The sequence below is a fragment of the Balaenoptera musculus genome, chromosome 15 (assembly GCF_009873245.2).
Source record: "Balaenoptera musculus isolate JJ_BM4_2016_0621 chromosome 15, mBalMus1.pri.v3, whole genome shotgun sequence".
In the NCBI taxonomy this organism is placed as follows: Eukaryota; Metazoa; Chordata; class Mammalia; order Artiodactyla; family Balaenopteridae; genus Balaenoptera; species Balaenoptera musculus.
The window spans coordinates 83,865,946-83,937,449 of record NC_045799.1 but is presented as its reverse complement, the minus strand read 5'-3'; the positions used below and the strand labels follow the sequence as shown (position 1 = coordinate 83,937,449).

General features: G+C 47.8%; 2 protein-coding genes across 3 annotated transcripts; both read right to left on the bottom strand.

The window, feature by feature from the left end:
• Nucleotides 1-3,483: 3,483 nt before the first annotated feature.
• LOC118881285 (zinc finger protein 2 homolog) lies at nt 3,484-26,691 on the bottom strand. Its single transcript, XM_036826018.1, is given in 9 exon segments — nt 3,484-5,844; nt 5,847-6,118; nt 6,120-7,176; nt 14,891-14,986; nt 15,271-15,412; nt 24,720-24,778; nt 25,401-25,547; nt 25,804-26,002; nt 26,369-26,691. Coding segments are annotated over 6 exon segments (2,121 nt in total). The 5' UTR covers nt 24,777-24,778; nt 25,401-25,547; nt 25,804-26,002; nt 26,369-26,691; the 3' UTR covers nt 3,484-5,347.
• A 19,120-nt stretch (nt 26,692-45,811) lies between these two features.
• On the bottom strand, nt 45,812-64,270 carry ZNF316 (zinc finger protein 316). 2 transcript variants are annotated; one of them, XR_005016502.1, is made up of 7 exons: nt 64,146-64,270; nt 60,106-60,494; nt 59,381-59,499; nt 58,405-58,531; nt 57,749-57,862; nt 48,409-51,038; nt 45,812-46,337 (listed from the first exon to the last, which is right to left on the bottom strand). XR_005016502.1 is itself a non-coding variant. In XM_036826137.1 (6 exons), the coding sequence occupies exons 2-6, from the start codon at nt 60,464-60,466 to the stop codon at nt 48,727-48,729; spliced, it is 3,033 nt and encodes a 1,010-aa protein (XP_036682032.1). In that variant the 5' UTR covers nt 60,467-60,494; nt 64,146-64,270; the 3' UTR covers nt 45,812-48,726. The 2 variants fall into 2 exon arrangements, 1 of the variants encoding a protein (XP_036682032.1); XM_036826137.1 differs by having other exon boundaries at nt 45,812-51,038.
• Between the last annotated feature and the right edge of the window lie 7,234 nt (nt 64,271-71,504).

Below are 71,504 nucleotides of genomic sequence, written 5' to 3'. Positions count from 1 at the left end.
AAAAAGTGGTTAAAGATCAATGAAAAATTCATTTAATTTTTAAAAGGTTGTTTCATATAAAGAGAAAGAATACTTAATATGTAACTAGGTGCCAAGAGGAAATCTCCTGCACTCTATATCTCTCAAACAAGAAATAACATTATTTCTTCATTACATGGAAATTTACAAAGCAGAAAGCAGCAGCTGAATCATTTTCTCAAAAGAAATTATTCTTGCCCCCAAATTCCTATATCTAACACTTGTGAATGACTAATTTTTAAAAATGCATACCTCTGCAATGTTAGCATGCCTTACAGCCCCAAGTGACAGAAAAATCTCAACTCCAACAGGCTTACACATTACCTCAGGTCTTCCCAATACAGAGCAGCTTCAGAGCTGGTAAGGTCACCACTCTGGGTCATCACTGCCCACTTTCTTCCATCTCTTTGCTCCCCATCTTCAGACGACTAGCTCTGAGTCACAAGATGCAACCAACGGGGGGCTTCCCTGGTGGTCCAGTGGTTAAGAATCCACCTTCCAATGCAGGGGACACAGGTTCTAACCCTGGTCGGGGAACTAAGATCCCACATGCCATGGGGCAACTAAGCCAGCATGCCACAACTACTGAGCCCGAGCACCACAGCTAGAGAGAAGCCCAGGCACCGCAGCGAAGAGCCCACCTGCCACAACAAAGACCCAACACAGGCAAAAACAATAATAAATAATAATAATAAAAAAGATGCAACCAAAGGGTTGTATCCGGACAGACAATGCCATTCTGCTCATGACTTATCAAATCACCCAGAACTTTTCCCTAAACATCCTATGGGCCATTGCCAGAAACAGTCCCTGGTGAGGGGAGGAAAAACAGGCCACATCAAGGCTCTCCCAAAGGAGGGAGTGCCGAGTAGCCTGCCAACCTGCTGCCAGGAAACAGGGAAAAGCAGAAAGCAAGAATCAGGGCACAGTACCCAGTGTCCTATTAGGCAAATGGTTCCTGGGTTCCTAATGCCTGGGCTACAAGCACTGTACCTCTGTAGGTAGCCCTTAGAGTCCCACCAGAAGCAGGAAAAGTAAGGGTGCACATGGCACAATTCTTAGCATAAGGAGCACTGCTGTTCTCAGTATTGCTGAACATAGGCTTGTGCTGGTAACAGTGCTGTACCCGCCTTTGCATATTTAGTGGACATTTTCATCACACCAGCTAAACCCAAGACAAACACTTTTTTTTTGAAAGGCATTGTTTGGTTTCTTTATTGAAGAGCAAATCAGTAACAATGGGAACTTTTATATACGTATGCCGGAAGACAGTAAGAGAGTAGATAAGTGATGTGATACTTTTCCAAAACTTTTTACAAAAATTTTCAGAGCTCTTTTAAGAAAAATATAGTGAATACTCATGTGCCTACCACTAAGTTCAACACTTGCTATAATTTTGCTATTTTCACTTATATATGCATTTTTCCCCTGGACCACTTCAATGCTGCAGATATCATGAGAGCTCATCTCTCCAGTAAGCAAATGTGTCCTCAGAAACACATTCATAACCACAATTATCACTTAAGAAAATTAACTCTAGTTCCCTAATATCATCAAATTCCCATCCCATATTCAATTTCCTCCAGTTATCTCCAAAGTATCTACGTAGATGTCTTTTTGAACCAGATGTCTTTTGGATCCAATCAGGGTTCATGCACTACATTTGATCATGTCTCTTTAGTTTCTCTGAATCGAAAAATCTTTCCCTGCATTTCTTTTTAAAAGTGACACTGACTTGTGAAGACCAGGCTAGCTGTCTTGAAAAATACCCTGCATTCCAGATTTGTCTGATTGTTTTCTCCAAAAAAGCTGTTCCTCTATCTCCTGTGTTTCCTGTAAACTTAAAGACTAATAAACACTTGATTAGATTCACATTAAATATTTTGGTAAGAGTACTCCACGGTGCAGGGCTTCCCTGGTGGCGCAGTGGTTGAGAATCTGCCTGCTAATGCAGGGCACACGGGTTCGCGCCCTGGTCTGGGAAGATCCCACATGCCGCGGAGCAACTAGACCCGTGAGCCACAACTACTGAGCCTGCGCGTCTGGAGCCTGTGCTCCGCAACAAGAGAGGCCGCGATAGTGAGAGGCCCGCGCACCGCGATGAAGAGTGGTCCCGCTTGCCGCAACTAGAGAAAGCCCTAGCACAGAAACGAAGACCCAACATAGCAATCAAGCAATCAATCAATCAATTAAAAAAACTTAAAAAAAAAAAAGAGTACTCCACGGTGCAATGTAAGTACTTCATACTGCATCTAATCAAAAAACATAATGTCACTGCTGCTCATTTGATCACTTGGTTAAAGTGGGGCAATCATTCAATTGTCCAGGTTCATTTTTCCCAGCTTCAGTGTGTAAGATGTCTGTGGGGGGACACTCTGGCTCTACACAAATACCGCTTCCTTTCCATCTAATGAGCTAGACGCACCAGAGGTTGCAAATTAGCAGTCAGTCCTTCTACATTTATGAGCTGGCATTTTTCTACAACAGAAGTCTTTCCACAACTGGAGATGAAAAGCTGCTCCTACTAAAAGGACAGGGTGAAAACCTAGTTCTAATTACAGAGTAAGGAGTTTAAGATTTGCCTCCAATGGTGGAAATGAACTGAGCTGCAGACTCGGATTGTTTATTAAAATGTGATAGTCAGTCGTTTTGTCTGACCATCAAATTACCTCACATTTGACCTCTGACACATCCCCATTGACATTCGCGTGCTTCCTTGGTTTCTGACCAAGATGTCCCAGGCTCACCCTGGACACTCAGGGCCCAGACCTAGACTCAGCTCTTTCTCCAGGGAGTCCTGGTGCCTTGGAGGGGGCAATGCTGGACAGAGCTATGAAATACATAATTTTTTAAATGAGCAATATTTTCAATCTATATTTATCATTATAGGGAGTTTTACATAAATTCTTTGATTTTTATGGTTGTCTCTTTTAAACTGGAAGTTTTGATTCCTAGTAACTTTAATAATTTATTTTTGTTTTATCCTACAATATATACAAAATAGATTCAAATAAATACCAATACTTTAAGAAAATTGATGATTTTATAATTTTTTACAGGTCTTTTTGTCCGTAAACACATCCCACTAAGGGTGTATAGTCATAATATGGAGTTCAGAAGTTTCTTCAAAGAATTATTTCTTTTGTGTGGTTGAGTTGCCAATTTGATATTAAGTTGATTTGTTTTCAATTTCAGAATTTTTTTTAAAAGATTGATTGATTGCTATGTTGGGTCTTCGTTTCTGTGCTAGGGCTTTCTCTAGTTGCGGCAAGCAGGGGCCACTCTTCATCGCAGTGCACAGACCTCTCACTATCGTGGCCTCTCTTGTTGCGGAGCACAGGCTCCAGATGCGCAGGCTCAGTAGTTGTGGCTCATGCGCCTAGTTGCTCCGCGGCATGTGGGATCCTCCCAGACCCGGGCTCGAACCCGTGTCCCCTGCACTAGCAGGCAGATTCTCAACCACTGCGCCACCAGGGAAGCCCTCAATTTCAGAATGTCTTATTTTTACTTTTGAATATATAAATCATTTACATTTGTTCAAAAGTCAAAATTCCATAAAAAAGTAAAATCAAAGAAACCTTGCTTCCACCCCTATCTCTACCTTCCTGTTCACTTCTGCCTCCATAGGTATTTGACAGTTTGTAGTTTATCCTTCTAGTGTTTTTCTTTGCAAAAATAAGTAATTGTGTATATGTGTGAGAATCCTCTCAATTCTTACACAAAAGGTAGCACGCTGGATAGTTTTCTATACTTTGATTTTCTCAATAATATGTTGTGGTACAGTACTTCAAATCTGTCAGTATTTCACTTAAAATGTATACTGTATACCAAAATACAAACACTGGTGGCATTTAATGTGAGAAATCTGTCATAATAATTATTAAGCTATGGGGAGATATCTCCTACTGACAACCATTTTGACATCCACCATGTAAATCAAACACACAACATAGGTATGTTGCTAACATGCCTAAGCCTTCTTACCTGAGGTACACTTCACGTGTCTAATGCTGTCAATCTGCTGCTGCAACCTGTGTTTCCAAAGGCTTCATATTACAAAACGAGTATCATTAGCATTAGACAGATCTTAGGTCACATTTTCAAAAGTTGGTACCACATGAGAATCATGACTTCCAGTATTACATTATTTCTGGAGGAAAAAAAAATGTATCCATATTTTCTAAATTGATAGATTTCCCCTCAGTATTAACTCCTTACATAATAAAGTTTGGTTTCCTTCTTGAACACTTGTACATAAAACATTTATACAGTTTCACTCCAATATCAATTATCTGATGTTCAGTAAGTTGTGACTTTGTAAATGCTTTAATACTTCTGATGCCTTTCCCCTGTGATTTTTCTGAAGCATATAGTGGATCTGTAGGTGGATACTAATAACGTTCTCAGGGAATCTCTCTCCTGACAAGTCCTCTGATATAAGAGAGCTTAGTTTCTCCTGTGAGTTCTCTCAGGTGTGACAAAATGTGACTTTACACAGGAGTATTTTCCACATTTGCTGCCACTTTGGGTATCTCTCATGTGTGAATTACCTCATGTTTAGAGAGAGTTGACTTCTTGCAGAAGGCTTTCCCACATTCATTACATTCATAGGGCTTCTCCCCTGTGTGTGTTCGCTGGTGCACCATGAGTGTTGACTTCATACAGAAGTATTTCCCACATCTCTTACATTCATAGGGCTTCTCCCCTGTGTGGGTCCTCTGATGATTAATGAGGTTTGACTTCACATAAAACGTTTTCCAACATTTATTACATTCAAAGAGGTTCTTCCCTGTGTGAGTTCTCTGATGTACAGTGACGTGTGATTTCATACAGAAAAACTTCTCACATTCATTACATTTATAAGGTTTCTCCTCTGTGTGAGTCCTCTGATGTATGGTTAGGGCTGACTTATAACAGAAAGATTTCCCACATTTATTGCACTCATGGGGCTTCTCTCCAGTGTGTGTTCTCTGATGTTCAATGAGGTGTGACTTCTGGAAGAAATTCTTCCCACATTCTTTACATTCGTAAGGTTTCTCCCCTGTGTGTGTTCACTGATGTTTAGTGAGGTGTGACTTCTGGAAAAAGGTTTTACCACATTCTTTACATTCGTAAGGTTTCTCCCCTGTGTGTATTCTCTGGTGCTGACTGAGGGCTGACTTCATATAGAAGGCTTTCCCATATTCATTACACTTATAGGGTTTCTCCCCTGTATGAGTTCTCTGGTGTACAGTTAAGGTTGACTTATGGCGAAAGGTCTTCTGACATTCATTACATTCGTAGGGTTTCTCTTCTGAGTGTGTCTTCTGATGATCAGTGAGGTTTGACTTCATAGAAAAGGCTTTCCCACATTCTTTACATACATGGGGTTTCTTTCTTGTGTGATTCTCTGATGAATATTAAGTAGCGACTTCACATAGAACGACTTTTCACATTCATTGCATTTGAAAGGTTTCTCCCCAGTGTGAGTTCTCTGGTATATAATGAGGGTCGACTTCATAAGGAAGGCTTTCTCACATGCATTACACTTGTGTGGTTTCTCCCCTGTGTAAGTTTTCTGATGTTTAGTGAGTGCTGACTTTTTGTAGAAGGACTTCTCACATTCATTGCACCCGTAGGGTTTCTCCCCCATGTGAGTTCTTTGATGTACAGTGAGGATCGAATTCATAGAGAAGGATTTGCCACACTCAGTACACTCATAGGGTTTCAATCCCGTATGAATTTTCTGATGTTTAGTGAGATTTGCCTTCACACAGAAGGTTTTCCCACATTCATTACAGGTATAGCGTTCCTTTCCTGTATGGGATACTTGATGTACAATCAGGCTGACTTATAGCAGAAGGATTTCCCACATTCAGTACATTTATAGGGTTTCTCTTCTGTATGCTTCCCCTGATGTACTTGTAGGGCTGACCTATAGTAGAAGGATTTTCCACACTCAGTACATTTGTAGGGTTTCTCCCCTGTGTGTGTTCTCTGATGATCAGCAAATTGTGACTTCTGTGAGAAAGGTTTCTCCCCTGTATGCGTTTTCTGATGCTTAGTTAGGTTTGATTTCACACAGAAGGATTTCCCTAAATCCTTACATTCGTATGGTTTCTCCCGTGTGAGTTCTCTGATGATGGTTGAAGTTTGATTTTGCATAGAAGGACTTCCCACAATCCTTACATTGATAGGGCTTCTCTCCTGTGTGAATTCTCTGATGGACCTTTAGGGCTGAGCAATGACGAAAAGATTTCTGGCATTCATTACATACATGAAGCTTCTTTTCTGACTGTGTCCTCTGCTGGTCAGTAATGGCCGACTTTCCAGGGGCTTTATCACATTCATGGGGTTTCTCTCCTGTGTGGGTTCTCTGAGGGTCAGTGGGTTGTGATTTCTGGAAGGTTTTCCCACATTTATTACTTTCACATGGTTCCTCTCTTGTGTGTGTTTTCTGATGTTGAGTGAGGTGGGATTCCTGGTAAAAAGATTTCTTGCAGTGACTGCATTCAAATGTTCTCTCTCCTGTGTGAGTTTTATAAAGTTGAGTGAGATGGGACTTCTTGCTGGAATTATTCTCATTTTCATTTGATTCGTGTGTTTCCTCCTCCACGTTAACTTCCTGATGTTTAAAGAGGGTTGACTTCTCACACTCATTAACTTCAGAATGATTCTCCCTTGTGTGAATTTCCTGCTGGACTTTAAGGGTTGACTTGTCACTGGTATTTTCCCCCTGTTCCTTATAATCCTGGGGCTTCTCTTCAGTTTGGATCCTCTGAGGTGTGATGATGGCTGCCTCACTAAGGACAGCTGCCCCACATTCATGACCTTCAACAGGTGGTCCCAGAGGCTGAATTTTCTGTTGCCCAGTAGGGTCCTTATTATGACTTAGAGATTTTCCATCTTGGTTACGTTCATCAGATTTCTTTCTAGGATGAGTATTTTCTTGATTATTATCAAGAAGCAACTTCCCACATGCATTAATTTCATTAGAGTTCTTACTTGAATGATTTTTATCACTAATAACGGATTCTGAAACATTTTTCAAACTCATTCCATGTAAGTCATATTGACAGGGTGTTTTTCTGAAAACATTCTCTCTCTTCTTAGTCAGTGTTTTTTTGTTTATGAGTGAAACTCGCCACAAATGTTTATTTTGGTTTTCCTGGCTTCTGTCTATAAGGTCATAAATAAGAAAAATTAGGTGTACTTTAAAAATGCTAACACATTTCCTATGTAAATAAAATTTATTACATCAGTGATTCTCATTTCTTAGTCCCAAGCTCCTAGGATGAAATCCCCAAATCCCAAGCATATATATCCCCTTAGATCAGAAAAAAGAAAAATAGAAAACACCTGCTATAGTGGAAAAGGGAGAGTAAAACTATAATGCACACACATATATTTGCTGTTTTAAAAATAAGACCTTCAGAACTAAAAAGAGAAGAGACTAAACACAAGGAACAGTGAGCTAAGGGAAACTCATAGATAACTGGGTTATTATCCCAACGAAAACCATGAACAGAAGTAGAGTAAGAAATATTAGTGTACATGGATTTCAGGAGAAATACCAGAGGAAGTCTTAGGTGTGGGATAAAACAAATTATCTGTACATACACGGATACAGCCCACTATCTGTAAGCCAATGGGCAAAATAAGACATATTAGTTGTTCAAGATATCCTTACAAAAATACACAATAAATATTTTTTTAAATATTTATTCCCAATCACAGGCCACAAGTCTGATAAGTTCTTACATTCAGAAGTCTGCTTTTCAGCTTTGGTTCTACTAAAAACTCAGACGTCCTCCAGGAAATGTATCTCTCCCCTTTCCTCCCCCCTTCTTCCCTCTCTCCCTCTCCCTTCCTCACATACTTTTTTCAAATGATGCCTCCAAGTCCATCTTCTCCAACACTGAAATAGTCACTACCTATACTTTTTATTAACACACTATGGAAAGGACTAACTTTATCCAATAGCACTTGGTAACACTGAATTTCAATATATATCACACAATTTTGTTTCTTTCTCCCAACTACAGCCTATGCTCCTAGCAGGTTTTAATGTATCTCCAGTTGCCTTTGAGTCCCTCTGAGTAGACATTCAGTTGGTGGCCCTCAAAAAGCATCAGAATTACCTGGAAAATTTTCTTAATTATTTTTATTTTGTATTGGAGTACGGTTGATTTACAATGTTGTGTTAGTTTCAGGTGTACAGCAAAGTGATTCAGTTATACATATACACATACCTATTCTTTTTTAGAGTCTTTCCCCATATAGGTTATTAAAGAGTACTGAGTAGATTTCCCTGTGCTATACAGTAGGTCCTTGTTGATAATCTACTTTATATATAGTATTGTGTATATGTTAATCCCAACCTCCTAATTTATCCCTCCCCCACAGAATAACCTGGAAATTTTTGTTCAAAACATGGAGTATAGCTTCCCTGGTGGCACAGAGGTTAAGAATCCGCCTGCCAGTGCAGGGGATATGGGTTCGGGCCCTGGTCTGGGAAGATCCCACATGCCGCAGAGCAACTAAGCCCGTGCGCCATAACTACTGAGCCTGTGCTCTACAGCCCATGAGCCACAACTACTGAGCCCATGCGCCTAGACCCCATGCTCCGCAACGAGAAGCCACCGCAATGAGAAGCCCAGGCATCGCAACAAAGAGTAGCCCCTGCTCGCCGCAACTAGAGAAAGCCCACGCGCAGCAATGAAGACCCAATGCAGCCAAAAATAAACAAATAAATAAAAACAAATTTATTAAAAAAACAGAAACAAAACATGGAGTATAGACTGTCATAGCCCCATGTCAATCCATGTACCCTATGAATCAGAATCTACAGGTAAGTGATGTAGGCCTATGTACTTAGGAAATGCTTTCTGAATAAACGTATCTATCAGCATTAATAGATGAGCATATCTATTATATATTATACATCAAATTAAGGAAGAGTTAAAAAAAAAAAAGAGGCCCTCCAGATGGGGACAAAAGCCTCAGCAATAACCAGATGCTCTCAGGTGTCACAGTATATGATGAGGTCTGAATTCCTTGTGGCTCAGCTGCTAAGTGAAATGGGAATTCTAAGAGGGGAGAGAGTAAGAAGCACTTCAAAACAGAGGTGAGTACCTGAGCTCAAACATAAACTAAGTGTAAAATACGCACAACAAGCATTAACTACATGCCAGGCACAGTCCTAAGCCCTTTCTTAAGGATCTGGACAGGCAAACCTCAAGAAGAGGTGCATATGTGGGTAAGATGTATGAACAGTATTTAGAAGGAGGATCAAATGGAACTTACCATGAGTTTTTGAGTAACATCAACAAAAAAGGATGAATATGGACTGATATGTTTAAGAAGAGGTGTCATAAGTAATAGAGGACAACCCTAGGATTATATAAGGCCAGCAACAAGATGAAACAGATGCTTTAGATTTAAATATATATACTTACAATTAGGAATGAAATAAGGCATCAGAGAATAAGGTTCTGGTTTTGAGTAAGGTCACTGGAAGGTAAGAATAAAAACTATAGAAGATAGTTTTCAAAAGAAAATTAAAAATAAGAGGAACTATGGACAGATCAGTATTACAGGTGCTTTTCATGGTTGTCAGATACGGGAGAAGAAAAGTGCTAGAACCCAAGTAAGTGGAAATAAGGAATGTGAGAAGATTTACAGTTTGGAAGAAATGATTTTAGGGTTAGTTTTTGCCACACTGACAACGAAAGGACTGGAACATCTCAGGTAAAACGGAGAGTAGAGGGCAGATGAGGCGGAGATAGAGGACCTGGGAATTTTTCAGTCACTGGGTAAAGCGAAAACCTTAACTCTTAGGAACAGATGAGGTACAGGGAAGAGACATTGTAAGACCTAGTTCTTGACAAACTCTTCCCAGGAGACAGAGTGATCGTGTGATCAAAACTGCTTCCTATTGTATGACATCTTAATTTTTGCCAAATTTGAGCACAGAAAATGCTATTTCACTGTCATACTTTTTACTTCTCTGATTACCAATAAAGTTGTAGATATTCTCATTTATCATTTGTGTTTTTGTTTCCCACTTGTGTCTCCTTTTCATGTATGTCTTTTGTCCACTTCTCTGTTGGGTTGTTTGACTTTCTCTTATGAATTGTAGGAGTTCATTATTCAACAAACTTTTATTGAATGCTAAACTGTGGCTGGCACTATCCTAGAGAGTGGAAACAGACATGAAAGAAAAAAACCCTGTTCTCATGAAGTTTACATTCCAGTGGGAGGAAGCAGAAATTAAGTAAAATGAATAATGTATAATGCCTTATTTAAATTTCTGTTTGAGAAAAGCCATGAATATATTTTGGATATTAAGCCTTTGCTGGTTATATATGTTACAAATAACTTCTCTCACTCTATGCCATGAATCTTGAATTTTTATGGTGTTTTGTAATGAGTGAATGTTCTTAATATAATCTATTTTTTTTCTTCTAAAACAGTATTTTTGTGCTGTTTGAGAACCCTTTCATAAGGATTGTACATAGATGATGATACATATATATCAAGAGCGTACATATATTCTCCTTTTATATAGTTATAAACATATTCCACTATACTTTCTTCTAGAAGTTTTATATATTTTACTTTTAAATTGATTTCTGTATAATGGTAAAAGACATAAATGTTTTCTCCATATGAGTAATTTTCTCAACAGCACTTATTGAATTATCTCCCCTTTGTCTGTTTCTCACATATCTGATTTCCATATGCGTGGAGCTAGTTCTGGAATCTTACTTCTGATCCATTTATTCTTACATCAATATCACACTACAGCCAATAGCTAGCACTGAATTTGAAAGGGCAAGCTCCCCCTAGTTTTTCTTAGCCTTCTAAACTGCTTTGTTTGTTTTGGGACTTGGCTATTCCAAATTTTAAAATTTTATATCTAATAATCCTAAAATCTTAAGTCCTTTATGTTTTAATTCTATCCTGATAATCAATCCCCACTTCAGTTTTAGACTTGGTTCTCACTTAAATAAATAGCACTCAAAAACAATCTTCTGCTGTTTTATACTTTACCATTTCTTAAGTTCATGTTCTAGAAATTTCTTTACAAAGAATTCACGAGAATATTTCCCTGCATTCTTGCATGTTCAAACTTACTGTTGCTACTTTAGCTAAATAACATTTTGCCTACATATAAAATTATTGGGATTTACTTTTAGTTCTTAAGGATTTTGTAATTCTTTCTCCACTGCTTTTAAAAGCAGTGGATGTTATTATGGACGTCTGAAATCAACTTGATTTTTTTTCTCCCCCTTAAAATGACTGGGGTGTTCCCTGGTGGTCTAGTGGTTAGGATTCAGTGCTTTTGCTGTCATGGCCCAGGTTCAAACCCTGGTCAGGGAACTGAGATCCCACAAGCCGAGCAGCACAGCCAGAATTTAAAAGAAAAAAGACTTAATTCAAGTGCTGGGGATCTAATGTAGAGCATGGTGACTATAGTTAATAATATGGTACTGTACCCTTGAACGCTGTTGCAAATATATCTGAATCATTATCACACACACACCCCCAAAACACACATACAAATTACCTGTTAACTACGTAAGGTGATGGATGTGTTAATTATCTTAATCTTGGTAACCATTCTACAATATATGTACATCAAATCATCACACTGTACGTTTTAAATATATACAATTATATTTGTCAATATTCCTCAACAAAGTTTTAAATGACTTAATTCTTTGGTTTTGCAGACCAAAAAGAATCTTTCTTTCTTTAAAAATCTAGTAACTTCCCTAGGATACACCATGGTAGTGACAATTCTGAGTTAGTTTCCCGTAAGTTAGTCCTTTTCATGTAGACTCCAGTCTTCTTTCATACCAGGAAGTTTCCTTGAAATGTATCTCTAAATATTTGTTCTGTTCAATTATCTCTGGCTTTCCACATGGGGGACTGGATGGTGTGCATGCTGAACCTCCTTTTCCAGTCTTCCACATGTGACCCCTTTAACTGTGCCCCAATTCCCATTCCTTCTGCTCACTTCCTGTGTTTCTCTCTTCCAGGCCCCTCACTATGTTTTCAGCTCCTTGTGCTCCTTCCAATTCTACACATTTTACTGTCAGGATGTTTTTTCTTCCAGTTCATTCCTGAGCACTGGAAGCTTTCAGACAATCTCCTGTGTCTCTTCATCTCTCCCCTCAGTGCTTATATATGGTTCCTTGTGCTTTTGCATCATAAAGGCAATTGCTTCATTAAGTTGTGAAACATTCATAGTGAGATACTTGGTCACAGTATTTCTCTCTTCTATGACTATTTTTCAGGTGCGTGTTTTCACTTACTAATTTTTTTTTTTTTTTTTGCCTTTTCTTTTTTTCTCTTTCTCCCCTTTTTTTTTTCTTATGAAAACGTCCATGCATCCTGCACTGGCTGCTTAGGACCAAGGACTTAACATTGCATTTGATTATCTTTTATTTCTCTCAGAAAACCTCTGGGCATTTTCACGTGCAAAGTCTCATTTATCCCCCAAATGCTACAAAGACCAATACTTTACACAGCTAAGGGTTATGTGTGTGATTCCACCCTGAATCCCACTTCTCTGCTTCTCAGAACCAAAGCAGGTAACAAGGAAGTTCCTGCCGCAATCTTGTTCAAACCCTTCCTGATGTTTTACCAGGGGTTAGTCACCTTGCATTTCCTTCTGAGGTCAGCAGCCCTGGAGGGTCTCTCTCTGGTTCCAATTCCAGGTGCCTGTACCCAGCTTGATTTTTTATTGCTTTCAACAGTTCTTCCCCTTATGTCATGGTTTCAAGTTTAGCTATTTCTCAGATTTATACGAAATACCAGTCTGCAACTCATTTCTCAATCTCCTAGTTGGTTTTAGATGGTTTACAGGAACAAAGGGGGAAAACGCTGACTTCATATTTCCGATTTCAAACTAGAAATTCATTGTGTCCTTCTTGACAAGCACCTTTCTTGGCCTCCAGACATCTCTCTGGGTTTTCTTCTCTGTTACGCTTGTGACTCCTACATGTTGTAAGGCTGTGGGTTGCAGCCTCTTCTCCTGTCTATCCACATCCACTCCCCAAGGCCCAGTTATGTCTGCATACCACCTTTCAACTCATGACTTTCAAATTTAATCTGCACTCCTGTCTGTTCTCCAACTCCAGATCTGTATGTCCAAGGGCCTCATCAACATCTAAATTTGAATAATTAATAATCATCTCAAGTCACTGACGCTTCTCAAAGTCACTTCTTAAAAAATTTGCCCCGAACTGCTCCTCCCCACTTTTCCCATCTCAGTGAACACCTCCCACCCCAGCAGGTTGCTCAGACTAAATACTGAGGTCATCCTTGGCTCCCCACCCCGTTCTCTCACTCCACATCCTACCCAACAGCAAATCCTACTCTCCAAACATGGAGCCACATTTCATCACGTCTACCCCCTCACTTCACATCTGAGCCACTGCAAACACCTCTTTGCTGTCGAGAGCTGAAACCGTCAACATCCACACAGCTTACTCTCTGCATTACCATGACTACTGTTCTACTGTGTTCACCAGCAGACTTTCCTGCTCCATGAAACTCATGCCCAGGAAGACAAAAGTTGCAAATGATTTTACTGTTCATTTCAGAAGCTTCCTCAAAACCCTTTTAAACAAACTTCTCACCTTTCCCATAGATACTCTACTACTTATTCTCCAAGACCTGTCCACAAATCCTAAACTGTTAAATCATAATTCTTACCCAAAGGTTATCAAGCCCCTGAATTAAAAAAATATACTTTAAACTATACCCTCAAATCTCATAAATAACCTTTGTTCACTCTTTTCCAAGATGCTACGAAGACTGTCAGGGTGAGCAATAAATTAAGATTTGCCTTAACAATGGTGGTGGTCAGTATTTCAGGAGCCAGCATTTCACACTGTCTTTATGCTTTTACTTTGTCCACCACCCTTGTCCCTGTCCCCAATTTTCTCTGCATAGTAGCAAAGAAATTCTTTTAAAACGTACTCTTTTGCAGAAATCCAGTAATAACTACCCATCTCGCCCCAAATGAAGTCAAAGCCCTCGCCATGTCCTGTAAGACATCATTTGGCCCCTGGCTACCTGTCTGATGTCACCTCCCACCAGCATCCCTCTCAGGTGCTCCCCTGCCACCACTCTGGCCTCCCTGTTTTTCTCAGAGCACTTCCAACAAACTCCTGCCGCAGGAACTTGGCCCTGTGGCTGTTCCTTCGCCTGGAATCCCCAGAATCCACATGACTCACCTCCTTACTTCATTATCTGCTCTAATGCTGACTTCATCAGAAAGGCATTCTCCAACCACCTTTTACAAGAGCACACCCTGCTCTCTATCTCCTGCTTTAGTTCTCTTCACCATTCTCGTCACCGCTGGACATGTAAACGTATTTATTCACGTCTCCTCCTCCTGCTAGCTTATAAGCTATAGGAGCTCTGGGACAGTGTTTGTTCATCGGCATATCCCCGACACCAGAAGCGTGGGTGGCACAGAGTAAGAATATCTGCAGAATGAATTAATAAATGCCTGCGGGGAAAACTGAAAAGAAAATAGTCCATGAAAATGGAGAGAAGATGAATACTAGAAAGGAGAAACCAAGAACAAAGGTCTAAGACGAGGCAGGCAGGGGGTCAACGCTGGGCACAAGAATGGTCACCTTCCCTAAAAGTCAGGCCAGAGAGGAAAGCGCTGGTACTTAAGAGTGGTGGACGGAAATGTGGTTCAGGTTATCTGAGGCAGGCTGGCTCGCCGTTCAGTTACTTTCCAAGGTCTGAAGCCCCTACACAGAATTACTGAGACAGAGACCAAAGGTCTCAACTTCTGGACCAATCCATCTGGGTCTGCATTTCCAGTGGCTTCTTTTTTTTCACCTGATAATGACTAACTCACCTGGATCACTCCGGCATGGAAATGCTCTCTCTAATGGCCATGGCTCTTCTCCTTGCTCTAGCTTGAAGACCACCTCTGGTTTGCTGATGCAGTACCCTGTGAGTGAGATACAGGGTTAAGACTTCGGACAAGCTGCTTGGACATCGGGGCCCTGAAGGACAATGAAGGTGCCGGTTCAGGATTCACATGATAATGGTGACCATTTGAACCTTTCTTTAGGGAAGTGAGAACAGAAACATTCTTTCTGTGCTCAATAGCAGCAATCATTTCTGACCCATGAGGTGTACAAATATCATAAAGCTCCACCAAGGGCTCATAAGTTTTGGCAGCTAAGAAAAGAAATGCACACTGTGAGGCATTACACAGGGAAGACTCCTCACCCACGGAGACCAGGTGGCTGTAGTTTTCCAGCATCACATCCCGGTACAGGGTCCTCTGCATACAGGTCAGCTGTAGCCACTCATCCCAGGTGAAGTCCACAGTCACGTCCCTGAATGACACGGATCCCTGGTCAGCACACTTCTGTTCAAGCCAAAGAGATCAGTATTGGGTGATGTGAGAGAGATGGGAAATAATTCTTAACATGTTGATTTTGAGAGTTTACCATAAATATTATATAGGCTGCCTATTCTATACCTTGTTTTGTGGTTTACTTTGTGGGATAAAGTGATATCATAATAGGAAAATCCAGACGGTATATTAACTTATTAATTCAAACAAAAAAAATTGAAGTTTCTACCATGTGTCTGAAACTGTCCTAGCTTGCCAAGAATATTGAGCTAAATCAATCATTTTTATTTGGCCTTTAAGGAGCTTAAATCTTGGTAAGGAGACAAATCATACCTATGAATACTTATTGTGTAATAAGGTATTATTAGAGCTATGCTAGAATCAGTGTTATATAATGTAGGAAATATGACTATTTTGTATTGTCAGTTCGGGATTCACAATAGCAGATCTTCATTAATGTGGTGCAAGCACATAAACAAAGTCAAAGAGGTATGAAAAACACACAGAAGTATGACAGGAACAGGGGAACAGGGCAGGGCCACGAGAAGAGGAAGAACTGCAAAGGTGTTCAGCAGCACATTGTGCAGTAATTCTGGACTCATCCGTGTAGTTGAGTGGTCTCCAAAATACTTCATCACCATCCTGGCAGTAAAGTTTTGAGCACCCCCAATTTATTCATTTTTAGTAAGTACTATATACATTCTGCTAATCCACATGATAATGATAAGCTTAATTTATCTTTATTTTCCTCATTAAAAGTTTAAATGTAATCAACCTACTGTTTTCTTCCCAATGGAGAAGAAAGCACTGGGATATCTTGTGCCTCCACAGGTGGGAGGTGTGACCACTGAAGAAATGAGGAGCTGGTGAAGACACACATGCAATCACCATGGTAGCTGTAACGTTTACATTAAACAGCAGCAAGGAAGATCTCAAATCAACAACCAAACATTACAATTTAAGGAACTAGAAAAAGAACAAATTAAACCCAAAGCTAGCAGAAGGAAGGAAATAATAAAGACTAGAGCAGAAGTAAACAAAATAGAAAATAGAAAAACAGAGAAAATGAAACCAAAAACTGTTTTTTAAAAAAGATGAACAAATTTTTACCTAGATGGAATAAGAAAAAAAGAGGAAAGACTCAAATTACTAAAATCAGAAATGAAGATATGAACATTACTACCAATTCTGCTGAAATAAAAAGGATTATGGGAGAGTACTATGAACAACTGTACACCAATAAATTGGATTACCAAGACGAAATGGAAAAATTTTTAGAAACATAAAATCTACCAAGACTAAATCATGAAGAAAATAGGCATTCTGAATACACCTATAACTAGTATGGAAATTGGATCAGTAACCAAAAATATCCCGACAAATAAAAGTCCCAGACCTGATGGCTTCACTGGTTCATTTTACCAAACATTTAAAGAAAAGCTAATACTGGGACTTCCCTAGCAGTCCAGTGGTTAAGACTCCACGCTTCCACTGCAGGGGGCATGGGTTTGATTCCTGGTCGGGGAACGAAGATTCCACATGCTGCGCAGCACAGCCAAAGAAAGAAAGTAGAGCTAATATAAATCCTTCTCAAACTTTTCCAAAAAATTGAAGAGGAGCAAACACTTCCTAACTCATTCTATGAGGCCAGCATCACCCTTAAAACAAAGCCAGACAAAGATGTTGCAAGAAAACTACAGACCAATATCCCTTATGATACTACAAAGCTACAGTACTAAAAATGGTGTGGTACTGGCATAAAAACAAACAGACCAAAGGAATAAAATAGAGAGCCCAGAAATAAACCCTCAAATTTATGCTGAAATGCTTTTTGACAAGGTTGTCAAGACCATTCAATGGGGAAAAGATAGTCGTTTCAGCAAATGGTACTGGGAATACTGAAGATCCACATGCAGAAGAATAAAGTTGGATCTTTACTTAACCTCAGATAAAAAAATTAACTCAAAATGGATCAAAGACCTAAATGTAAGACTTAAAACTATAAAACTTTTAGAAGAAAACAGGGCAAAAGCTTCATGACACAGTATCTGGCTATGATTTCTTGGATATGACATCAAAGGCACAGGGAACAAAACAAAAAACAGACAAATTGGACTCCCTGAAAACTAAAAATGTTCTGCATCAAAAGACACTATCAACAGAGTAAAATGCAACCCACAGAATGGGAGAAAATATCTGCAAATCATATGTCTGGTAAGGGATTAATATCCAGAATATATAAAGAACCCCTAAAACTAAACACCAAAAACTTCCCGAACATCCAATTCAAAATGGACAAAGGACTTGGACATTGCTCCAAAGAGAATACACAAATAGCCAATAAGCACATGAAAAGATGCTCAATATCACTGATCATTAGTGGAATGCAAATTAAAACTACAATGAAATACCACCTCATACCCATTAGGATGGCTACTATGAAAACAAAAAACAAAACAAAACATGACAACCACTACAAAATAACAAGTGCTGGAGAGGATGTGTAGCCACGGGAACTCTTGTGCACTGTTGGTGGGGATGTGAAACAGTACAGCTGTTACAGAAAAGGGTGTGGCAGTTCCTTAAAAAATTAAAAACAGAATTACCATATGACCAAGCAATTCCACTTCTGGGTATATACCCAAAAGAACGGAAAGCAGGATCTTAAAGAAATATCTGTACACCCATGTCCATAGCAGCATTACTCACATTAGCTAAAATGTGAAAGCAACCCAAGTGTTCATCGACAGATGAATAAATAAGCAAAATGTGATATGTATATACAATAGAAAGGAAGGAAATTTTCACATATGCTACAACATGGATGAACCTTGAGGACATTATGCTAAGTGAAATAAGACAAGCACAAAAGGACAAATACTACATAAAACCACTTATATGAGGTACTTAGAATAGTCAAAATCATAGAGACAGAGAATATAATGATGGTTGCCAGGGTCTAGGAGGAGGAAGGAATGTGAAGTTATCGTTTAATGGGTACAGAGTTTCAGCTTTATAAGATAAAGAGTCATGTGGATGGATGGTAGTGACAGTTGCACAACATTATAAATGTACTTATTTAATACTACTGAATACTTAAAATGGTTAAAGTGATACTTTTTTTAAAAAATTTTTTGGAGTATAGTTGATTTACAATGTTGTGTTAGTTTCAGGTGTACAGCAAAGTGAATCAGTTATACATATACATGTATCCACTTTTTTAGATTCTTTTCCTACGTAGACCATTACAGAGTATTGAGTAGACTTCCCTGTGCTATACAGTAGGTCCTTATTAGTTATCTAAAAATGATAAATTTTATATGTGTATTTTACCACAATAAAAAAAATGGGGGGGAAAACTCCATTAAAGATAAGAGTTTGAACACCCCTCCCCACCATGTACATGGATGGAGAAAGACACACCATGATAATACTAATCAAAAGAAAGCAGGAGTGGAGTGGCTATATTATTTTCAGATATAGCAGACTTCAAAGTAAGAAAAGTTATCAAGGATAAAGAAAGTCATTCATAATGATAAAGGGGTCAAATCTCCAAGAAGAGGTAACAATCCTTAACATGTATGCACCTAACAACAAAGTGTCAAATACATCAGGCAAAAAGTGATAGAACTACGAGGAGAAACAGACGGAATCTACTGTTGGAGACTTCAACACAGCTCTATCACAAACAGCAGGCAGAAAATCAGTAAAGACACAAAGACAAGCCTCATTTTACTGTGCTTCGCAGATACTGCCTTTTATTTTTTTTTTTAATACAAGTTGAAGGTTTGTGGCAACCCTGCATCGAGCAAGTCTACTGCCATCATTTTTCTAACAGCATCATTTTTTAAATTAAGGTATGTGCATTTTTTTAGGCATAATGCTATTGCACACTTAACAGACTACAGTACAGTGTAAACATAATTTTTATAGGCACTGGAAAACCAAAAAATTTGTGTGACCCATTTTATTATGATATTCGCTTTACTAGGATGGTCTGGAACCAAACCCACAATATCTCTGAGGTTTGCCTGTAGTTGAACTCAACAACACCATCAGTCAATTGGCTCTAATTGACATCTATAGACTGCTTCATCCAACAAAAGCACAATACACATTCTTCTCAAACTCACATGGAATATTCACCAAGATGGACCACATTCTGGGCCATAAAACACACCTTAATAAATTTAAAAGAACAGAAATCATACAATGTCTAACCTCTCAGACCACAATGGAATTAAACTATAAATCAGTAACAGAAAGATAGCTGAAAAACTCTAAAATACAAGAAGATTAAACAACACATTTCTAAGTAACACATGGGTGAAAGAAGAAATCTCAAAAAAATTTTAAAATATTTTGAACTAAATGAAAATTAAAAGACAATTTATTGTGGGATGCAGCAATATCAGTACTTAGAAATTTATAGCATTGAATGCATATATTTAGAAAAAAGAAAGATCTAAAATCAGTCATCTAAGATTCCACATTAGGAAACTAGATGAAGAACAAATTAAATCAAAAGTAAGCAGAAGAAAAGAAATAATAAAAACTGGAGTAGAATCAAAATGAAATTTCAAAAGAAACTGAAAATAGGAAATCAATGGAGAAAAATCAATGAAACCAAAAGCCGATTCTTTGAAAAGATCAATAAAATTAATAAACCTCTAGCTAGACTAAGAAAAAGAGAGAACACAAATTACTAATATCAGAAATGAAAGTGGGGATATAACTACAGATCCCATTGACATTAAAATAATAAAGAAATATAATGAGTAACTCTCTGCCCACAAATTTGACAATGATGAAGTGGACCAATCTGTTCAAAGTCACAATCTACCCAACTCACACAAGAACAAATACACAATCTAAATAAGTCTGTATTTTTAAATTGAGTCGATAATTAATAACCTTCCAAAACAAAAAGAACCAAGCCTAGATGGGTTCACTCATAAATTCTACCAAACACTTATGAAAGAAATTATACTAAATATCTACAATCTCTTTCAGAAAATAGAAACAGGGAATAATTCCTACCTCTTTGTCTCAAGACAAAGACATTACAAGATAAGAAAACCACAGACAAATATCTCTCATGAATATAGATGCAAAAATCCTTGACAAAATATAAAAAGAAATATACACCACAAACAAGTGGGATTTATTCCAGATATCAAAGCTGGCTCAACATTCAAAAATCAATTAATGTAATCCATCACATCAACAGGCTACAGAACGAAAATCACATGATCATATCAAAAGACACAAAAAAAGCATTTGAGAAATGATTAAAAAAATTCTCGGGACTTCCCTGGTGGTGCAGTGGTTAACAATCTGCTTACCAATGCAGGGGACACGGGTTCAAACCCTGGTCCAGGAAGATCCCACATGCCGTGGAGCAACTAAGCCTGTGCACCACAACTACTGAGCCTGCGCTCTACAGCCCACGCGCCACAACTACTGGAGCCCGTGCACCATAACTACTGAAGCCCACGCGCCCTAGAGCCCACACACCGCAACTACTGAGTCCACACGCCTCAACTACAGAAGCCTGTGCACTCTAGGGCCAGTGTGCCGCAACTACTGAGCCTGCATGCTGCAACTACTGAAGTCTGTGCACCTAGAGCCCATGCTCCACAACAAGAAAAGCCACCGCAATGAGAAGCCCATGCACCACAACAAAGAGTAACCCCTGCTAGCTGCACCTAGAGAAAGCCCACACACAGCAATGAAGACCCAACACAGCCAAAATAAATAAATAAACTCTCAGTAAACTAGGAACAAAGAGGAACTTCCTCAACTTGATAAAGAATATCTACAAAAGCCTACAGATGACATCATACTTAGTGGTGAGAAACTAGCAGCTTTCCCACTAATATAAGGAACAAGGCAAGGATGTCCTCTTTCACCACTCCTTTTCAACACTGTACTGGAAGTCCTAACTAATGTAACAAGACAAGAAAAGGAAACAAAAGGTATACTGATTAGGAAGGAAGAAATAAAACTGTCTTTGTAGTCAGATGACAAAATCGTCTGTGTAGAAAATCCGAAAGAATCAACAAAAAAGTCCTGAAACTATTAAGCGATTATAGCAATTTTGCAGGGCACAAGGTTAATATACAAAAGTCAACCATTTTTCTATATAACAGCAATGAACAAGTGGAATTTGAAATTAAAAACAGTATCATTTACATTCACTCACCCCCCAAATGAAATACTTATGTATAAATCTAACAAAATATGCACAAGATGTATATGAGGAAAACTGTAAAACTCTGATTGAAAGAAATAGATGAACTAAATAAATGGAGAGATATTACATGTTTGTGGACAGGAAGACTCAATGTTACCATGATGTCAGTTCTTCCAAACCTGATCTACAGATTCAATGAAATCTCAAAATCCCAGTCAATTATTTTGTGGATATCAACAAACTGGTTCTAAACTTTATATTAAAAAGGCAAAAGACCCAGAATAGCCAAACAATATTGAAAGAGAGGAACAAGGTTGGAGGACGGACACTACCTGACTTAAAGCCTTACTGCAAAGCTACAGTAATCAAGACAGTGAAAGAATAGACAAATAGATCAATGAAACAAACCAGAGATCCAAGAAATAGACCTATATACATGTAGTCAACTGATCTTTGACAAAGGAACAAAGACAATACAATGGAGCAAAGATAGTCTTTTCAAAAAATGGTGCTGGAATAACTGGACATACACATGCAAAAAAAATAATCTAAACACAGACTTTACACCCATCACAAAAGTTAACTAAAAATGGATCACAAACTTAACTATAAAATACAAAATTACAGAAGTCCTAGAACATAAAACAGGAGAAAATCTAGATGACTTTCAGTTTAGCAATCACTTTTTAGACACAGCACCAAGGGCATGATCCATGAAAGAAATAACTGATAAGCTGTACTCCATTAAAATGAAAAATTTCCACTCTGTCAAAGACACTGTCAAGAGAGTGGAAAGACAAGCCACAAACTGGGAGAAAATATCTGCAACAGACACATCTGATAAAGGACTATTATCCAAAATATACAAAGAACTCTTAAAACTCAACAATAAGAAAACAAACAACCCAAGACTTTAAGGGACTGCTTACCAAAGAAGATATACAGATGACAAACAATAAGCATATGAAAAGATGCTCCACATCACATGTCATTAGGGAACTGCAAATTAAACCAATGAGATTCCATTATACACCTGTTAGAATGCCCAAGATCCAGAACACTGACAACACCAAATGCTGGTGAGGATGTGGAGCAACAGGAATTCTCATTCATTTCTGGTGGGAATGCAAAATGGCACAGCTACTTTGGGAGATAGTTTGATGGTTTCTTACAAAGATAAACATGCTCTCACTGTATGACCCAGCAATCATGCTCCCTGGTATTCACCCAATGAAGTTAAAAACTTATGTCCACACAAAACTCTGCACACGGATGCTTATGGTAGCCTTATTCTCAACTTCCCAAACTTGGAAGTGACCAAAATGTTCTTCAGTAGGTGAATGGATAAACTGTGGTACATCCAGACAATGGAATACTATTCAGCACTAAAACAAAATGAGCTATCAAGCCATGAAAAGAAATGAAGAAATCTTAAATGAATATTACCAGGTCAAAAAAAGGCAATCTGAAAAAGCTACATACTGTATGATTCCAACTATACGACATTCTGGAAAAGGCAAAACAACGGAGACAATGAAGTGGTTGGTGGGGGGAGGGGAGGCAGGGAGGGAAGGGAGGGATGAACAGGTGGAGCACAGAGGAGTTTTAAGTGCAGTGAAACTACCCTGTATGATACTATAATGGTGAATACATGTGATACATTCATCAAAACCCACAGAATGTACAACACCAAGAGTGAACCCTAATGCAAACTACAGATTTTGGGTGACAATTATGTGTCAACGTAGGTTCATCCATTTTAACAAGTGTACCGTCTGGTGGGGATTGTTGATAATGGGGAAGGCTGTAGGCGTCTGGGGGCAGGTGGTATAAGGGAAATCTCTATACCTTCAGCCCAACTTTGCTGTAAACCTAATACTGCTCAAACAAACACGAATTCTTACAAAAGCAACAATAACAAAAATACTCCACCTTGCATGATCCAAGATAGCATTCAGAGAAGGGAAAGGAGACCCCAATTCTCCTGGATGGCCCTGCTCTGTATTCAGGTAGGATGATTATCCAGTCAGAGCAGAGTTTGGTTCCCAAGCCTACCATTTGCTTATTCAGCCACAAACACGTAATGAGCACCTACCAGGAGCAAGGCACAGGGTGAGGAACGGAAAATACGAAGATGAACACGGCATGCATCTGGACTTTGAAGGGCTAATGGCCTGTCAACACAGACACAAACAGGTAATTTCCACGCAATGGACAAAGTGCAGTGACAGGGACAGCAGGGACATTGTGGAGCACAGAGGGGAAGGGCAATTAATCCAGAGGGGGACAAAGAAAGAGGAGAAGGGCTTCCTGGAAGAGATCTCCCCCAAGTTAGCTCCTGAGAGATGAACTGGAGACTCAGGAAAGGAAGTGGAGCAGGGCTCCTAGGTCAGCCCGCAGGACAGAGACATGAGATGCACAGGTGGGCGGTAACCAGATGTGTTCAGGAAGTTATGTCAGGTTTGGGGTCACTGGAGAACACTGTTACATGTTTACTCTTTAAATGTCACCTTCTCCTCTAAACTGTGAACTCCATCAAAAAGGGACCAGGTTTCTATATCGTTCTGAGCAGAGTCTGTGGCACACAGTTCAGTACCTCACACACTAATCAATCACTGTTGAATAAAAAGTAGAATATGAGAATTTTTTAAAATATTTAATAAAACAAAGAGAAATAGGAAGTGGTTCTGTTCTCAACAGCCTGAATTTCATGATAAGAAGCTCAGCCTTTTCCCTCTGGAGGGCCAGAAGCTATTCAAGTGGTTTCCATACTGAAGTGGCAGCATCTGAATAGCATTTCAGATTACTCAGGAGGACAGACTTAACCTAGGGGAAAAAGAAGCAAAAAACTGTTCCAACAGTGCAGGGGAGAGAAGATGAAGCTCTGATAAGGGGAGAAAGAATTAAGTAGAAAAGACAGGTTTAAGAAATGATGACATCTTAAAGGTAGTAGAGCCTAGATGCCACCCAGGATGAGGTGAGGGGTGGGAAGGATAGGATGAATCCCATTTTGGTGGCTTTTTATCTGTTTCCACTTTTCCATCTTAATATATGAACACCCTAATAAAAGCCATGAAATCCACTGGAAAATGAAATAGGGAATATAGAAAAGAAATACTTCACCTGGGATATGTTCATTTTCTGTTGTTCCTGGAAGACTGTCAAAACCTGGGAAGGCATTCCTGGAAGAGGAGGAAAGAGGAACAGGATGATGAGAGCTCCTCAACGCTCTTCCTAAAAACTTCCACATGCCAGCTGGGTAACCTTTAATCCTGGAGAAGGAGAAGAAGGTTAACATCTGCCCCTTCGTGAATCCTTAAACCCACAATGTTCCCTACTCCTTTAACTATTTATGTTCCCCTCTCACTAACACAGAAATATTTAAAGCAGAATTATTAAGCAAATGATAGCATCTCAAAATATGAAATATGATGCCTTCATTAAAACTGATATAGCAGGGGGAAAAACCCTAAAGGCTATTTTGCGTAACTGTTTTACTACCAAGATGTTAACCCCCTGAGTCTGAGAATCCTCATAAAGTTTTGAAAAAAAGGATAAGTGCCTTAAACTTGTTTTTTTAAAAAGAAAAACTGTTTCTTCTAACTTGCTGTTTCTCAAAAGGATTTTTTAAAAAATATTTATCAATTTATTTTTATTTTTTTATGGCTGCACCGGGTCTTAATTGCAGCACAGGGGATCTTTAGTTGCAGCATGTGGACTTCTTAGTTGCAGCATGCATGCGGGATCTAGTTCCCTAACCAGGGATCGAACCCGGGCCCCTGCATTGAAAGCGTGGAGTCTTACCCACTGGACCACCAGGGACGTCCTCAAAAGGATTCTTTTAAGAGGAAACGTGTTTCCGTGCGATCGTGTGGACAGCACATGCCAGGACTTCTATGTGCCTCTTACCGATTCCTCACAAGTCATCTCCCCTTTCAGGCTTTTTCCCTTCTGTCAAATGAAAAAAAATAGATAATCCTGGCAAACCGTCTGGGAACTACTACTCTTGACTCTAAGAACAGGAACGACAGAAAAGCGCTGCCCAGCTTCTGGAAAGAACTGGTGGAGAATGAAGGGAGGGGAGGGTGCCATTTGGGGTGGGGTTAAAGATAAACGCTTCCCAGCTGCGGAATCCCCCAGCATCCCACCACTCCCGCCACGTGTCTCACTCAGTCCCAGCTCCCTTCTCTCGTCCAAAGTGACTCACAGCTGATGGTGGTGAAATCACTCAAGCCTCGGCCCGCCGGGCGATACGCTCCTTTTCTGGGTTTCTTCCGCTTCTCTTCTGAAGCTCTGATGGGTCTCGGGTCAGAGGCTGGAGGGAGCGGGGGTTCTTCCCTGTGAGATTCCCGTTCCTGGAGTCCCCCTCCTTCCGGCTCAGTAGAGATGCTCTGTTCCAGTAGAGCCTAGGGGACAAATTCACTTCAGCGGGAACCTTCATCCGGGTGCCAGATCTGCCTCTCTGAGAACACGCAGCTCCAGAGACCTCAGGCCGCACTTCTACGACCGCAGAGGAAGCTGAGGACAAAGGCGGGCCGGCCGCGGCTGAAGTGCCCTCGGCCCCTGGACGGCACAGCTGCGGGGCGTCTCCGTCGCGGCCGGAGGCTGTTCCGGACAGCGCTGGGCCAGACGGACACCAGTCTAAGGGAACTAAGGAAACCCGGGATGCAAACCGCCGCCGCAAGCCTCAGGCACACACGCTTCGGTTACGTATTCGGGCCCGAGGAACGCGCGCCACGCCGCGCCGAGCAGCGTCGCGGGGCTCGTCTTACCTCCCCGGGCTGCGGGGCCCGATGGGGTCTGTCGCTCAGTCTTCTGGGCCGCGTTCGGGCCGCCTCGGCGATTAGAGGATGGAGACCCCGCAGCCAGCGCGGCCTCTCCCACAAACGCGGCCCTTCCCGCGCGTTCGCTCGGGACCCCCAGTCTCCCTCCATTCAGTGTGGACGCGGCCCAGGCGGCGCTGCCTCTGCCTCCGCCCCACGCCCCCTCTTCGCAGCCTCGGGAGGCCCGCGCTGACCAGGGCGCCGACCTCCAGGGCCTACAGCCCGCCCCACGCGCGGCCGCGCCCAGACAGGCCCGAGACCACCAGGGGGCCACGCCGAGGACCGAAGCGCGCCTGCGCACAGAGCCCGACGCCGCGCATTGTAGGTCCTCGGCGAGCTCCGCCCACTGTGGGGGCGGGGCCTGTGCGGGGCCCGCCCCCTTCACCCCCAACCCCACACACACATCGCCCCAACTCCCACAACCCCGTCGCTCCCCACGTCATCCCCACCTCTCCTCGTCCGACCTCACCTGCCCCTCCCCCTCCACGCCCCCGCCCCTACATCACCCCCACAGCACCCCAGCCCCTACCGCTCTGCATCACCATCACCCCCGCCTGGAGATGAGAGGCCTCCTCGCAGCAGCCAGCTAGAGAGAGATTTAAGAACACAGATGAAAAAGTTAACCAAATTAGCCCAGCCAAGCAATTTTCTTTGTCTTTTTTTTTTTTTTTGGCATTGCTGCCGGGCTTGTGGGATGTTAGTTCCCCTACCAGGGATGGAACCCGCCCCTCCGCAGTGAGAGCTTGGAGTCCTTACCACTGGACCGCCAGGGAATTCCCCAAGCAATTTTTTTAAAATGTGAATGAAAAAGAAGTAAGGGGGGTGCAAAATTTAAGATTCAATACACGAAAATTGAAGGTAAGTCAAAATGCACACAAGTGAAGGGGGGTGGGAAGTATCTCACACATTCTCCCAGAGATGACTGTTTTGAACCGTTAGGCGCGCATCTTTCTGACATTTTTACCATAAGGAAAAAATTCAAAAGGATCATGAGCTAGAGAACAGGCCTAGGACAAAGGGTATTTAGCACTTTACCAAATGGTAAAGGGGCCTTTGGGATTGGTGGGAAGTATTCAATATACTATGTTAGCTCAACCAGTGACTGCACTCAAATACAATTAGTGTTAAATTCCTAGTTCACACATTAGAATAAATGAGTTTTACCTGGATTCAAGATTTTAAAATTCAAAAGAAAATTATTAAAGCATAGTGAATTTTAGAAATATATAATCAATAGGGAAAACATATGATAACAGAGAAACCATTAACCTAAAAACTGTTTTTATTTTAGAAAGTTACACATTTCAGTTTCAGATTAAAAATTGGAACTAAGTTTAAAGACAAACTAAGACAAGGTCTTTATAATATACATAAGAAACAAAGACTTTATAATTTTAATGTATTAGCAGCTCTTATACATCATTGAAAAGATCAACATTATCGTCACTTCTTTAAGATATGAAAAGGGAATTAATAAAGGACAGGATGTATCAATAAGTGAACAATAAATATATTAAAAAGTCTCTTGTGATAAATAAAAGATATCAAAATTTAAGATATTTTTTGAAAGTAAAATTTGAAAAGAATAAAATAATAGGAATATCCAGGACTTCCCTGGTGGCGCAGTGGTTAAGAATCTGCCTGCCAATGCAGGGGACGTGGGTTTTATCCCTGATCCAGGAATATCCCACATGCTGCGGAACAACTAAGCCCGTGTGCCACAACTACTGAGCCCATGAGCCACAACTATGGAAGCCCGCGTGCCTAGAGCCCGTGCTCCGCAACAAGAGAATCCACTACAATGAGAAGACCACACACCGCAACGAAGAGTAGCTCCCGCTTGATGCAACTAGAGAAAGCCCGCACGCAGCAACGAAGACCTAACGCAACAATAAATAAATAAATAAATAAATAAATAAATAAATAAATAAATAAATAAATAAATAAATAAAAGAACTTAATGCCTGTTGGGTTGAGCTACTCAGAATCTGAGGTCAGTGATTTGTCACAGCAAAGCCTAAGACACTGTACCAAGCTCTTCCCACATGTACCTCACAGCAACCCTATCATGTAGATGTGCTGCCCTATATATGTGGGGAAACAGGTTTTTAGAGGTTCAGTCACCTGCAGAGGTCATAAAACTGTGACCATTTCCCTCAAGTTCAGCTCTTAAGCATAATGCCAGATTCATACTACTAACAAAAGTACCAGTTCCGCCATGCAGCCAGACAAACTTATGGGAGCTCCATCCAAGGGGCCACATCTCTCTTTGACCATGAGGAAGGACAGACATCCAGAATAAAGAGGCCAACTGAGTCAGAAGAAGAAACATGAGCCCGTATTCTCATGATGTCTTCTTCCCTCCTCTTACACCTAAAAAGTGAGAACACAAGTGGGTAAGGACACAGCTGCATCTGTATCACTTTCCGTCCTTCACCTTTAAGGAGGAGAGGAAAAAAAGCACTCATTCCCTGAGGAAATCTGAGCTCATTCCCAGAGCTCCCTCTCTGCCCTCCTCCTTGGGGACTAGAGCATCCCGATAATGCTCTTTCTCCACATTTACTGAATAAGCTGGCTTTCAGCCCAAAGGCTCTGTATCTGTGAGGGACACTGACCCTACTTCTTAGGAGAGTCTTGAGGAGCATAGAAAGGGCAGAAATTCAGAACCACAAGAAAAGCAACCACGTCCCAGGGCACTTGGTTAAGTTAGGGGGGAAACATTCAACCTTGTTTTGAAAGGAAAGGCATGCACGTGAAGTCCTGGGTAAATTCAGGCGCCCAGACTGGATTCGAACCCCACAGAGACCAGGATCTTCCATCACCCCAGGTTGGAGTCCCACTGATGTCCAAGGTCAAGGGTCAGAGGCAGAGGTGAGGCTCCTCCAGACTTGACTTGGGCCCGCAGGGGCGCTGGGAAGGGTCAAGGCCTCGGCCCGGTTAGGGGGACCCTGCCTGCGGGTCCCCCACCTCTGTGCTCCGTGAGCAGGCCAAGGAGAGGACACCAGCCTGGGCCCGGGAGCAAAAGAGGTCGGGAAACCTAATGGGACCTGAGGGGAGGCATGCTGGGAGTCACCCCCGGGGTCCTGCCGCTCCCTCCGCGGAGCTGAGCCACCCTCTGGCCTCCGGGCTCCACCGCGGGCTGACTGATGAGGGCCTGGGGGAAGGAAGCAAGATGGCGGCCGGGGAGAAGGCGGGAAGAACTTCAGAGACTCAGCCAATCCAGAGGGAGAATCGCGTGGACAGCCTGCCTCAGCCAATCCTGGGAGAGCAGAATGGCTCTTGGAAACTCTGCCTCAGCCAATCCTGAGGGAGCAGAAGCGAGTGTGGAGAGCCTTCCTTAGCCAATCCCGAGGGAGCAGTATCGGGCGTGGAGAACCTGACTCCGCCAGTCTTGAGGGAGCAGTCCAGCGACGGGCCTGCCTCAGCCAATCCCGAGGGTGCATAGGGCATATTGGGCAAGCTCTTCAACCAATGAGAGAACGATGTTCATCCCTCCAAGGTCTCTTTGTAAAAACCACTTTAGGCTGCATACGTTTTTTCTGGGGTTGCAGGAACTGGATTATCACTCAAACACGAGCTTGTCTTAGGAAATACAAGTTCTCAGTAATTAATGTTTAACAGTAATGTCGTCTGAGCCAAGAAAGACCACCTACTTGGTTCTTTCTCTCCCACAAACCTGTATTCCTGGGAAAATCTCCCAGGATTCTCCAAAGGATTTAGACCATCGCAAAATGGGAATTATAGGGAATTTGGGGAAATTGTCATGCAAGCATCCTTATTTAACACCTGAAATTGGCTGTGCTGTCAGGATTTTTTTTTTTTTTTTTACTGTATTTTTTAAGATAAAAATTCACTTTTTAAAGAAGGTACAAAAAACGGATATCAGGACAACTATGAAACAAATTTTACTTTTACTTGCAAGTCATTTGATTCCTATACTATTTTGCTTTCTATGTAGGTGGTAATATTGCCTGCTTACTAAGAAATAAATTCCTTTCTTAAAACTTTCCTCTGAGCCTCCGTGTTTGTAACAACAGTAAGAAACAACACGTTTTGAGCCCTCACCACTAACGAGCCAAGAGCCATTCTAAAAGTTTCTACTCATTTGATTCTAATGACAAAGCTGGGAGGTAGCCATTGTGTTGAGGCAACAGAGGCACAATTTTATTGAGGTAGAAGTGACATACAGTGAATTGAACTCGTAAAGAAGTATACAATATCATAAGTTTGGGTGCATGTATATATCTGTAAAACCATCACATCAAGATAATGAACAGATCAGACTCCAAAAATTTCCTCATGCTCCTTTATAATCCCCCACTTCTCACTTCTCCCTGCCCCCCCCCACCCCCACCAATTCCCAGGCAATCACTCACTGCCTGATCTTTCTGTCGCTGTAGATGATTTTGCATTTTCTAGAATTTTTGAATTTTATCTAAACGGAATCATACGCCTTTTTGAATGGCATCTTGAAGGCAACATAATTATTTTGAGGTTCATCCATGTTATTGAGTGTATCAATATTGTATTCCTTTTTATTGTCAAGTTGTATTCCACTGCATGAGCAAACCATTCTTTGTTTATCCATCCACCTGTTACTGGACATTTCATCCACCTGTTTCAGTTCATTCATCTTATGTAAATACCTAGGAGTTGAAGAGCTGAGTCATATGGTAGATGTATATTTAACACTTTAAAAACTGCCAAACAGATCGTTTTACATTCCCACCAGTGATGTATGAGAGTTCAAGTAGTTCCACATGCTTGCCAGCATTGGCTATGGTTAGTTTATTTAGTTATAGCCATTTTCATAGGTGGGTAGTAGTATCCTATCATGGTTTAAATTTGTATTTTCCTAATGACTGATAATGCTGACCTTCCTTTCACGTGCCTAATTGCCATCAATATAGCTACTTTAGTGAATTGTCCAAATCTTTTGCCCATTAAAAAAAAAATGGGGTCCTTTGTTTTCTTATTATTGAAATTTTAGACTTTTTTTTAAAAGTTGAAATACGTAATTTAATTATTAGCAATAATCAGTAAATCTTTATATCCACTAATGGAATAAAATACAAATTACATAGTCAGCACAATTCAGTGCTTACAAGCTATGAGGAGAATGCAAAACAATAAAGAACAGCCGCTCAGTTAATCAAATATTTCCATTTTTATTAACTGGAGAACTATATGGCAATCATATAAATTGAAAAGAACTGTGTTTGATGGATAATACATTTAACCATACCAGATACTTTCTTCAGTGAAATATTTATTTTCATCCTGTTATCAGATTATTTTTATTGTTGGGAATTTTTAAAAATTGAAGTATAGTTAATTAACAATTTTATATATTTCTGGATACAACCCCTGTATCAGATATGTGACTTGTAAATATTTTCTCCCAGTTTTATCATTCTCTTAACAATGTCTTTCAAAGTTCTTGATTTTAATAAAGTCCAATATATCATTTATTTTCTTTTATGGATCTTGTATCTAAAAAAACTTTGTCTAACATTTCTAAATGTTCAGAAAATTTTCTCCTATGTTTTATCAGAAGCTTCACGGTTTTAGGTTTTACATTAGGTCTCTGATCTAATTTGAGCTGATTTTGGTAGCTTGAGAGAGGGGTGGATAAAAATACAGTTTAATCCAGTGTTCCAATAGGAATTGAGAAGAAGAAAATAGAATGATGGAAAGGCAATATTATAAGGTACGGTCTAAGAACTTTCCAGATTTATGAAATATGTTCATACATCAATTCAGAAAATAAAATAGGTTCTGTGCCAGACAAAATTTTAAAATACACACCTTCCCATTAGACTGCTGTCTTCTTTTATTAATAGGAGTTTTCTGAGTATTTTAGACATTGCAAATATTTCCCCCCTCTGATATCTGTTTATTGAGTTTATCTCTGGAGTCCTTCATAGTACAAATTTACAAACCTTGAAGTAATCAAATTCATCAATTTTTTGCCTCATGGCTATGGTATTGGAGTTTTGTTCAGTCCTTTCCTACCCTGAGGTCACTAAGATATCACCTACATTTTGTTCTGATAGTATTATGATTTTACTTTTACATTCAGTTCTTTAATGTATCTGGCATCCACTTCTCTATACAAGGTTAAATAGCGATCCAATATTATCAGCCAGTTGCCCTAACATCATCTGCCCAACGGTCTGTGCTTTCCTCCTATTGGTAGGGTAAGTTACTCCCTTTACGCTTCTTCTTCCACAGAAATTTATCAAGGCCTTCAAAAAGCTCAACTGAAAATTTTATTGAAATTGCATTGAATTTGGGGAGAATTGACATCATTCCTTCCAAATCATTCCTTCCAAGCGCATGGAATACCATTTAATAGGATTGCATTAGGATTGCTGGGTTGCAATTACAAATGCAATTGCAGAGAAACACTGCTGATATTTGCAGGTTGATCTTGTATGAACACTTCTATAAGTTCTAGTATTTTAGCAATGGATTCTTACATTTTTCTAGATCATGTTATCCGAGAAGAATGACATTTTTATTTCTTCCACTTAAATTCTTACACCACCTCTGCCCTTGCATGGAAACTCCAGCACTATGTTAAACAGTAGCAGGATGGTGGATACACTTGTTTCCAGTTCTAAATGAAATCCATCTAATGTTTTCCCAACAAGTGTAAAGTTTGTATAGGTTTTTGTTATATACCCCATACAAGGCTAAGAAAGTTTCCCTCTATTTCTAATTTGTTGAACTTGATCTAATGTTCTTTTTGTTGTAATATATGAAGTTGATGACTAATATATACAGTTTAAATAGTTATATATAACTGTAAAATATAATTAGTATATATTATTCATAGTAACATGTATAATATATAGGCACACCATGTGTGTGTGTATGTATACATATATTATGTATGGTGAGATATACAATTTTATATAGTTATATATACACAGAACTTGACTAATATGTGCAGTTTAACAACATTCAAAAATATTGTTTTAGAGACATAACTATGTAGTATAACTCTAAAAACAAACACAGGAATGATGAACAGCAAATTAATGATAATAATCACTTCCATAGAGAAAAGGAAGAGAATGAAACTAGAGAGGGAAAGGTAGATGAGTTCTTCTGCACCTGTAATGTTTTTTTCTAACAAAATAAAAATGCTGATGCAATATAGGAAAACATTAAGTCTGGATATAGACGAAAGATTCACGGTTATTCATTATAGTATATTCTCTACGCCAGTGATTTTTACATTTTTAGTTAAAACAATTGCATTCTGTTTTACCCATCAGGTTGCTAAAGATCAAGAGGTTTGTTAATACGTACTGTTGGCAATGGTGTGGGAAAACAGGAGCGAGTGTGCTGCTGATGAGAGTGTACACTGTTATAGTTACTTGGGCAAAACTCAGCACGAATGTACCCTCTGACACAGCAATCCCACCCCTAGGAATTTATCCTACCAACCACATTAACAAGTGTGGGCAGAGGACATACATGCCTTCCAGCATCGGTTGTGGTAGCAAAAGACAGGAAGCATCCAAGGTGTCCATTAAAGGGGATCTGAGTGAAAAACAAACAAACAAACAAACAAACATTCATACAATGCAACTATGTAGCATTAAAATGAAGAGGTAAATCTCATTGTGCTAATATGGAACTAGCTTCAGGAAATATGGTTAAGAGGATACAAGCACTGTGTTTAGTAACGCACCATTCGTTTAAAAAGAAGGGAGGGATATATATGTATTTGAATATGAACATAGTTTCTCTGATTCACACGAGAGGTTAATAACAGCAGGTGCCTTTCAGGAAGGGAATGGTGAGCAGGTGGGGCTCTGGAATAGCTATGAGAAAAAGAATAACATTTTTTGCCACTCCTAACTAAAGCCTTTTAACATGTTTGAATTTTTATGATATGCATGTATTAATTTTTCAAAAATATAAAAACATTTGTATTAATGGTCTTTTAATGTCCATGCCATCCTTTTATCCTGCCTTTATTAGTAGCAATTTCTAAAAAGGTAGTCTGTCTTTGCTTCCTTTGGGCTGGGGAGGTTATGGGGCTTTGAAGATTAAGATGGTCTGAGAGGCTCCCCAACTCAGTAAAGAATTGTCACTAGCTGGAGACCATCCCAAACCAGGTGTCTCTAGGTCTACATGTCACCCATTCAATGATTCATTCATTCAGGCATGTTTATTGTACAGATTGTTTTTACTAAAAGGCACTGCGCTGGTCAGTGGGGAGAGATCCAAACAAACTCTGTCCTTGCCTTGTTGGATCACATGATCCTTCTCATGAAGGAGACAGTCATTAAACCAGTAACACAGATAATAATGTAACTTGTGATAAGAACTGTGAAAGATAGAGCCCATGCAGTGCTATAAGAGTGTAGAACAGGGACATCTAACATAGATTAGGGGAGCAGAGAAGACCTGTCCAAGGAACAGATGTTTAAACAGAAACCTGAAGGATGCTTTGCCATTTAGGACCCTTTCTGCTGCAAGTACAGAAATCCAACTCAAATGAGCTTATATCAAAAAAGGAAAACTGTTGTCTTTAAGTAACTAAAAGTCCAGGATGAGTCTTGCTAGCTTCAGACACAGTCAGACCTTTGGGCCCAAACAGTCACATCAGGGTTGTGTCTGTTTCTGTCACTTGGCCATGTTTGCCACTTTCCCTTGTGTTATAGGCTGAATTGTGTCTCCCCCAAAAGATATGTCAAAGTCTTAACATCTTGTATCTCAGAATGTGACCTTACTTGGAAATAAGGTCTTTGCAGGTATAATTAGTTAAGATAAGGTCATAGTGGAGTAGGGTGTGTCTTTAGTCCAGTGTAACTGGTGTCCTTATAAGAAGAGGAGACACACAAGGAGAAAGATGCCAAGTGAAGATAGCCACATGACCACGAAGCAGAGTTTTCAGTGATGCATCTGTAAAGCAAGGAACATCAAGAATTGACAACACACACTAGAAGCTAGAAGAGACAAGGAAGAATTCTCCACGACAGGTTTCAGAAGGAGCATGGCCCTGTCCACACCTTGATTTTGGACTTCTAACCTTTGAACTGTGTGACAAAAAATTTCTGTTGTTTTAAGCCACCCGGTGTGTGGTGCTTTGTTACACAGCTCTAGCTAACTAATACACTTTGCCTTTGTTCTCGGGAGGCTCTCTGTAAAGCCAAAGTCAGCCATGGAATCTGCATGCTTTTCTCATTCTTCGTCCCCACAATCTTAAGTAAGGGGCAGCCTATCCTCACAGTGTTCCCTTTGCCCCAGTAGATTTTGTTATCAGTTCTCATGGGACTGCTTGAGTCTACAAGGATTTGTTTATGGTCATAGTTAAATGAGATTTGAACCTAAGAAGCAATGTTGGGAAGACAAAGCGCCATTTGGAAGTCAAGTTCCAGGTCTGTATACCCAGATCAAATGGCTTCCTATCTTGGAGAAATAATTCAAGTCACACAAGTTGACAAGCAACAGGGAAGCCTTCCTGTCCCAGAAAATGCTTAAACCCTCTGGTCTAAATGATGGGCTCCAGCCCTTGCCAAGGACAAGGTCCTGCCTGGTCAGAACTAGGGTGGGAAAAATCAAATCTTTACTTCCCTTAGTTGTAAACCTGTTAGTTCACCGGGCATTTCATCCAAAATGTGTACCATTTTCTTCCTTGTTACACTGACATCAAGGCAGATGTAGGTCTTAGGTGATAATTTTCTCCTTCAGATCACTGGGATGCAATTTAGTCCCATGGAGAAAAGTGTCAAAAGAATGTTGACTAATTTGTGACCCTGGGCAAATTTTCCTCATCCATTTTGGTTTGTGGATGGGAAATTCTTATGCCTACACCCTGTTTATCAGTGCCCACACCCACTAGGATGGCTATAATTGTTTAAAAAAGGAAAATAATGAGTGTTGGTGAGTATGTGGAGAAATTGGAACCCGCATACATTGCTGGTGGGAATGTAAAATGGTGCAGCTGTGTTGGAATATAGTTTGGTGATTCTTCAACAAATTAAATGGAATTACCGTATGACCCAGCAATTCCACTCCTAGACTTATACCCAAAAGATCCGAAACGGGGACTCAAACAAATACCTGTACATGAATGTCCACAGCTGCACCATTCACAACAGTCAAAAGGTGGAAACAGTCCGTATCAATGGATGAATGGGTAACTAAAGTGTGGTCTACACACACAATGGAATATCACTCAGCCTCAAAAAGGGAGAAGGTACTGATACATGCTACAGTGTGGATGAGCTTTGCGAACACTGTGCAAAGTGACATGACTAAGTGACTGTGGTCACATATTGTATGGTTCCATTTATACGAATTATCCAGAATAGGCTAATGTACTGAGAGAGAGCAGATTCGTGGTTGCCAGGGGTTGGGAGGGGGAATCGGGAGTGACAGCTTAATGGGTGTGGGGTTTCCTTTCCAGGTGATGAAGATGTTTTGGAACTAGATAGAGGTAGTGGAGACACAACATTGTGAATATAGTGAATGCCACTGAACTGTACACTTCAAAATGGTTAATGTTATGTAAATTTCATCTCAATTTTAAAAAAGAAGAAAAAAAGAAAGAAACTGCGTGTGATTCTACTGCAAGGGTCCAGAACATTAGGAAGGTGTCTGGATGAAGTAGTTAATATTGTCCTGTGGGAGAAGAATAGATGTGTTCTGACCTCTCTAAGGTTCCTTAGTTCTCCTATGACACCTCCCAGAAGAGACAGTCCAAGTTTCTCAGATACACAAACAGATCCAGAACCTTCTGTGGATGGAAATTGCAGTGTTTGCAGGTCTTAGGCATGGAGCTTCATCCATGGTCTGGGCAGGGCTGACACATTTCAACATTGGGGACCAGATAGCCTCACCCCACAAATTCTGGGGTCCACAAGTGGCCTCCTGTGGGGTTCCACATTGATGGCAGGGGGTAAGGATATGGTAAGTGGGCACACATACCCATTCTCATTCTGTCTAGTGTGTCTTCCTGTACTACTGAAACTGGAAAGCTAAATATTGCATTTCCCAGACTCCCTTGCTGCTAGGGTTCTCGATTCAAATTAGACTTGGCCAGTTAGATGTGCTTGTGTGTGACTTGGCAAGTGGAGGAAAGGAGAGTGTATCTTCCTGTTGCTTCGAGCACTGTGCTGGCAAGCACACTCAAGGTGGGAGCAATACCCTGGTTCCTCCCTGATCCAATTTGTGCCCAAAGAGAGTTCACTTAATGGCCCTGAGATGCCCCATGTTGTCTGTTCCCAGACAAAGTTCGTTTTTACATGCTGACCTGCCTTTCACCGCAGCTCTGCTCTTCCATAACCAACCATTCAGTCATGTTTTCTACTCTATCAGTTTCCCCCTGTTTCACAGAGACCTACTTCCTGAAGCTGCCCATCCTCTTGCTCAAATTGGACTGATGTATAGCTGTTGGTCTGGGCAGCTATTTCTCCCAGACTAGCTCCACTGTTTCCTACATTCCAAATTTTTCTCTTTCTTGGTTGATTCTTTCCATTTCTTTTTTTTTTTTTTTTTTTTTTGATTCTTTCCATTTCTGACATGCTTCCTAACACGGATTTAATGGAAGGTAAAATTTCTGAATTCTTGCATATCTAAAAATATCATTATTTGTCCTCATAACTAGAATAGCTTGGCTGGATGTAGAATTCCAGACGAGGGGCTTCCCTGGTGGCGCAGTGGTTGAGAATCTGCCTGCTAATTCAGGGGACACGGGTTCGCGCCCTGGTCTGGGAAGATCCCACATGCCATGGAGCAACTAGGCCCGTGAGCCACAACTACTGAGCCTGCGCGTCTGGAGCCTGTGCTCCACAACAAGAGAGGCCACGATAGTGAGAGGCCCGCGCACCGCGATGAAGAGTGGCCCCCACTTGCCGCAACCAGAGAAAGCCCTAGCACAGAAACAAAGACCCAACATAGCAATCAATCAATCAATCAATCAAAAAAAAAAAAAAGAATTCCAGACGGAAAATTATTTTCTCCTTAGGAAAAAAACTCCACCTAGTAGCACTGAGCACCCCAGCACCCAAATTGTGGTCCCTATATATCATTTCCCTCTAAAGGAATCAGGGCTTTTGGAGAATTGGCTGATTACAGGTTTGGGGTAGGAAATTGTCAAGGTAAGCCTGGGACATCTTGTCATACCAGGAAGTAAGGAAGCTATCAAAGATCATTAGTGTTGAGTAAAAAGACATAGGAGCCACCTTCAAGAGGCTCCAATTAGCTATAGATGGAACAATTTGAACATTAATAAGAATAGTAACTGCAATGGGTTAAAATGATCTTCAAAAAATCAACTCTTTGAAACCTGTGGAGGATGCTAGAGAACCAAGTTTTGAAAACTGATAAAGAAAAAGTATCAACTCAGAAACAGAGTAGAACAGTGGTTGCCAGAGCTGGGGGTGGGGGAAATGGGGAGGTGTTAGTCAAAGGGTAAAAACTTCCAGTTATAAGTTCTGGGAATCTAATGTACAGCATGGCGAGTACAGTTAACAACAGTGTATTGTAGACTTGAAAGTTGCTAAGAGAGTAGATCTTAAGTGTTCTCATCACAAAAAATAACAGTGGTAATTATGTGAGGTGGCTCATCTGTTAACTAACCTTATTATGGTAATAATTTTGAAATATGTATGTATATTAAATCATCACACTGTACACCTTAAACTTACACAATGTTATATGTCAATTATATCTCAATAGAGCTGGGAAAAAAATAAAACGCATTAACTTATTTTAAAAAGAAGAAAAAGGGCTTCCCTGGTGGCGCAGTGGTTGGGGGTCTGCCTGCCGATGCAGGGGACGCGGGTTCGAGCCCTGGTCTGGGAGGATCCCGCGTGCCGCGGAGCGACTGGTCCCGTGAGCCGCAATTGCTGGGCCTGTGCTCCGCAGCAGGAGAGGCCGGGATAGTGAGGGACCCGCGCGCCGCGGTGGAGAGTGGCCCCCACTTGCCGCAACTACAGAAAGCCCTCGCACAGAAACAAAGACCCAATACAGACATAAATAAATAAATAAATAAATAATAATTAAGGGAAAAAAAAAAGAAGAAAAAGACTCAAACATTTTTTTCCTGTCTTTCCTACACAAACTGTACCTCAAGGTACGAAATAGTTGATGAGGAAAAGCTTCTATTTTGGGAAGTAAGCAGCTAATACATGAGAAAGAAGTGATAGACTACAGTCATTTTGTAACCCCTAGTGAATTATCATATTTGTGCAATAATCATCAATAGTGTTAATGCCACAACAGGAGAGACATCCAGACACGTATGTGTCTCCTGATGGAAGTACACACCACCATCAATGAAGCATTCTTGTGGGGGGGGGGACATGAATTTGATTAATTTTCAAAAACGCAGGGTAAAATGTTAATAACACGACACATCCACACTCAGCAAAGTCCAGACTGTGGGAACCTCTATAGGACAAAGGACCTAGTCTCCCCAACAAATAAATTCCAGGGGGAAAAAGTAAGATTTGGGGACCCTAAAGATTAAGAGAGACATAAGAGATAAATCAACAAATTGCAATGTAAGGACCTTATCTGGATCCTGATTCAAACAAACTGTTAAAACACACATACATTTATGAGACAATGAGCAACATCTGAACACTGAATACTCGATGGTATTGAACAATTTTTGTCAGTAAGTTTAGGCATTAAAATGGTATTGTGGTTTGTGTTTCTTTAAGAATCCTTACCTTTTAGAGATACACACTCAAATAATTACAGATGAAATGATAAGATGTCTGGAATTTGCCTCCAAAAAATCAAGGCACTGGAAGACAGGGAGGTCAGCAGGAGTGTAGGTGAAGCAAACTTGGCCATAAGTCGTCAATTCTTGAAGGTAGGAGATGGACACAATGCATTTGGTAGACTATTCTTTCAAGTTTTGTATATATTTGAAATTTTCCAGAGTAAATCTCAAAGTACAAAGAAGAGTAATTTCCCTAAGAAGGTTGCAGGCTTTGCTCCAGTTATGCTAATGAGGAATCTGATGTCAGTTGTATCTCTGTTCTTCTGCAGGTGACTGATTTTTCCTCTCTAGAAGCTTTTAAAATCTTCTCTATATCTGTTGTCCTGGATTTTCATGAGATTACATCTATTAATGGAATTCCATTCATTCTGCGCAGCACTTGGTGGACCTTTTCATTCTGAAGACCTGGGTCCATGACCTCTAGGAAATTATCATCTGTTATTTCTGTTAATTTCTTCAATCACGATTTTCTTTTTTCTTTCCTTCTGGAAAAGTTCGGTGTGGAAACTCTTGAATTCATCCTTTGTGTCATTATTTCTGCCTCTTTCTTCTGCTCTATATTCTGAGAGATAAACTTTAACTTCTAATTTTTCTTTTGTTTTTCTTTTGGGCAATTATTTTTAATTGCCAGGTTTTTTTCTTGTACCCTGATGTTCCTTTTTCCTAACATCCAGTTCTTATTTCATACAGGCAATGTCTTCATGAATCTCTGATATAATATTGGGGGGGGGGGCTTAAACAACAGAAATTAATTTTCTCCCAGTTCTGGATCCTAGAATTCCCAGATCAAGGTCCAGCAGGGTTGGTTTCTGATGAGAGCTGTATTAGTCAGTGTTCTCCAGAGAAACAGAATCAACAGGATCTACATATGGGAAGAGATCCTTATAAGGATTTGGCTCACATAATTATGGAGGCTGAGAAACCCCAAGATATGCAGTTGACATGCTGGAGACCCAGGAGAGCTGATGCTATAGTTCCAGTCTGAGTCCAAAGGCAGAACACCAATGTCCCAGTTCAAAGGGGGAATTCTCCCTTACTCAGCCTTATTGTTCTATTCAGGCTGTGTTGAGTGACACAGCCAACATTTGAACTATTGATTCAGACATTAATCTCATCCAGAAACACTCTCTCCGACCAGCCCAGAATAATGTTTGACCGTATATTTGGGCACCCCATGGCTCAGTCAAGTTGACAAGTAAAATTAATTATAAGAGTGGTGCTTCTGGCTTGTAAAGGGCCACCTTCTTGCTGTGCCTTCACATGGCACAGAGGGGAGAGAGATAGAGACAGAGAGAGAGAGTCAGAGAGAGAAAGACTCTTTGGTGTCTCTTCTTACAAGGACAATAATCTTATTGGACCAGGGCCCCACCCTTATGACCTCATTTAACTTTAATTGCTTCCTTTCTCCAAATACAGCCACACTGGGGAGTTAGGACTTCAACATATGGATTTGGGGAGGACACATACATTCAATCCATAATGCTGCCTGACAAGTTATCACAATTTTGCAGCTTAAAACTTACCCATTTATTATCTCAAAGTTCTTTAAGTAAGAAGTATAGGTAGGCTCTGCTGGATTCTCTGCTCAGGGCTTCACAATGCCAAAGTCAAGGTGTTGTCCAGGCTGGGCTGTCACCTGGAGGCTCCTGGGAAGAATATGTTTCTGAGCTCATGCAGGCTGCTGACTGAATTCAGATCCCTGCGGGTGTAGGACTGGAGCGTCACTTTCTTTCTGACTGTGGCACAAGAGCTTTCCTCAGCTCCTGGAGAAAAATTCCTGGGCATGTGGCCCCCTCTGTATTCAAGCCAGCATGCACTGTTGAGCTTCAAATCTCTTTCTTCCTTTTCTGCTGCCAGCCAGAGAAAACTCATTGCTTTTAAAGGTCTCGTGTGTTTAGGTCAAGCCCACCCAGTGTTGCAATACAAGGAAATGTCATTACTAGAATGATATCTCTTCCCATTCATAGGTCCCCCCAACCTCAAAAGGGAGCAACCATACAAGGGTGAAGGTCACTGGGGGTCATTCTTAGAATTCTGCCTTCCACACTCTCACAGAATTAATCCTACCAGTGGATGACAGAATTGGCCCACACCCATGAAATTCCATCCTGCTTGTGATCTTCCTGAAGATACTAATTTATAAATCTTTAAAGTCCTCTTGTTTCCTGAATTTTCTCTGTTTCTTCCCACACCATTTTTTTCCTGTTTATTTTGGTGGTTTGCTTTCATCTAGCAGGATTCCTTCAAATGTCTGGTGGTCCTTGGCTGGCTCTTCTTGGTTGAGTAATAGATCTGCAGGACTATCTCTCTGCATATCTGAGGATTCCTGGAGATACACATATGTTTCACATGTGGCAAGTTTCCCTTTAGGAAGAGCAGGGGGCAGGGGGCAGCCACTCTGCTGAGGGTCTCCTAAAAATCCAAATGAAGATGGCTTTATTCTAGGGGGCTAACACCCATATGAGGAATGATAGATGTGGCCATTAAAAAATTGACCATGAAATTCTCTGACATTCCTACTACTGAGAATTGGGGTTCTACATCCCTTCCCTTGAAATAGCTTTGACCAATGGAATATGGTAGAAGTGACACAATGTGACTTCTCAGGTGAGGTCCCAAAAGGCCATGCAGCTTCTGCTTTGTGTGTGGAACACGTTGGGATCACTGGTATCCAATCACCCCGAGACTACCAAGCCACACAGGGAGGCCCACCTGGGGGCATGCTAGCCCAAGTCCAGGTATACGATTCCAGCTGCCAAGTCTCCCCCAGCTGAGGTCTCGGACATCACGGAGCAGAGAAAAGCCAGCCCCACTGTGCCCGTCTGAACTCCTGACCCACAGAATCCATGCATATCATCAAATGGTGCTTGGGTTAAACCACTAGGTTTGGGGGTTGTTTTTGACACAGACGCAGTCAACAAAACAACAGACAGGACAGAGCTTCTGACTCCACGACCACCCACGCATCTGCAGCAGGTGCATTCTGGTTGCACAGCGCCCTGTGACCCTCACACATGTAGAAAACTGGTCTCTGCACAGCCACCTGAGGGCACCTTCACAAGGGCACATAAGCCCCTGGGATCACACACCACGCTGGCCAGGCTAGATGTCCTGGTCAGGGCCCCATGCCTCCCTGAGAGCTTGAACCTTCCAAATGCAGAAAGTCAGGAAGGTGGGCATCCAATAACTGTGTAACCTCCACTGTCATTTTGAAAGCTCCCAGACTCCCCTATACTGGTCAGGCCTCAACCTGCTGCAGGCAATGGAAACCCAACTCCAACCAGGTTTAGAGCAAAACGTTATCCCTGTAGGGCTTGGGCAATGGCTCTATCCAAGGACAGGAGGAATAGCATCAGCCTTCTCTCTCTGTAAATCCAAGACAGGCTTTCTCCACATGACAAACGCAGCACCTGTTGGCAACGCAAAGCACATCCCACCAACCCAGTGACCCTCCAGAAAGAGAATTTCTTCTCCCCTTCACATTGAAGGGACCAATCTAACTGCTTGGTTAGGTCCTATGCTCTCCCCTGGGCCATCATCAGGGGGTCAGCACACCCAATGTGGGTGGGATAGGTTGACCCCAAGAAAGACTTGTTCCATTAAAGGAGTCCACTCTTCTGCCCATCAACTCCAATTCCCGAAAGAGTCAGGCACACACCAGAGAACCACACTGCCTGGACTTGAATCATGGCAAATCTTGGGCAGGAGACTTCTGTGTCTCAATTTCCTCATCTGCAAAATGGGACTAACAATAATAGATTTGTTGTATTAAATTGAATTAATTCACATAAAGCGCTCAGAACAGAGCCTAAGATACAGATGCTGTAGACGTGTGAGCGGCTATTATTACCAGCCCTGGCATCTCCCCCTCTCTGAGAAGCGACAGGAAGGGGAAGAGGACAGAAGGGAGACGAGGCAGCCAGCCCACATACCCAGTCCCTGGAGATAAGGGTTCTGGGCATCCAGAAAGGTACACTGTCCTAGCTCCCCACCCCCCCCCCGCACCCCTGCCCAGGTCACCAAGGTCCACCCTAGTCCCTTCATGGCCTTAGATGCAGCAGCTCAGACAGAGGTTCATCTGAACAGAAGTCTTGCAGGGTCCCAGCCTAGCCTCTTGTCTTCGCTTTCCTGGACACTGGGAAAGCACCCCCCGCCCCCATAGCTGGGGGAGGTTCTCACTCAGAAGGGGGCTGGAGTGCAGGGGAATTCAAACTGTGGTTTCCACACTGCAGGTCATGACTCATCATGGGTTGAGTTTTTTTTTTTTTTTTTAATGAAATAGATTAAATATGGTGGGATAAAAAATGCAGTAAGGGTTAAGTACTGGTTCATGAAAGCGTGTGTGTGTGTGTGTGGTGTGTGTGTGTGTGTGTGTGTTTGCATGCGCACATGCACTAGGTCACAACTATGTAAAATGGATTTCTCACTGTGGATTACAAGCCAGTTTTCAAAGCACTGAGTTGGGGGATTAGAATGTTTTAATGGGCTTGAGGACGGAGGCCACTGAACATGCCCACAGTAGGGTGCTCTGCTCAGGGATTCTGCTGAAAGAATGAACAGAAAGAAAGGGGGACCTCCTATTGGCTCCTTGGAACCGTGGGAGAGGCTGCAGCAGAAAACACAGGTCACACACAAACAGTGAAGGAGCTGTAATCTGAGAGAGGCCAACTTGGTCTGGGTGGGGATACTTTCTATCCACAGCCACAGAAATATCTTAGCAAAGGCCACGGGTTTTAAAAAAATAACCTATTTATATGTCAAAAATAAATAGAGGGACTTCCCTGGCGGCCCAGTGGTTGGGACTCCGAGCTTCCACTGCAAGGGCACGGGTTAGATCCCTGGTCAGGGAACTGGGATCCACATGCTGCATGTGCCGGGTGACCAAAAAAAAGAAAGAAAGAAAGAAAAAAGAAATAGAGAGATGCAAGCCATTCATCTCTCTGTAAAATGAAGAACCGAGACTAAACTGAACGATGATGCTCCGTGTTAAGGTGGCCACGGACCCCACTAGCACTCTCTCACTGCGCTGGGAGTATACAGTGCCGGGCTGGAGTTAGCCGTACTCGGGGGCAATTTAGCTATATCCCCCAATTTAAATATGCATGCCCTTTGACCCAGCAACAGCACTTCTAGGACTTTACCTCACATAAACAGGTACCTTAAAAATCTACATAACTGCACAGATATACCTACAAGAATCTATGTTGAAGCACTGTTTGCAACAGTGAGAAGTTGGAAACAACCAAATAGCCATTTATGGAGAAGTTACATAGATGACGGTATAGTCACAAAATGAAAATACGATGGAGCAGTTAAAATGAGTGAGGTAGCTCTGTCAGGTAAGAAAGAATGTCACATGGTTAAATGAAAAAAGCAAGTTGTAAGAGAGCATGTAAAGCATGTCCCTAGTTTTAAAACATTTCCACGTACATAGAAGAAGTGTGCTCCCACACCTCCTGAAGCAACCGTGGTACCTGATGGCTGGATGTAGTGTGACTCGTTAGGAAATTAAAAGTGTGTAGTTAACACATTTTTGCACTGTTGGAATTTTTACAACTAGCATGAATTTTATAATCAGGAAAAAATTAAATAATGAACAAGGATCATAAAGCTTTATTTAATAAATATAGCCAAAAATTTCAAAATATTTTATTCCATGTGTAGCCAATTAGGAAAAGAAAAAAAGTTAGAAGGAAGTGTTCGAAGAGATTACGTGAAAGGGTCAGGAGAAAGGGAGGAGGATGGGGAAATTCAAGCAATAAAGGTTAAGTGGAGACCAGAGGGTGTTCAGGACCTTGTGACTCTCAAAGCACCAGCTTTCATGGGTCACATCTCACGGGGCACTGGGGGCTTCCTTTCCTCCTTGGCAATGATGGGAGATGCTAGATTGACATCTGTGGAATGAATCAGGACTCCAGAAACTTGGAAATCCTCTCAAAACCAGGGAGGCTGTCTACTTTTTTTCTATGACCATCAGAATTGCCTTATTTCCCCTCAGGGAATAACTTAAGTTTTCTGAATAGACTTTAAGATTCTCAAGGCCATCCATTTTAAACTAGGTCTTAATGTCCATCTGCCACTGAAATACCGGCTTCTGTTCTGATGCCTCCAAATCACACTTGAAAAGAGAATTTACTTCATACTTCGTATTTTTCAAATCTGTGGGGAAAGGATGGGAGGGTCAGGTCTGGTCGAGGGGACACCATGTGGTGAGAAGTCAATAAATCAGTTCAAAGGAAGGTGTCTGGGGCCCCGGGGGGTGGGGGGGGCGGCGGTGTGTGCTCTGCCCTGGCACAGAGCAGGTGAGCCTGGATAAACCCATGTGACTTTGGGGCCTCAGAACAGGGGTCTGGACCACCAGGAAGGGGACCTGGCTACAACAACCCTCCACATGTCAATGTCCCGATATAGGTGTGCATATTACAAGAAGCAGGTGGCAGTGTGCAGGCCCACTGGGGACTCCCGGGAAGACACAGTGGACACAGGTGGCAGGGGCCAAAGCTCTCTTGGGCTGACTCCTCACAGGCCAATTCTAGTTTCTAAGAAGAAAAACTTCTAAAGAGCGTTTGCAGGAACAAGGTGGGCCTGACGCCTTGCAGGGCCCCCCTGAGGGCCCTGAGGAGTGGCAACAACACGGAATCCAGTCACAAAGCTCATTTGTCCACTCTTTATTAAAGCTAGGTCCTCCTGCTGACAGCTGCGGGGCGACTTGGGCCCAGGAGGGGCACCAAAGGTGGGTACTCAGGGCTGTGCCAGGCGGGATGGGCGCGGACCGGCCCTCGGTCCCACGGGGCTGGTGCACCTTGCCCTGGGCCCTTCCTGAGGCTCCTTCTCGCAGCAGGGAGAGAGAGCACAGGGACAGGCGGCACTGCCCAGCACCGCCGGCGCCTCTGCGGGAACCCCTGTCCTCCTCAGCACCCCGCCCACCCCCGCCCTCACCCAGCCAGGCCCATTCTTACCACCACCGTCCAGGCCCCCTTCCCGCCCGCTGCTGGCTCTCAGGCCCCAGGGCCATGTCTACGCTAAAACAGAAGGAACTAGGTCTAAAAGGGAATGCGGCTGCTTCAAAATTTCAGTTTTCTGGCCCCATTCACACTGGCCCAGAAAGCATTAAAGGGGGCGGATGCCTTGCAGGTGACCCGATGGCTCGAAAGAGCCCAGCCTGGAAGGAGCGGTGCTGGCCGGTTGCGGGCCTTGCATAGCTGGACACTTGGTCAGTCACTGAGCCCCGGACTCAGGTCCGAACCCCCAGAGGTGTACCACCGCCGGGCAGACAGCCCGGCCCACGCTGCCTCCACTCACTGCCCACTCTGTGAGATGGGAACCTAACCAGAAACACCACTCGCTTCTAGTGTAGAGTAATGACAGAAGCAGAGTTAAACGGACCCGAGTAGGTCATAAGGCCCTAATCCTGGGAGGTAAGAAACAATCCTACTACCAACCTCTGTCACTTTACACTTGTCTATTAAATCTAAATGAGCGGCGGGCTCACAAGAGCAGGGCCCCATGTGTCCACCCACTCAAGGAGGTGGCAGCCAGGGAGCCAAAGGCTGGGGCCCCTGGCTGCTGGGCTCCCCGAGGATCTCCGAGTATGCCGCCTCCAGTGGTCCCAGGCGAGAGTACCCAAGGACTCAGAGGGGAGGCTGAAACTAAAACCCACACGGCCGGGCTGCTCTCGGTGCTCAAGCGGGGTGAAGACAGCGAGCGACTCCGGGGAATAAGGCTTCAAACTCCCTGGGGACCCTGCGAACACCTGCAACCCATCTGCCTGGGGCCACAATGTGGTTTCCAGCTTTTTCTCTTCCTCCCAGATTCTTCGGGCCATACAAGCCATGTAAGTAAATATCCAGTCGACAGAACAAAAGCTTTCCCAGGTGCATCTCCACTTCACCCCCCACCCCGGATTAGGGAGGAACACCGTCCTTTGAAAACCCACGAGGCTTCCCCTCGCCACGCGCACAGTCCTCAAAACTTTCTGGACATACTCGAATGACCAGAAGGACCCTGAAGTCTCCCGCTGAGGAACTGGAAGAAGTCATCAGCCAAACCCACTGGAGTAGCCATATGCTCTGCCCTCGACCACCCCACCCTCCCTTGATGCAAGGGCTTCCCTCCCTCGCTGTAAAACCCAGTTACTAACTCACAAGCCACCTGTCCCCCGGGCCACCCATATCGGAATCCGAGTAAAATAAATAACACTTCGCCTGCCATCCCTACCGCTTGGCCTCACCGCATCGATCCAGTGATGTCGCAGTCTCTTGTCGGGGTTGCCGCCCCCTGTCCCCATCTGCTCCGCGTGCAGCTCTCCTCTCCCCCTGCGCACCCCGTACGGCCATCCGAGCTCGGCGACCGGTTCTCTAGGGCCGGGCAGGAGGGAAGCCCGAGGCCGGGGAGCGGTGCACCGGGGCTGAGGGGAAGGCACCGCACCAGGACTGGGACCCTCAGCCCCCTGAGGCCAGAAGAGCAAGAGGCCGGCGCGCAGCGGCCGGCGCTCGAGCCGCAAGGGGCCGGTGGCCTAGCGGGCTGCGCCTCCGTCGGCCTGGGGCCCTCACATGATGCTCTCCTCGTAGGCGCCCGAGGGCCCCGCGAACGCGGCCGTCGGCTCGGAGCCGAAGCTCGTTCCGCCTGCGAACTCCAGGAGGGTGCTGCCGCGCTCCCCGGGCCCGGTCCCCGCGCCCGCACTCGGCGGCCCCTTAGCGGGTGCCTCGGCCTTGGGCGCGGGGGCGGCCGGCGTCTGGCCGGGCGAGCCCGCCGCGCCGCGGTGCGTCTTCATGTGGGTGAGCAGGTGCGAGCTCTGCGAGAAGCGGCGGCCGCAGTTGGCGCAGGCGTAGGGCCGCTCGCCCGTGTGCGTGCGCTGGTGCGTCACGAGCACCGAGCGCTGCGAAAAGCGCTTGCCGCACTCGGGGCACGGGAAGGGCCGTTCACCCGTGTGGCCGCGCCGGTGCTTGGCCAGGTTGGAGCGCTGCGCGAAGCCGCGGCCGCAGTCGGTGCAGCGAAAGGGCTTCTCGCCCGTGTGCGTGCGCCGGTGCCGCTTGAAGTCCGAGCTGTGGCCGAAGCCCTTGCCGCAGTCGGGGCAACGGTGCGGCTTCTCCTCAGCGTGTGCCCACTGGTGTCGCGTCAGCGCCGCGCTCTGCCCGAAGCGGCGGCCACACTCGCCGCACGCGTAGGGCCGCTCGCCCGTGTGCGCGCGCCCGTGCGCCGTTAGGTGCGCGCGCCGGCTGAAGCCCGCGCCGCACACACCGCACACAAAGGGCTTCTCGCCCGTGTGGCCACGCACGTGTGCCGCCAGGTGCGAGCCACGGGCGAAGCGCGCACCGCACTCGGGGCACGGGAAGGGCCGCTCGCCCGTGTGCGTGCGGCGGTGGCGCGCCAGGTGCGAGCCGTACACGAAGCTCTTGCCGCAGTCGGCGCAGCGGTGCGGCCGCTCGCCCGCGTGGTAGCGCTGGTGCTTGGCCAGCGCCGCGCGGCGCCCGAACGTCTTGCCGCAGTCGGAACATATCCACGGGCTCTCCTCCTCGGCCAGCGCGGCAGGCGCAGGCTCCGGCAGCAGCCCTCCGACTGCAGGCCCGAACGCACGCAGGCCGCCGCCCCCGGGCCCAGCACCGCCGCCGAAAGGGTCGCAGGCCAGCCCCGTGCCCTCGACCAGGGAGAGCCGGCCCCCCAGGGGCCCGGGCAGGGGGCGCCCGTCGGTCGACAGCCGCTCCGCGAAGTCCGGGAGGCCCAGGATCGGAAAGCCATCCGGGTGGAGCCAAGACTTGGGGTGCATGGGAAAGTGGAAGCCGAGCGGGTGCGAGGAAGGGCCTTCGCCCTCCCCCAGGCCGTTGCCCAGCCCCAGAAACCGCCTGTCCGGCTCGGGGTCGTCCTTTCTCCCGGGGGTGGGCGCCTCCATCGCCGCCTCTCTCGCCTCCGCCTCTCCCTCGGCCTCTCCGTCTGCTTCGTCGACCTCAGGCCCCTCGGGCCCAGCTTCGGCCTCCTCGGGCCCCGCCGAGGGCACCGTCTCACAGGGCTCGCGCTGAGGGCCGTCGCCGCCAGGCTCCGCACAGCCGCCGCCCCGTCGATGGCGCTGGAAGTCGGCGCGGAGGCGGAAGGCCTGGCCACAGTCCGAGCAGCAGTGAGGCCGGTCGGCCGTGTGCACGGCCTGGTGCCGCGCCAGCGCCGAGCTCTGGCTGAAGCTGCGGCCGCAGTGCGGGCAGGGGTAGGGCCGCTCGCCGGTGTGCGTGCGCTGGTGCGTGACCAGGTAGGAGCGGCGCCCGAAGCCCGCGCCGCAGAAGGCGCAGCGGTAGGGCCGCTCGCCCGTGTGGATGCGCCGGTGCGTGACCAGGTGCGACTTGTACACGAAGCGCTTGCCGCAGTCCGGACACGGGAAGGGCTTCTCGCCGGTGTGGGTGCGCTGATGGATGGCCAGGTGCGAGCGGTACACGAAGCCCTTGCCGCACTCATCGCAGCCGAAGGGCTTGACGGCCGCGTGGTAGCGCTGGTGCTTGGCCAGCCGGGACCGGTGCGGGAACACTTTACCGCACACGTCACACGTCGTCTCCGGCCGCCCGGCTGGAGCGGCCACCGCGGCTGGGAACGCCCAGGGCGCCAGCAGGCTCGCCCCCGGCTCCCGGCCCTGCAGAAAGGGCTTCGCCTCGGACCCCTCGGCCAGGACCCCGAGGCCGCCGGGGTCAAGACCCCACCCCTCTGGAGTCTGCGCCGAATCCGAGTCGTCGGGGCCCCAGGTCCCAGGCACGTCCCCCACGCCGTAGGCCGCGGACCACAGCCCTGGGGGCTCGTTCTCCTCCTCAGCCACCTCTGCCAGGAAGTCCTCGTCGTCCTCCTCCTCGTGGTCCTCTATGTCGTCGGTCCAGAACCAGGCCCCTGAAGGCGACAAGGGAAGGCCAGGAGAGAGAGGTGAGAAGAGGCCGTGACAGAAGCTGCTTAAAGACTGCTGCTCCTGTAAGGGGCGATTTCTGCAGGACCCCAGGCTCTCGGAGCACGGAGCCCGGGGTCAGGGCGCCACTGTTCCACGGGCGTGAGAGGTGGTGCCCGCCTCCTCCCTGAGTTAGGAGGAACTGTGCAGACAGGAGAAATGCACACGCGGGTGTCCCTCCTAGGAAGGCTGGGGTTCCCTCACCTCGTGGACTCTCCTCAAATGGCCTCAACTAATCCCTTTTCCAGATCTCCAGCTCCCTTCAGGGCTTGCCACCCTGCTGAGAATAGGGACACCTACGAAGTGGGTGATCTTGCCTGCGTTCCTGTGAGACCAGGGGTCAAGCCCAAAACAGGGGTCGAGGGCCCAGAAAAATAGACAGAGACGCCAGGTCTGTTTTCCCCAAAGCCCCTTGTCTCCTGGAGAACTCCACACCCCCCCCGGCCTGCTTGGCCCAAGGCAGCCAAGACTCCAGCACCAGCACGGCCACTGAGTACCTGCCTTTGTAACACCTAAGCTTTGCTTGGCATCCCTCCTCTGGATCTCTCCACCAGTCTCAGGCTGGCCAGCATCCAGGGCTCTCCCTCCCACCCCCAGAGCACAGCCAGGAAAGGCCGCTCTGGGCCAAGGAGACCTAGAGGGGCCTGTAGGCCCCAGCTCTCTGCACTCACCCTAAAGGGCTCCAGCAACTGTGCAGGCACAGCCCAGCCTCCCCACTAAGCCTCTCTGAAGCTTGGCTTTCTGAGCGGTTGTGCACTTGGGAAACGGTCCCTAACTGACTAAGACTGGGTGAGCTGCAAACATCTTCCCATCACAGAAGGCCAAGGACCCGCCTTCGGGTCCTGCAGTTCCATCCCTCCTCCACCAAGCAGCGCCCTGACCTCTCCCTTCAGTGCAGAGTAAGGATAGGGATTCAGTTTATAAAACAAGAGTGATGTGCCTGCCATCGTGATACACCCAGGAGGGAACTAGTATTGGGCTGGACAAAAAGTTCATTCGTGTTTTCCAATAGGATGTTATAGAAAAACCCGAACGAACTTTTTGGCCAATCTGATATTTACAAAGCAGGCACTAAGTCATACAACAAACAGAAAGAAAAAGGCCTGGTCCATGGCAGCCCAGGTGTTCCAGAGAACCTGCGTGCCAACTTCCTCTGGTACACCTTGCCCCGTGTGTGTCTACCGTGGCCACGTACAGTGTAGTCCACCTCACAATCCCAGTACCTGGAAGGTTCAAGCTCCCACACAGAGGTAGGAATCCCCTTTCCCACCACTCCCGGGTCCCCTGCCAAGGCTGTGGCTGGTGTCAGCCATCACCTGACTGGGTGGCCTTCAACACTGAGTCCTGTCCCCGAGGAAAGGTCGGGTCCCAGGAGGGATGCCCGTCCTGACTCGGCCCTGGTCCTGTGTTCTATATGGCATCCCAAACATATGGTGATAAATCACATGGGAAAACACAGCACAGTGCTAAGTGACATAAAGCCAGACACAGAACTGCACGGACATGATTTCTGCTCTGAAGAAAACATGTGTATAAAGGGATACAAAAATGGGTTATTTTATTTTTTCATGCTTTGCAATACTTTCTAAGTTTTCTGTAGTTAGTAATAATATACTATTATAGTAAAAATAAGCTTTAAATAAAGGACAGTGGTTTCCTGTTACTAAGCTGAGTTCATCTCCAACTGCCACCCACGGTGAGGGATGAGAAGTGGCTGAACAGCACGGAAAAGGCCCAGCTCCTCACTGTGAAGGCTGGAGCACCCCTAAGGGGAGCTGGTGGAGGGACAGGCAGTTTGGGCCCATGGTCAGATTAGCTGGAAATTCTTCCAGTGAGTCTCAAAAAGGCTTTTCCCTAAGACTCTGGTGAGTGTCCGGAGTAGTTTTAATTGGAGAGTCCCTAAGGCAGGGGGATTCAAGCTGGGGAACAAGTACAATGTCTTCGTGGGATGAATGTACCCCAGGACCCAGCCAAGGGTCAGTGGCACTTGCTGAAGTGGACACCCAGGCCAACGAGGGCCTGCCAGCTGGCAGCCTCAGCTACTCAGAGCGGGGGACAGGCTAGGTCCCAACGACTCATCCACAACACCTCTTCCTTGGGGTCTGAGAGTAGGAAAGCCCCCCACTTGGGGAGGTGATCCTTTGCCCTGCCCCCACCCCAAACATCAAACAATGCTAAGCTCTGCAGAGGGGGCTGATCCTAGGAGGGGACCTGACCTCATCACTGGCTCTGGAGCTGGCATGGCCACTTGTCCAAAAATGAGAAAATATTAAACATAAGGCAAGTTGGTAGAGGCCACCACTGACACCGAGTAAAAGACAATAAGGGCATCCAGGTCCCTGGCAGGCAGAGCTGGCTGCACCCCGAGACAAGATCTCTGGGAAGCAGCACGGCCACCAGAGGGGACTCAGGGGGACAGCAGCCTGCCTCCAGGCCAGGCTCTGTTCTCACCTTCTGCCGCCAAAGTGGCCCAGGATCTGGAGGTCTGGGCCCCCGGGCGGGGGTGTCCATTGTCGGGGTTACCCCCCGGCTGCAAAGGGGACAGGGTTCCCAGGGGGTTTGCTAGCGCCCCGGATGCAAGCCTATTTTGGATCCAAGTGAGGACTCGTCAGGTCTGCTCGTGAGACCGGGTCCGAGGCAGAGGAGATACTCTGACAAGGCGGGGGGGTGGGGTGGGGGGGGGAGGGCCTTTCCCAACAGTGGCCCAGAAGGTCAAACATAGCTGCCTCTTCCAGAACCCACAGGGGGAGAGTGGACAAGTGGACCCTGGGGAGGGGAAGCTGGCATTTCATCTCCCTGAGACATCCGCTCCTAAGGACTCTGACACTGGGTGAGGATTAGCTAGGCCAGGGCCCGCGCTCTGAGCCTGATGACACTCACGGGGGCCGACCAGTGGCCTTGTGAGCAGACCCCCAAGGCGCCCCAGGTAAGTCACGAATAAACGGCCTCGGGGAGGAGGAGGCCCTGCGGCCACCTGCCTGGCGCACCTGCTCCCCGAGCTGCTGGGAGGTGGCCGACACTCGCTCTGCCCCGAGAACCAAGCCGAGGGTTTCTATGACTCCCACCCCGAGCACCCTCTGCCCCTGTCCTGTCCTGTCCCCGAGACCTGTCCCCAGGCCTGGCCCCACGGTGAGTCAGCTGCAGGTCTGCTCTAACCCCTCCCCGAGGAACCCAGCCATGGCACAGGGCCCAGAAGGCAGTCATGTGTGTGAAGTCAGCACCTGCTCCTGACCCTCTGGCCAGACCGAGACTCAGGGTGGGCTCGGGGAGAGCCCCGCCCCCAGGGACAAAGGCGGGACGTGGACAAGGGGGTGGCCAAAGCTGCAGGCGGGCTCCTTCCTCCCCGTCCGGCTGCCGTCAGTAGCCCCTCCTTCCCTCTGAGCAGGAATTCGGCCACCCGGGAGGCGGGGGCTCCCGGCAGGGCTGGGTTTCTGCGATGGATCTATCCTCCCCGCTGCGGGGTCCTCAGGCTGACACATCTTCCGGGAGGGGGTCCTCCCCGAGCGCCTCTCCAGAACCGCTGACCGTGCTCACCAACCATCAGAGTCTCTCACTTTGGTGTGCGTTCACCTGATCGCTTTTCAACTCTCTCTCTCTCTCCTTTCCTGTGTAACGTTTAAGCCGGTTCAAGCCTGCCTGTTGTATTTCTCTTCTATCTTTCACTTTCACACGAGGGGCAGGAACAGCAGTCAAGGAGGGGGGTCATCAGTGGAGCACTGTGGAGGCGGCACAGGTGTGAACAGAACACAGCGCGCTCTCACAGAGTCTGCTGGAGGAAATGAGGAAGCAGGCACCTGGGCGGGACCGCTCCAGACCTCGCTGAGCGCTGTGGACGCAGGGAACGTCCTGCAGTGACATGCGGGGTTCCCGACATCAAGGTGGTCAGAGGACACACACGACTCAAGTGGGACCTACACGCTGAGCCAGCCACACGAAGGTCACTCCAGGCAGAGAAAACAGCAGGTACAAAGCCCCGAGGCAGGTGAGAGCCTGAAGAGAAAGGCTGTCGGTGGAGTTGAGCCTGAAGAGCTATGGGTGTGTGAGGGGTGCAGGCCCCCAGGCCGCAGAGGATCCCAGATACTGTGCCGAGTGCCCGGGGAAGTCTCGGGGTGGTGGGCAGCCAGCAGCTCAGGGACGCCTGTGGCCACATGCCTGACAACCTCATGCCTGGGCCAGGGCTGGGGTGAGGAAGGCAGAGGGACAAGGACCACTCGGGCCCCAGCTAGGCCCACCACGTGCCAGGGACGCTGCAGGAGGGGCCCGGGGTGGGAGACATGGTGCCACTTCAGGGTTAGCTCACTCTGAGATGCCCTCAGACACCCAAGTGGAGACGTCAAGCAGACGGCAGAACAGACAAGGTCAGAGCTGGAGAGAGAGGCTGAGAATGGGCAGGTGAGCACAAAGAGCACTTCAGTCCCTGGCCCAGCGGGGGTCACCCAGAGAGAGGAGAGGAGAGGGCACAGGGCTGTCCTGGGGCTTGCAGACATGCAGTGGCAGGTGGGGAAGCAGCCAGAGGCAGCAGAGAGACCAGGGGCATGTGGCGTCCCTCCTGCAGAGCAGAAAAGCTAATGCGACGAGGAAGTAAGGCCAGAGCACCCAGCCAAGGTAGCGAGGGCACCCTCAGCCGCAGGAAATAGGGTTCAGCCACGGGCAGGGATCTGCCAGGTGACCACACTGGGCATTTGCAAGGAATGGGGGAGCCTACTATCTCAGCCGGGTGAGGAGAGAGGTGGCAGGTAATGGGTGAGGACCAGGGAGCGGGAGGTGGTGGTCGAGGGGAGCCAGAGCAAGGAGGCTTTAATTCAGCACTCAGAGGCCCTGGGGCACCTGAGTGGGCGCGTTTGGCCAGAGTCCAAACCTTATGTGTGGCCCAACTTGTTAAGAAGCACAAGAGATGGATATGCTTGTGTTTTGCAAGACTATGATCTAGAAATACAGAAACTCTGCCAGGCTTGGAACACCGGCTGTCCTGCCCAGACCCAGCAATTCGCAATTCTCAACTGGCTCAGCTGCACAGAAATGAGCACGGGGAGAAAAGGGGAGGAAGGCACTTGGCAGACAGGCTACAGTGACAGTTAAGAAGGGAGACCTCAGATAGATTCGCTCTGGCCGAGCTGACCCCAGCCTTCGCCGCCACAGCCCCTCCCGGGAGACAGGTGACACGTGGCAGCCTGTGCCCGCATCCTGCACCCGCCTCGGCTCCGCAGGGGAAGGCGGAGGCACTGGCCCAGCGAGCCTGCCCCTTCAGCGAGCTGCCAAACCCCAGCTAGGTTCACAGAGCACGTTGTGGGGACCACCCAGGCTCGAGCCTGCAAAAGGATCCACCCCAGGACCCTCCAAGAAGCATGGAGAACAGGGGCACATCCAGACCACGTGTGAAGACTGGCCAGTGGAGGCCAACAGCCCCTTCCTCTCCAGGTGGCTTTTCAGATCTGTGCCCAGAAACAGGGCACACCTCCCAGTAGACCCTCCAAGAAACATCACCTACATCCCAGTCTCAGCCTGCAGGCAGCGGCAACATTTTTTGCCAGCCAGAGCCCTCCTGATTCTGAAGGCCAGGAGACATTCCAAGAGGGTCCCAGAGAATGTGGAGACGTAGGGCAGGAAGGCCACCCCGAAACACAGTGGAAAGTAAGGCCCGAGGCCTGAACCCACTGTGGGCAAGTGACTTAATCACTACTTTAAAAGTCAATTTCCTTGACTGTAAAGTGAGACCAATAATCCCTCCCCTGCTACTTCACAGAGCTGTTACGAGGATAGAAAGTATACAGGGAAATACTCTGAAGAGTACACGTGTAGACACAGCACTGTCTATGTTTTTCTGTATTTTATTTTAAAATCTCTACAAGCTGCTCCCAGTCTATCCAAGCACGTGAGTGGCATGAGACATCCAGAGCCCCGCACTAGGCTGGCATCACCCGAGACCAAAGCCAAACACACACACCGTGCAAGGGCCTCCACTGAACCTCTGACACACGGGGAACAGCTCACAGACCTCCATGGGGCACCTCCACAGAACCAGTGGTCCGACGGCCTCGGGTGGGAAACTGTGGGTTTTGTTCAAACTCTTTATTCTCCAGATGAATAAAAATGAGGCCCAGAAAGTTGAAGGAACAGGGCCAGAGCCATGTCCGAGGTCTCAGAGAAATCCGACACCCTGAACGCTTCCTGTACGTCTCTCTCCAGAATCTCCTCTCTGGAAGGTCCAGGGCTGCCAGCCCAGGCCCCGACCCTGGGCCTCCCAGGGAGAGGAGATGGCCAAATGGGCGGGGAAGCCGTTCAATCCTGGGAGCCGGAAGCCCAGCTCCAGCACTGCAGGGCAACAGTCTGCTCCTCACCTGGCCCCGCTGAGCTGGTAACTTGACAACTGACCCTCACATACACAAAAACAATCAGAGGCTCAAGGCAGGGACAGGGCATCATTGTTAAAGATTCGTAACAGGAACCTCTAGGTTCTCTAAAGACTCCCCAGCCTTTGGGCCTCTGCAGACCAGAACCAAGAGGAGCCAACCCACAAATGTAGAGGTGAGCCCCCAGTGCCACTGTGTCCCCACAGAGGCCCCCCAAGAGTGCAGATCAGCAGTACCGGGGCCGCAGTGGAGAGCAAAGGCACAGGCCGAAGTCTGGTGAAACCCGCAAGAGTCCGTGTCACGCTCACCTGTGTAGACACCGGTGACGATGTCTCCCTCCTCGGGACGGGGGCTATCCGGGACCCAAGGCTCCTCTCCTTGCTCCAGCCGGAAGATCAGATCCGGCTTGGGGATTGGGTATCCTGCCCCGGAAAAAACAGGCAGCAGCTGCAGGGCTGCGCCTGCAGGCCCCACCCTCACCCACACAGCACCGCCACCACTGGCTCCTCTCTCCGGCCCTTCCAGGACCAGCCTTCCCAGCTCCCTGCCTCCGCTGGGAAGTCCCACACTCCCTTCTCTCTGGAGCCCTGCCCTCATCCCCAGCTCCCCTGTCCAGCCCCCTCCACACACTGCCATCTGCAGGGCGCCCGCCCTTCTCCTCGTCACCTGACTCCTCACCCCTTGAGGCCTCTGAGGAGCGTACAGCACAGAGACCAGAGCGGCACTGCAGCTCCCCAGAACATGTCCACCTGGGTCATGGCGCTGCTGGGCCATAGGGGGCCCCCCCCAAGACACGCCCCGGCCCAGAGGCCAGGCTGGTCCCTAGGGCTTCCCTGGGAGGCGGGCTGGCTCCAACACCTCCTTCTCCAAGACCCTGGGGCTCCAGAAACCACCCTCTCAGACAGCTAAGCCCCTGGCAGCCATAGCGCCAGGATGCCTCTTGGGGACAAAAGGCTCTGCTCACCCAAGGACACCAGGATCCCGTAGTTTTCCTGCATGACTTCCTTGTAGAGCTCCCGCTGGTCCGCATCCAGCCTTTCCCACTCCTCCAGGGAGAAGTACACAGCCACGTCTTCAAAGGTCACCAGCCCCTGGAAAACAAAGAACCCTGGCTGCTGCCCTACACTGCCCCGGCAAGAGGCAGGGGCGTCTCACGAGGAGAAGACAGGAGCTCACTTCAGCGGGCGCTGAGCTGACCCTGCAATGTGGAGCTCAGGGGACACAGCCCAGCAGCCCAGCAGCTCCAAGTCTACAAACACCCGACGGAACGAGGGTCCTGCAGGCCTGTCACAGCCCCAGGAGGCAAGGACCCCATTCCCATCCAGAGATTAGGGGCCCAGGCTCAGAGAGGGAGAGCGCTCAGCTCAGACGGGGCAGAGCCCGGACTCACGCCGAAGTCCACAGACGATGAAGCCCAAGACCCCATGTATGTGCTGCATGGGCACCTCGCCCCCTCCTACTCCACTGTCTGCCTCAAGCCAGTGGACACGTCAGTGGTGTGAGGGCCCATGCCTTGCTGGACAAGCGGCACCAACTAAACTGAGTGTGGGCACTGGCACCCAATCTAACTGGGCTCAACAGGAAACCAGAGCCTGGACAGGTGACAGGCGCTCCAGGTAAGGGCACAGCGTGACCCTGGGGGAGAGCCAGGGCTGCCGGAACTGTGCAGGCTGCAGGTGAGTTGCTGGTGGGCAACATGATCAGGACATTCCAATGGCCTGGGAAGGGTCGGGCCCCAGGAGAGCGGAACCATACCCCACGGGTTTGGGGCTGGAGACTCCCAGCTGCTTCCTGCAGCCCCGTCCTGGCCCACAGCCTGGGCTCGGCCTGAGGACCACAGTGCCACTGCCCTGCCAACAGGGTCTCCAGGACAGCGGGTGCCAATCCCCCTGGGAAAACCCAGCCTGGTTAACTGAGCCCCAAATAAAGGAGCAGCTCACCTGAGACCCAGATGTCAGGGAATCGTCCTCATCCTCCTCCTCCTCTTCTTCGTCCTCGTCCTCGTCCTGCTCCAGGTCCTCATCCCTCAACATGGCTGGAGCCCGGGAGGCCTGCAGGGCTGAGGGGAGAGACCTCTTGGGGGCCAGCCTTTAGCATCAGGCCTCACTGCCCTGGCCGACGTCTGTCCATCCAGCTACCAGGGTCAGCAGCTCCTGGCCACTCCCTCTTTTCGAAACCTAGGCCCTGGGCTTCCCTGGTGGTGCAGTGGTTAAGAATCCACCTGCCAATGCAGGGACACAGGTTCGAGCCCTGGTCCGCGAAGATCCCACATGCGACAGAGCAACTAAGCCCGTGCGCCACAACTACTGAGCCTGCGCTCTAGAGCCCGTGAGCCACAACTACTGAGCCTGTGTGCCACAACTACTGAAGCCCACGAGCCTAGAGCCCGTGCTCCGCAACAAGAGAAGCCACCACAATGAGAAGCCCGCGCACCACAACGAAGAGCAGCCCCTGCTCGCCACAACTAGAGAAAGCCCGCGTGCAGCAACGAAGACCCAACGCAGCCAAAAATAAAAATAAATCAATGAAATAAGTTTTTTTAAAAAAGAAAAAAACCTGGGCCCTGCCACTCCAGCTGCACCCCGTCGGGTCAAAGAGCTCTTCCCGGCCTGCCCACCCAAGCCCCCCCTAACTTCCTCCCCGAAGACTAGCTCCTTTTTCTTACCCTTTTCCTGAAGACCTGGGGACTGGGCATCCCCACCACAGCTAAGGCGCTCCTGGGTCCCAGACGCCGGACTCCGCTCTTCTGCCACCACGTCCTCCACGTCGTCGTCCTCCGCCTCCACCTCCACCTGCTGCACCGGCCCTGCCTGCACCCCCTCCACCTCCAGCTCCTCTGCCACCTCCGCCACGGCCTCGTCCTCCTCGGCCTCCACCACCATCACCTCCTCGTCCGCCAGCTCCTCCACCTCTTCCCCCTTTTCTTCCTCCTCTTCTTCCTCCCGATTAGGATCACATTCCGACCTGTCCTCCGCCCTCTCCCGCTGGGCGGCTGGGGAGTCTGGAGTCGTGTGAAGGGCTGCCATCGTCTCTGGAAGGGAGCCTCAGCTCGGCCTGCAACACAGACGGGCGACGGTGACCAGCCGCCCGGCACGCAGCCCTCTGAGGGAGGTGGGGTTGGTTTGCCCCGCGATACAGTAACAGCACCAGAGCTGAGGCACGACTGGAGCTCTTTCCATGATCTCATGTGGCACAACCTAGATTCTGTAACAGAAAAGCTGCCAAAGAGCCCCTCACCGTGACCCCCGTGACGCGGCCTCAGCTCTTTCTTGCAGGCAACGACAGGCCTGGTGTGAACTGCCATGCTTTCTTGGAGTAAGCCAGGGATTAATCCCGGGTTTTTATCCTCAAGAACATGGAAGCATCAAGTCCAGGCAACACGCCCGAGAGTGGCCCAGCCTGCGTTTAGCTGAAACGGGTGCACACAGCCCATAAGGAACAGTGCACCTGATATACGGGGGCGGAGGAGAGGCTCGCCCAGCTCTGAACGTGCACGAACTTGGGCACGAACTCGGCGGCAGGGAGTGTGGGAGCCGAGGTCTGAGCACGGGTGGGCCAGGAACCCCAGTGCAGTGTGACGGGCGGGGGAAGGTAAGACCACCCTGCCGGGAGGGCCCACTCTACCAAGCCAGCAGGTCAGGCTCCTTCCTGTGGGAGGCGGCAGAGAAGAGGCCCTGAGCAGGCAATTACCCCTGTGCCCCCCTCACCCCTGGCTCCGTCCAGGGCATCTGGAAAAAGCTCGGCTGATCAGGGATTTGGTTCATCACTAGACCAGCAAAGGTGAAAAAAAAAATGCCCTGTGACACCTCTTCACGTTTGGGGATCAGAGAATCCTAAGTGTTGAATCATCAAAGCCCCAGTGGCTCACAGCAACCACCTCTCACATCGATGTCGGAGACGGCTCAGCCCAGGCACTTGGGAGATGCAGCCACACCGCCGCAGAGCACGGAGCCCGGGGCTGTGGACCCAAGAGGGATGGGATACCACGGGCCCTGGGGCCACTCCTCCCTCCCAGCTGCGCATTCCTCACCAGCCCCAGTGAAGTCCCAGGACAAGACAGAGTCATGGGTTTTGACGAGCCAGTTTCTGTGGCTCCTTTTTGAGTGCAAACCTAAGAACAGGTCCATCAGCCAGCATGGCCCCATCAGTCTCTCAGACCTGACTAGGGCCACTTCCAAAGTAAGCCAAGCCCACTACAAATACAGCGACCCCAGAACCCCGGGGAGAGAGCACGAACCCCGGAGGAGCCTGAGATGTCAGGCCACACAGGACAATGGGGCTACAAATTCAGGCTTAGCCCAGATGCCATGCCAAGCTCAGCAGAGCCCCTCCTGCCTGGCCCCCTCGCAGAGCACACTCCTGCAGGCCAGGCCCCCGTCCGAGGACCGGAGGCTTGGGAATAAAGTGGCCCTGTGCTTGTTCCACCTCAGGACCTTTGCACATGCCATTCCTGCTCCCTGGCACTCTCCTCCCCTCTTCTTCACTGATCCTTTGGAGGCAGCCCCCTGGGCCCCTAAGACACACACAGTTCCCTGGACTCTGCCCTCTTAGCACCCACATTTTAATATACTTACAGAACTGTCTGCTTTTTGCCTGTCTCCCCAAATACACACTCAACTCCAAGAAGGCAGAAGTTCCCTTTGCTCATCTCTGAATCTCCTTGTGCCAGACACAGAGTGAGCACTCAAATATTTATTGATAAAATGACTCTAGGGACTTCCCTGGTGGTCCAGAGGTTAAGACTCCACGCTCCCAGTGCAGGGGGCCTGGGTTCAATCCCTGGTCGGTGAACTAGATCCCACGTGCCGCATCCCATGTGCCACAACTAAGATCCTGTGCAGCCAAATAAATAAATAAATATTAAAAAAAAAAAAGAAGAAGAAAGAAAAAAATGACTCTGAAGTCTGCGGTCAACGTGATGAACATGAGATTTTCCAAAGTCAGTATTCTGGCCCCACTGTCATGTTCCAGAACAGGATGACTGCTGTTGAGGGTCCTTCAGACTAGAACCCACTGGAGAGTCTCTGCCTCTAAAGAGGTTACGACCTGAGGTCCCTTCTCCCAAGAGGTGCACCTGCTGCTGACCAGAGGAGGGAAAGACCCAGCAGTCGTGGAGGTGGTCAGTCACCCTGCAGATGGGAAGGGGCCTAGCATAGCCAGACGCCCCATAAACCCTGACCCAGCATCCAGAACAGAGTGGTTCTGAGAAACGGGCCTCAGTAACTTGGGTGGCAGATGCCCCTTCTGCCTCCCCAGGACAGGTGTGTGCTGGGCATACCCTCAGACCCACACACTCTCCTTTCTTCTCTTTCCAGCCTGCCAGCCTACCAGAAACTCACTTCCGGCATCCAGCTCAGGATGCCACAGAGAGTCAGGTAAGCGACCTGATCATGATAACCCTTCAGGTCATCCCAGACCATTATTTCCATGGGGGCTGGGGCGGGGCTGCACCCTAGGATATAGTGCTGCAGAATTTAGAATGGAGCGCGGGGCGAGGAGGGGCGGTTAACGAGATGCCTGCCTCCGGGAGAAGGACCACACAGCCAGAAAGAGGGAAACTTAGAAAACTTTTAGCAACTCTCCACTGAAGTCCCATATCCAGGGAACCTACATAGAGAAGTAGAAGAAATGTGTGGGTGCAGGTAGATCTAGGCCCCTTCCTTCCGTCTGGTGGCCTCACTGACCACACCTGTTACTCAAGGCCTTCTAGGCTTTCATCTCCGCCCAGAAACCTTCCTTCCCTGACTACCAGGATCCTCACTGTTTGTCCACGGATTTGGGCTCCCCTGCTCTCCTGGGGTTGCTCCTGGTGCAGGTGTATCCACGGGGCCAACCCTGCTGCCCAAGGGCAGCCCCTCACCTTGCTGGCCAGCTCCCCAGACCTGCCAACACGTGCTGAACCAAACCCAGTACCAGGGTCTCCCCACACAGGCACAGCTAGGGACCTGATCCTGCACACCTCCCCTTCCCCCTGCCCACTGGGTCCTCCACCAAAGGCCAGCCCCTCTCCCACCTCTCCGGCCACATGGGGCAGCCCAGACCCCATCCAACCCCAGAAATGAGTTCCCCAACCCGCCTACCAACCCGCCTACTGGCGGTAGAAGACTCGGCACAGCAGCCCTCCGGAGCCTCCATTTGCAGAGGGAGGACCCAGGCAAGGCCCCCAAGGTCACTAAGCAAGCTCGCGGGGGCGCCAAGCCATCTCCATCCCTCCAGGGGGCTTATCGGCCTCCGCCTCCCTCAGAAGCCAGGGCAGGGCCGTGACAGTCCCTCCTGGATGGGTGTGTCCCCGGGGGCGGCCGCGGCCCAACCCCCGCCCCTCCGGCCGAGACGGCGGCGGGCACCTCCCAGGGGTCGCGGGTGTGTGTCCTCCCAGCCCGCCTACTCCGCGCTGCCCGCCCGGACCGGCCCTGGGGGTCGGGGCCCGCCTCCTTCGCGCAGGCCCGGGCGGGGGTCCACGGGCCGCGCCGAGCGTGGGCGCGGCCGCGGAAGGCCAGGCCAGAGCGCCGCTCGGGCCCCCCCAGACCCAAGCCCGACCCGGACCGGCCCGCCCCGCTGCGCGCCGCTGCCTCCCCGCGGCCTCCCGCGCCGGCGTCGAGGGGCGGCGCGACCCCGACCCCACGCCCGCGCCTGGCCCGCCGGCACCTGCCGCCAGCGCCCGCCTCCCGCCGGCCTCGCCACCCACTCGCCGCGCCGCCCACTCACCGCGCGCGCCGGCCGCCGAGCCGCCGCCGGACACCGGGGCCGGGCCGGGGCCTGCGCGCCCCGCGCTACACAAAGTGACGGCCCCAGAGCTGCGCGGCGGCGGCGCGTGGGCACCGGAAGTGCCGCCACCGGGCTCCGCCCCGCCGGTGCCCACGGGGGGGCACTTCCGGTCACGCGGGGTCCAGCGCGGCCCCTGAGGGGGAGTGCGTGGGGGGAAAGGAAGCGGCCCTGGTGCGAGGGCGCCCTCGGACCTGGGTCCCCGCGCTCGTATGCACTGCGTCCCGGGCCTTGGGGACCCTGGCGCGCCCCGCGCCGCCCCAGGGCCCGACCCCACCTCTGGGGACCCCGGCCCCGCCCTGCCCCTAGAGATGCCCGCGAGGTCCGCCCGCTTCCCAAAACCCGCCCGGCTTCCTCATGCAAACATGATTTAGGGGGCGGCGCTACCGAGCGCTAGACCCGGCCAGGTCCACCCGGGCCTCGGGACCCTCCCCGGGCCCCACGACGGTGGAGGGAGGCGATGACCCCTATGAGGGCCCGCGTGCCCTCAGACCCAGGCAGGGGCGGGGGGCGATCCCTGCTGGTGATGGGCCCGCAGTACTGGAGCAGGTGGGCCGGACGTCTACAGCTCGTGCAGGGCCAACGCTGGGTAAACATGGGCGGGGGGAGGGGGTTCCCAGAACGGACCAGCACAAGGACTGAGGGGGCCGGTGGGCCGGGGTAGCTGGATGAATGCAATAACGGCCTCAGATCTGGAGGCTTTACAAGTGATCCATGGGGAGCGCCTGCCTCTGGGAAGGGAAGCGTTCCCCCAGCAGGAGGCAGGAAGGACAGATGGCCGCCCGAGGAGGTGTGAGAAGGTGAGGTTGGTGGACTCAGGGGACGCCCGCAGCCCTCCCCAAACCTACCTGCCTCCGCCCCCCAGGGGCCGCAGCTGGGGTCTACCGGTGAGCTCTTGCACCCACGGAGGTTGGGCCCTGCTGCTTCCCCAGCTCCTACCCCATGGGTACCATTATTCTTATATTTTCACTAGTGTCCCCGCACCTCAAGACAGGGCATCAGCCTCATAGTCTGACTGGGCTCGCGGAGGGGTCACACCTACCTGAAGTAACAGCTTCTCCCTCCCAGAACCTCAGCACCTGGCTGGGGAGCTGCTCAGGCCCACTGAGGACTCAAACCTGCCTGCAGCCCCACCCCACCCCACCCCACCCCCACCCCACCCCACCCCACCCCCACCCCCCTGTCCCAAGCCTTGCCTTCCCCAGCCCAAAGCACCTGCTGTGCGGCCTCCAGCTGAATCCAGCTCCTCACGGTTATTGTTTGGCTCCTGGTGTTTTAAAAATGTTTTAAAATGAATAACTAACACTAAAAAATTGAGGGTCTCTCATTAAAAGATGGAAAAAATCAGAAGTTCTGCCAATGTAGAGCCTATGGTTTGCAGGGCCCTGGTCAGGGACCTGAGAAGTGAGCAGCCCCTGTGGATGAGCCTCGGCTTTGAGGTGCTCCATGCCCACCGTCCCCCCGACACTTCTGTAGGCCCTCTTCTACGTGGCACCCCCCTCTGGTCCTGTGGTCCTCTATGCTTTGGAACCCTGGACCCCCTCCCCACCCTTCACCCCAGGTGGTTCCAATGAGAAGATCCGAAGGTGAGATAACTCACAAGAGTAGCAGAGGCCAGGTAAAGGGGAGCAACAGGAATGGAGGCACCAGAGTCTGCCACCTGGACCTGAAGGGGTGGGGCAGGGAAGGATGCTCTTGGGCCTGCAGAGGGCTGGGGCCGTGGAGATGGCTCACCAGGTGGGAGCTGGGATTGACGTGAGACTCCGCCAGCCCTGTCCTCCCCTCTCCCACCCTGCCTGTGCTGCCCACTGGTCAAATCCACTCCTAATGTGAGGGGCAGGGGAGCCCAGGGGATGCAGTCAGAGTCGGGGCCCAGAGCCAGGTAGAAAACAAATGGGGGACGGGGCAGATACAGCAGAGAACCAACAGCTCACCCCTGCCTTAGAACCCTCCAGCTTGGCAGGCAGGGAGCCCACAGTGCCCCAGCATCTCCTCAGATGTCCTCTTGGCCTGTTCCCACCTGATCCCTAACCTAAGACCCGATTTCTTCCCCTTGTGTGTCTGCAGATTTTCACAGGCTTGGAGTCCACCAGACCCCGCCCGCTCAGCAGGCCCCGCCCTCCCTGTCCCTGCCCGAGTCTCTGCCCTCAGCTGACCGCCATCCTCCAGAGGCTGAGCAGAGGCTGCCACCCTAGGCGCTTCGGTTTCCTTCCCTCTCTGAGGGTCTCCTCCCCAAGACCCCCCAGAGCCTCTCCTTCCTCCTGCCTTGTGACAGGCAGAGTCCCCAAAGCTCGTCCTGTCCAGGACACTGAGTGATGTGACCACACAGCCCACTGTGTTCAGTGTGTTCCAGGTCAGAGGTCAACTTCCACCCCTCCCCTGCCCCGCGCCTTCGACTACAGGAGCCGGGTGTGCCCAGGTAGCCCGCCCACTGTTCTGTGAGAATATAAGTCCTAAGCCACTTGATAGGGCCCTTAGTATCTGTGTTTATTTCAGAATCAAATAAATGTAATTCCCCACTCCTGTGACCCCATCTGACCCCGTTCCTTCCAGGCCTGTTCTCCACTGGACCTGGATTGGATGTGTGGGGCTTGCCAACGGCCTTGGGCTGGCTGAGCCTCTGCAGATGACCCGCCCCCCCCCACCCCTCCCCCAGGCCCAACGTCACGTTTGTGCCTACTCAGGGCAGTGCTAGGCTGTCCCAAATGGGCCACGCTTGGGCCTCTCATGACCCGAAGTCACCTGGCCTTGACCCTTACAGCCACCTAAGTCCAGAGCTGCCAGGGGTCAGGGCTGCTGCCCCCAGGTACCTGTAGGCACAGACCATGGGGCAGGACCCCTGCCAGGAAGGCCTATCTTCACAGGGCTCCTGGACAGCAGAGACACAGGTTCCAGCCTTGAAGCTCCTCCTCCCCTCCCCCCTTTAGTCCATCTCGCAGTGATGTTCCAGAAAGCACCACGTGACCCCGCTGCTTGGGTTTTATGAACCTCAACAAGTCCTGGCCACTGGCCCTCTCTGGCCACCCCTTCCTGTGGGTTCTCAGGCTCTCAACAGCATCCTTCACTCCCTCCGAGGCCAGCAGCCCTATCCCTGCTTTTCCTTCATTCTCAACGGGAATTCTTGATCTGGGTGTGTGTCCACGTGTTTACACTCAGCCCATATGCATTGCACACCCGATGAGCTTTGGACCCTGTGCTTACTCCAGTTGGTGGGGAGGGCGGGGGAGATGGGGTGCCCCGTGGCTCACCAGGCCCTAAGGATCGTGTGTAGAAACGTGTGAGAACCCGATGGGGGCAGAAGGGCTGCAGGTTGAGGCGTGAAAGGGGATGGGAGAGAGAGGTTAGGAGGGGTGGGACCAGGAAGAGAAGTATCGAGAAGGCCCGCAGGACTCACTGCGTTCCCAGGAGAACTTGGTGACCCAACTCGTGAGTCCAGACTCAGCTAAGGCTCCAGCGCCACCCACAGGGAGACCCACTTAGGGCTATCTGAATTTACCGTGGGGTCTCTCAGAACTCAAATATACGATCCTGCCTGGCAGCGATAGAGAGCCCTTTGAAAACAATTATAAATGAAAACAAGGCGTCAGTATTCCATGTTGTGGATAATTGGAAATGGAGTAGGGGTTTGATGCCATTTTTGGACATGATGGGCTAACCAGATGTGCCCCAGTCCTTCCAATTGCCTGGTTCTGTGAGGGGCAGCTGATGGGCCAGAAACACAAGGACCATCAGAAGAAGGGACCCAGGCCCACTCGAGACTTCTGCCAACACGAGGCTGCCTGGGGATAAAGGGAGGGTGAGTGGGCCTGTATCCGGTCTGGTCCACCCTGCACCAGCTGCTTCTGAGCCAGAAGAAGAGAGGAGAGGGGTGGTTGGCAGTGTGTCCCAGGGACAGGGCCCGCCAGGGCCTGTAGCCCGAGAGAGCAGGAAGCAGCAAGAACAGGGAAAACAGAGACCCAAACTGGACGTTGCCGCTTGGCCTGGCCAGCACTAACCTGTTAGTTGGAGTTCTGGAAAAGGGGCTGGTGGAGGTGGGCTGGGCAGTGGGGAAGCGGCAGGGGGAAGGACTGGCCTTAGCGTGAGCTCCTCCAGCGCCTGCCACCTGGGCTGGTCTGAGGTGAAGGGTGGACAGAGCAGTGAAGGGTGAGGGCCTCCATGCCCAGAGGAGGGCAAGTCCTGAGGTCCCAACTGTGAGAGCCATGGGCCAGGAGCTGAGGGGAGCTGCAGTGAGGAGGTCCCCACGCCTTCATGAGACAGGTGGCATTTCCGCCATACCTGAAAGATGGCCAGAGACTGGGATGCAGTGGGGCAGGGGAGACCTGGCCTGAGCAAGAGCCTGTAGGTGAGGAGCTTGGGGCAAGTCTGGGGAGGGGGTGGAGCCATCCCATGACTGGGGCCTCACATCTCAGTGGGGGCACCACAGCAGCAGGCAGCCAGCAATGGCATCAGGGAGGGGTGGGTTGTCACTTACCAAGATGGATGGTGAGGGGGGGGGTGGGAATAGCAGGGGTCCAGATGGGATGCAGGGTGCTGTCCAAAGGCTGTTGAGGTAACCCATGTGGAAAATGACAAGGCTTCAAGGTAACAAAGTGTCTTAGTCCATTTGGGCTGCTATAACAAAGTTACCATAGACTGGGTGGTTTAAACATTTATTTCTCACAGTTCTGGAGGTTGGGAAGTCCAAGATCAAGGCATTGGCGCATTCAGTCTGGTGAGAACCCTCTTCCTGGTTCATAACTGGAGCATTCTCACTGAGTCCTCACACGGTGGAAGGGGTGAGGGATCTCTCTGGAGGTCCCTTTTCTAAGGGCACTAATATCCTTCGTGAGGGCTGCACCCTCATGATCTAATCACATCCCACAGTCCCCGCATCCTAATACCATCACGTTGGGGATTAGGCTTCAACGTGTGAATTTGAGGGGTGAGGGGAGCAGGAAGCAGACACAAACATTCAGTCTGTAGCACAAGGTGACAGAGTTAAGCTGTGGAAATGGGAATTGCTGATGGGGGGAAACCTGATCAGTTTGGGAACACCTCCTGGTTCTGTGATCCTTGACACTATTGTGAAGAATTCTGCCCATTGTCCTTCCGGAGGGAGCCCCTCCCTGCCCCAGCCCCTCCCTCAGATGCCTGCCCCTGCCTGGCCACGAGTCCATCCTAGCCTCCCTCCCAGCAGTGCAGGGCAGGCTGGCAGAGAGTGGTTGTGCCGGGTCTGGGGACAGGACAGGCAGGGGACTGCCAGAGGGCAGAAAGGAAGAGCAGACAGCTCCCTCCCAGCCTGGGTGCAGACAAAAATGACAAAAATGTTCACCAAACACGGGCAGAGGTTCAAGTCCAGGCAGAAGGGAACAGGCAGGGATGGGGTGTGGACTGCAGAGAGATGAGGCATAAGCCAAGTGTGACAAAGACTCTCTCCCACACCAAACTTTTAGTCTGAGGCTCATCTCAATTAGGCCTCCACTTTGGGGCTCCCGTGTCTATCTTTGCATTGCCCAGTTTTAGCAGAAATCCTGTCAAGTCAGTTTAGCCAGAATCCCCACCCTGGATATCTGATCAGAATCCTCACCCCCACCATTCCCTAGGTGATGTTCTCTGGTTCTCTCTGACAGTGGCACTATTGCCCTCTCCCTACACGGGGCATGTAGGGGCTGGGTGGGGACGTTGGTCAGCACTCCTCTGTGCCAGACTCTTTGCCAGCCCACAGCAGGAGAACCCAGGAGGACTACCTGCAGGTGGTGACAGCGGAGCATGTCCTAAGAGTCTAGTGGGAGGGAGCTTTGCCCAGCTGGGGGGGCCAGCCTTTGAAGGCAGTGCACGCCTGTGGATGAGTCTGTGCAAAGGTGGGGACAGATCAAAGCCCATATGCCCCGAAAGAGACATCCTGGATCTCACAAATTCCAAATGCACCTAGACGCCTCGTACCTCTCACATCCCGTGTGTCCCTGCTGCAGAGCCACAGGAAGGCTGACACACAGAAGGAACTTCATGGCAGTCACTGGATGGCTGACGGCCTCCTCACCACCAGCATCCCCCGTGGAGGGCACAGCAGCACCTACGCAGGTGACACACCCCACTCCCGCCGTGAACTTGATTTCGTGGATGCATTTTTATATGCATCCACTAAAAGGTTTATAGATCTATAAGAAAGGAAATTTTATTAATGCAAAAGTATCTGATTTATTTCTTGGAGACCATTCGATTTCTTACACCTTATTTCGATGTGTTTAAATCTACTTCTTGGGAATTCCCTGGTGGTCCAGTGGTTAGGACTCCACACTTCCACTGCAGGGGGCATGGGTTGCATTCCTGGTCAGGGAACTAAGATCCCCACAAACTGCACAGAGCAGCCAAAAATAAATAAATAAATAGGTAAAGTTACTTCTTTTCCAGGTGAATTTGGGAAATCAGTCAAGATTGAGTTCAGCACCGAGTAACAGGAAAGATCATTTAAGCAACAATCTATGCACACCAAGGATGTGATTGTCCTCAGGTCAGAGAAGAAGTGTGGTCCGGGGCTGGTCGAGCAGCTCCCCAAGGCCATGGACGACCTAACCCCACTCCATTTCTCCCCTCCCCTCCCCCGAGTCAGTCACTCAGCAGTCTTGTAAGCCATGCTGCTGGGAGCAAGAGGCACAAATTATTGGTGGGCAGTTTAACTTGCATTATTTAAATTTGGTTCATGTTTATATACTTACTACATCATTGTTTACTTATTCCTAAAACAGATAAATAACTTGGAAGTAAACTGGCAGGGTAAATCAATTTATGGCCAGAGTTTTTAGTGCCTGGCAGAATGTGGTAGGAAAGAGCCTAGTAGATAAAAAGCGTCCAGAGTCTGAAATGCCTTTTACTCAGGTAAGGAATTTAGATTGTTCTCCTGTAGGTCATGTGAGACAGAGATCATTTTAGGAGGTGTTGGGAAGGGACTTTCAGTAACACTGAATTCCATTCGGAAGCAGTTGTTACCTTTACTCTTCTCCTTCTTCTGATAACATCAGAGAGAAAGTCTCTGTTTGGGGCTCCCTGGTCTCTAACACCTTTCAGACATTTGCTCATCTCCCATTTAAACAAAGATAATTTAACAACATCGTTTTGTTTCCATTGTATTTTTTTTTTTTTTTACAACTACCTTCTATTTATGTCAAGTGACACTGGTTTTCCAGTTACGGTAAATAAATTTAGCTTTTAGAATGAATTTAGCAGGACTTCCAGTTTCTGGTCCAACATTTAAGGAGCTTGGAAGTCACTACTCCATCATCACAACAAGAAAACAAATGAAAATCAACAACTCATCCTAGATCC

Bases quoted from the DNA above. Each gene is read 5' to 3' on its own strand.
- ZNF316 (XM_036826137.1), bottom strand. From the start codon at position 60,466: ATGGCAGCCCTTCACACGACTCCAGACTCCCCAGCCGCCCAGCGGGAG. The intron at 59,500-60,105 runs GTAAGAAAAAGG...CTCTCCCCTCAG, and splicing joins CCCAGGTCTTCAGGAAAAGG to CCCTGCAGGCCTCCCGGGCT. The intron at 51,039-57,748 runs GTGAGCGTGACA...TGTCGCCTTCAG, and splicing joins CGTCACCGGTGTCTACACAG to GGGCCTGGTTCTGGACCGAC.